This window comes from Ovis aries, chromosome 1 (genome assembly GCF_016772045.2).
Source record: "Ovis aries strain OAR_USU_Benz2616 breed Rambouillet chromosome 1, ARS-UI_Ramb_v3.0, whole genome shotgun sequence".
Taxonomy (NCBI): domain Eukaryota; kingdom Metazoa; phylum Chordata; class Mammalia; order Artiodactyla; family Bovidae; genus Ovis; species Ovis aries.
Genome location: NC_056054.1, coordinates 96,969,970 through 97,042,058, shown reverse-complemented (window position 1 = coordinate 97,042,058; position 72,089 = coordinate 96,969,970). Strand labels below are relative to the sequence as shown.

General features: G+C 45.0%; 1 protein-coding gene across 1 annotated transcript; it reads left to right on the top strand.

The window, feature by feature from the left end:
* The first annotated feature begins 29,079 nt into the window (after positions 1 to 29,079).
* Positions 29,080 to 62,974, top strand: ZNF697 (zinc finger protein 697). The gene is made up of 3 exons (XM_027973684.2): positions 29,080 to 29,219; positions 56,164 to 56,390; positions 58,240 to 62,974. The coding sequence occupies exons 2-3, from the start codon at positions 56,201 to 56,203 to the stop codon at positions 59,646 to 59,648; spliced, it is 1,599 nt and encodes a 532-aa protein (XP_027829485.1). The 5' UTR covers positions 29,080 to 29,219; positions 56,164 to 56,200; the 3' UTR covers positions 59,649 to 62,974.
* Positions 62,975 to 72,089: the final 9,115 nt, after the last annotated feature.

The window sequence follows — 72,089 nt, the reverse complement described above, 5'->3', positions numbered from 1 at the left end:
GCTCTGAAGCATATTCTTTATCATTTTCAAGGAAGCATTCTTGTATGAGCAGTTTTTTAAAAAATAGACTTAATTTTTTAAAAGGAGTGTTAAATTCGCAGCAGAATTGAGCAGAAAGTACAGAGTTCCCCATACACTCCCTACCCCCGCCACGCACTGCCTCCCCCGCTCACCTCCCCACCCCCGAGTCGACACCCCACAGCAGTGTGTTACGTTTGTTACAATGGATAGGCCAACGCTGATACATCATTACCTTCCCAGAGTCCATAGTTTACATTAGGTTCATTCTTGGTGTTGTACCAACTGTGAATGACTAGGGTTTTTTGTTTTGCTTTTAATTTATTTTTAATTGGAGGATAATTGCTGTGCGACCTTACACAGGTTTCTGTTGTACAGTAATGTGAATCGGGTATAAGTATACTCATATTTTGTTCAGCCTCCCTCATACTCCCCCCATGCCACCCACCTAGGCCATCACAGAGCACCAAACTGAGTGCCCTGTGCTATACAGAAGCTTCCTGCTCACTATTTTACACATGGCAGTGTATATGGGTCAGAGCTACTGTCTCAGCTTGCCCCCCTCTCCTTCCCCCATTGTGTCCACAAGCCCTTTTTTCACATCTGTGCCTCTAGTCCTGCTCTGCAAATAGGTTCATCAGCACCATTTTTTTTCTAGATTCCATATATATGGGCTAATATATGATATTTGTTTTTCTCTTTCTGACTTATTTCACTCTGTATAACAGGCTCTAGGTTCATTCACTTCTCTAGAACTGACTCAAACTCATTCCACTTTATGGCTAAGTAATATTCCATTGTATATATGTATTACAACTTCTTTATCCATTCATCTGTCAGTGGGTATCTAGGTTGCTTCTATGCCTTGGTTATTGTAAACAGTGCTGCTATGAATATGGAGGTACATGTGGAATGACTAGTTTTAAAAGCCTTTATCAGGAATAGATATTTTATCAAAGGACATTTTACCATCAACTGAATTGGTATGGTTTTCTTTTTTGAGCTATTGCTGATATTGATAGACTTTTTAATAGTGCTTTGTCCTTGCATCCTTGATATAAAACTGCACTCTCATCGTGATTTCTTGATTATTGGTACTGTCACATTTGACTCATTGGTATTTTTGGTCAAGATTATCATAGGTTGAACTGTGACTCCTAGTGTGATCTTTGTCAAACCTAGCAAAGGCCTTCCAAACCCTCTTAGCCATTTGCCCCTCAATTTAATCTTCTTTCTATTTAAAAAAATCTGTTTTTTATAATCATTTTGCCCCTTTCAGTTTGCAAATAATATACTCTCTAAGAACTGACACCAATTGCTTCCAAATTCTTCCAAAAAAAACAAAAAAGGAGGGAGTACTTTCCAAGTCATTCTCTGAGGTTAGTACCACCCTGGTCCCCAAAGCAAAGACATCATAATACAGACCAATATCCTTTATGAGCTGTTCAGCCACTGAGTCACGTCTGACTCTTTGCAACCCCATAGACTGCAGTATGCCAGGCTCCTCTATCCTCCCCTACCTCCTGGAGTTTGCTCAAATGCATGTTCATTTAGTCAGTGATGATATCTAACCATCTCATCCTCTGTCGCCCCCTTCTCCTTTTGCCTTGGCTCTTTCTCAGCATCAGGGTCTTTTCCAATGAGTCGGCTCTTCGCATCAGGTGGCAAAAGTACTGGAGCTGCAGCTTCAACATCATTCCTTCCAATGAATATTTAGGGTTGATTTCCTTTAGGATTGACTGGTTTGAGCTCCTTGCATTCCAAGGGACTCTCAAATGTCTTTTCCAGCACCACAGTTGAAAGCATCAACTCTTTAGTGCTCAGCCTTCTTTATGGCCCAGCTCTCACATCCATACATGACTACTGAAAGAACCATAACTTTGACGACACGGGCTTTCTCAGTGAAGTGATGTCTCTGCTTTTTAATATGCTTTGTCATAACTTTCTTTCCAAGGAGCAAGCATGTTTTAATTTCATGGCAGTCTGCAATGATTTTGGAGCCCAAGAAAATAGAATCTGTCACTTTCCATTTTGTCCCCATTTGCCATGAAGTGATGGCATCCTTTAAGAGTACTGACACCAAATTCCTCAACAAAATACTAGCAAGTTGAATCTAGCAACATGTAAAAAGAATTATACACCTTGACAAACTGACTTTTATCCCTGAAATACATGATTGACTTAGCATGTAAAAATTAATATATTACACTACAATCAATAAAGTACAAAATTCATATGATCATTTTAATAGATGCAGAAAGAAGATTTCATAGAATCCAGTACCCTTACATGATGGAAAGACTCAACGACTAGGAGCAGTAGGGCACTTCCTCAACCTGATAAAGGAATCTATGAAAGACCCACAGGTAACATCATTAATGTTAACATTCACTTAATGGGAAGACTGACTGAGCTCTTCCTAAGATCACAAGTACTGTAGGGGCTAGCTAGGGAAATCTGGCAGAAATGAAATGAAGTGTACCCAAAATTAAAAGGAAGAAGCAAAACTATTTCTATCTGCAGGTGATCTGATAGTGCATAAAGGAAATAGTAGGGCTTTACTAAAAAAAAAAAAAAAACAAAACTATTAGAATTAATGCCAAATTGCAGGATTTGAGAATGATATAAAAATTGCCCTTCAATACACTTTATGAAAAAATCTAAAAAGATAAGAAAACAGTTTATTTAAAACAGCACCAAGATTAATAAAGCAAGATTATAAATTAATACTAGGAATGAATTTAGCAAAAAATGTATAAATTTTGTTCTCTGAAAACTGCGGAATATGTTGAATGAACTTAAGACATAACAAATGGAAGCTTTCCCATGTTCATGGATAAGATAACTTGATATTGTTAAGAAGTCAATACTCCATACTTGATAAACTTATTCAATATACCGGAAAATTGAACAGAAATTGACAAATGAATCCCAGAATTCATATGTACATGCAAGGCACCCAAAATAGCCCAAACAACATTGAAAAAGGAGAAAAAAAAGGAAAGATTTATACTTCCTGATTTCAAAACTTTGTAGGAGCCACAGTAACCAAGACATTTCAGTGGGGGAAAGAACAGTCTTTTCAAGAAAGTGATGCTGGGACAACAGATTGTTGCTCAGTCAGTCATGCTTGACTCTTGCGACCCCATGGACTGCAGCCCACCAGGCTCCTCTGTCCATGGGATTTCCCAGCCAAGAATACTGGAGTGGGCTGCCATTTCTTTCTTCAGGGGATCTTCCTGACCCAGGGATTGAACCCACATCTCCTGCGTTGCAGACAGATTCTTCACTACTGAGTCTTCAGGGAAATCTTGGGGCAACTATATATCAACATGTAAAAGAATAAAGTTGGACCCTTCCTCAATTCATTCAAAAATTAACTGAAAAATCGGGCATAGATGTAAATTTAAGAACAAAGTCTATAAAACTCTTAGGGAAAAGACATTAATATAATTTTTGTGACCTTGGTTTAGGCAAAGCCTTCTTAAATGCAATACTCAAAACACAAGCAATGAAAGAAAAATACATAAATTCAGTTCAGTCAGTTCAGTCACTCAGTCATGTTCGAGTCTTTGTGACCCCATGGAATGCAGCACGCCAGGCTTCCTTGTCCATCACCAACTCCCAGAGCTTGCTCAAGCTCATGTCCATTGAGTTGGTAATGCCATCCAACCATCTCATCCTCTGTCGTCCCCTTCTCCTCCTGCCTTCAATCTTTCCCAGCATCAGGGCCTTTTCCAATGAGTCAGTTCTTTGCATCAGGTAGCCAAAGTATTGGAGCTTCAACTTCAGCATCAGTCTTTCCATTGAGTATTCAGGATTGATTTCCTTTAGGATAGACTGGTTTGATTTCCTTGCAGTCCAAAGGACTCTCAAGAGTCTTCTTCAACACCACAGTTCAAAAGCATCAATTCTTCGGTGCTTAGTTTTCTTTGTAGTCCAACTCTCACATCCATACATGACTACTGGCAAAACTATAGCTTTGACTATGGTTAATATAATAATATAATATCATAGATAAATTATATTTCTTCAAATTAAACACTTCTGTACTTCAAAGAATACCATAAGGAAAATGGAAAGATAGTTCACATAATATAATATTTGCAAATTATAAAGCTTACTAGAGATTTATCCAGAATATAAAAAAGACACTCTTAGACCTCAATAATGAAAACAATCCAATTTTCATAAAAGAGTAAAGGATTTGAATAGACATTCTTCCAAGGAAGGTATACAAGTGGCCAATAAATGCATAAAAGTATGCTCAACATCATTAGTCATTAGGGAAATAGACCACCACCTCACATATAACCAGAGCTCCTTCTGACCCGCCCCTCTGTTGTCCACCATCACTTTGATCATCTCTGAGACCTGGTCTTGCCACTGCTGTCCTTCTCTGGACATTGAATTCTCTCCCGGTCTGCTGTCCTCTCTTTTCTCTGGCCAGTATGTCAACGTGTCCAGTTCATCTGTGTTTTATAAACCCTTAGAGATATGATTCTAGCATTTCTACCACAGTCCTACCCTATTCAGGGCTCACAGATACTCTAGGAATGATGAGGACTGGTTGGAAGAGTAGAGATAAGTACTCTACATGATACCTAGAACAGCTGCTCCTGCTAACTCAGGTGGTCCCATTCTAGACACATTGTTTATTCCTGGTCATTTGCTCTCTAGGGGGCAGTCTGGAAGTCCTTACTGTCCTGCCTCCCTCAGGGTTCTCTAGTTCACAAGATATCCTATATATTTCTGAACTCCAATTACAAACAAGGTTGAAGTTCTTTCTAATTAGGAGGGTGACCAATTCATTCTAGTTTGCTTCGGATTTTCCCAGTTTTAGCACTGAAAAGCTCATGTCCCCAAGGCCTCCCCGGTCAGTCCCAGGCAAACCAGGGTGACTGGTCGCCCCACCAACCTGGCTCCTGGATCCCAGAATGACCCCACTAGAGTAGCTGAATATCGTTTAATTGCCCCCAAATCTTCTATGGCAGCTGAGAAGCTAACACACTCAGTGCACACACGGGACCCTTAACGGGACAGTATTGCTTATCTTTATTGTTGTTATTGTTAATCATGTCCAACTCTTTGTGGACCCTATGAACTACAGCCCACCAGGCTCCTCTGTCCCTGGGATTTCCCAGATAACAATACTGCAGTGGGTTGCCATTTCATTCCCTAGGAGATCTTCCCAACCCAGGGATCGAACTCATGTCTTCTTCATTGGCAGACAGATTCTTTACCACTGAGCCAGCCCACTGCTTATGTTTACATGCTGTCTACTGGCTAGATCTTGAGAATAAAATCGAGAAATTGAGAATTACAAAACACAAAAACCTTGGACCAACAGTCCATTGAAGAGTCTGACTTAAATCTGAAGGAAACAATTCTTCTTGGCCAACATGAAACACATCTATCCGGTTCTTAGCCTGGACCTGAAGAATCTTCCATTTCCAGACCAATCATTTGCATAAAAGCAAGACTCCCAGGGAAGTGAGCCAGGTAAGGAGAACAATCACAGATCATCACCAAAGACGTTGGCAACAGACAGCCTGAACATCCTGGTGACCCAGCACAAGCAATCCTGGAAGGCTCAATTCTTTAGAATGAGCGTCAACCAAGGAGAGAAAATTTCCACTCTAATGCCCTGAAGCTTGAAGTAAACAGGTTGGATTGGCTACAGTGCCTTCAGTTGGGAGGTTCATCAGCATTAGAATGAAAGCTGTCAAATAATTAAATACTAACTAGCCCATTATTCTCAGATGACACACTGAACAGAACTGATTTTAGGTAGTGGTTCTTAAACACAGTAAGATGAAGAACAGTCTGAAGTCAAAGTATCGCAGCAAAAACAAACAAGCAAAAAACTCCCAAAACAAAACGAAGTCCCCCTGCAAAAATACTACTATACTAATGTCTACTAAATGAATACGTCTCTTCTGATACTAGATTTTAGAATAAGTGAGAGAAATAATTTTGAATGGAACCAAAAACATTTTTTCCCATGACTTCCTTTTTTTCTGGGAAATTTCATGATTTGGCTCAGCCAGTTCAGGAAGCCTTCTTGTTTATGGAATAAGTAGGAGGTGAACTTGAGAACCACTGTTCTAAGGAACAAGTAAAACTCATTAGGATTTGTGCTTTGGCTTGTTTTAGATCTGGTTTCTTAAGTTAAATATTTCCTACCACCGTGATCTTTGCTTTGCTATTCATTTACCTTGCAAATTCTGTTATTCAGACAGCTCAAAGATGTCCAATTACTGAGCATTTACTGTATGCAATAAGAGCCAGTTTCTCCTTTAAGCATGATCCTGTTTACTTATTACCCTAGGCTTCCAGTTTCTTTCCCAGGTGGCTACCAGAGGGATCCAGGGTGGTTGTGTATACTCTCTGCAATGCATGGACTTAGTGCCATAGTCAACAAACCTCACTCAGCAACTAGGGAAGTGAATTATTGGCGAGGGGGGAGGGGGATAGCAAGGCTGTTGCAAATAAGCGTCCTATGACTCCAAATGGTGGCTTTGGAAAGGACCATTAGTTCTTCCCTGCTGGGTAGCTTGGCTTACCATCTGGAAAACTCCTTTGCCTACAGCCTATCAAGCTCAGTTACAACCCTTTTGCTGCAGGAAAGGTTTCAGGGAAATGGGTTGATGGTTTCCTACTGTAGATCCATTTGTTCTGGTGTTGGCAACAGGCAAAACTCAGAGGGTGGGCAAAATGTCCCAGTATTTGCCCTGGTTAAGCCGTATCCACTTTGTCCAGCCCCAATATCCAGTCTGCTCTCTTTCTCTATTGGTTTACAACATGAAGGGTGACCTTGGTGAAGTCCTTAACCACTTCTTATTCTATTTCCGTGGAAGCCACATCATCCCACCACACAGGTGTTGATCAGAAGAGGTCACACGCAGGTGGCTTGTAAAAAAAGTGTATCACTCTAAAGTATGTTCATCTTGGTCAATTCTTCCTGGAGGATGAAACAGAGAATTGAACTGAGTTCTGTAAATCTCCATTAGGGGGCCCCCTTTCATTCCAAATTCCCTCAGCTGTTCTAAATTCAGCAGGTTGAATGCCAAGGCTTTTTTCTTAGCTTTAAGTGGCAAGGAAATGGAGGGTACATCTCGTGCCTCCTCAGTCTAGAAATTGGACGCAATTCTCTTAATTTTATGACCAGAAAGAGTCGCTTTTCTTTAGCAAACAATACCCTAGGAAATCTTTTGATTTTGAAGCCTATTTTTAATGGGATAATATTATTGCCAGGAGTGCGGAAAAATAAATGATGAACAACATATTCATATGTATCAACTACAGTAGAGTGGGGTAATGGGGTGCAAGCCACTTGCAGGGCGGGGGGGGTAGGGGGGCAAAAGCCACTTTGGCAGAGACTGGAGTGGTTGTTTAAAGTGATCTTACGTTAGGTGCTGTATAGGTATTATTTCACTTAATCCTCTATAACATGGGTGAGCAAACTGTGATCCCAAGGTCATATTCGTCTGGGTGACTGGTTTTGTAAGTGAAATGTTTCTGGAACATGGCCATGCTCATTTGTTTACCAGTTACCTGTGTGCCTTCACTGCAGAATGGCAGTGACCATATGGCCCACCGAGTCTGAAATATTTAGTCTGGTTCATTACAGAAAAGGTTTGCTGACTCCTGCTTTATAACCAGGTGAGATGGGAATTTCTGATGAATAAACAGCAACTCAGAAAAATTCAGTCACTAGCCAAACTCACAGTTAGAAAATTACCGAGTTAGACTTTGAATCAAAGTTGACCTTCTGTCCAATGCACTTGGTCTTTCTGCTTTTACTGCACAGCAACCCTGGCGGGTGATCAAATGCCTACACAGGGCTGGTGTTTCCCACCATGGATCTCATTTATTATCATGATTTCAAACTACTTTGTGTTGTTTTCCAGGATTTGCACCATCTGATTTCAGCTTGCCTTTCCTGCTTCAGCTCCTACCTCTTCCCCAGTGAGCCTCGCTCAAGTGACTTGGCGCCTTCACTGTTTCCAAACACATCTTTTGCTTCTTCATTCCTTATTTCCATTTCATGATTTCACTACTCCAAATGAATACCCTCTCTGCCTCCTGAGATCCTGCCTCATCCTTCAGGAATCCTGCCTTGACCGTCTATTCGGAAGTGATTTCTCTTCCAATATGAACAGCAGTTCTCTGTCCTGTTGATTTAGCCCTTGTGATTGGCTCCCTTGGATACGCTTTGATAGGCTTGTCTTACCTTCTAAAGGAGGTTATAAATCTCCCTGAGAGTGAGAACTGTATGTACCCCACTCCCTGGAAGGCTGTATCATTCACTTGGGGGCCATGTAATGGCAGGCCCATTGATCCATGAACATTCTTCCACAGAGATAAATTCTGATCACTCTTCCACTCAACTTAGCATGTCACTAAAAGTGCAGTATTGGAATCTGAACATGAACTGTGAATGTGATAAAGTGAAGAAAACTAGGGAAAGGAAATAAGCAGCTAACCCTTATTTTATCATTTGGATCATAGGGCTAGGTTTCCTTTCTGGTGCTTTTCCTAAGACAACATGGGAAATAGCAGCGTGAGGTCTGGAGTCAGACCCTGGATTTGAAATCTGACCCTGTTACTTGTTGTTGGCTGTGTGACCTTGGGCAAATCACCGAGCCCTCTGAATTTCAGTGTCCTCACATTTACAATAGAGAAAGCGGAAATGACTAATTGGATTGTCGTGAGGAATGAAGGGGGGCTTTCCTGGTGGTGGTAGTGGGAGAGTCCGCCTGCCAATGCAGGAGACTTCTGGCAGGTTACAGTCCATACGTTGAAAAGCGAGATACTCTTAAAGCTCTTTGCAGAGTCTCTGCATGTATGAAGCTCTTTAATTATTCCCAGGCATTGTTTTTCCACAGCTCTGTCCTTAAATGGGCACCAGATCTCGGCATTTAGGACTGACCGGGTCCTCTTCACCCTACTGCTGTGCATTAGCCATCCATCCTGACTGGGTCAACAAACAACACTACAGAATTCAGTTCAGTTCAGTCGCTGAATTGTGTCCAACTCTTTGCGACCCCATAGACAGCAGCATGCCAGGCTTCCCTGTCGATCACCAGTTCCCGGAGTTTACTCAAACTCATATTCATTGAGTCGGTAATGCCATCCAACCATCTCATCCTTTGTCGTCCCCTTCTCCTCCTGCCTTCTTCAGTCTTTCCCAGCATCAGGGTCTCTTCAGATGAGTCAGTTCATCACATCGTGTGGCCAAAGTATTGGAGTCTCAGCTTCAGCATCAATCCTTCCAATGAATATTCAGGATTGATTTCCTTTAGGATGGACTGATTGGATCTCCTTGTAGTCCAGGGGACTCTCAAGAGTCTTCTCCAACACCACAGTTCAAAATCATCAATTCTTCGGCGCTCAGCTTTCTGGATAGTCCAACTCTCACATCCATACATGACTACTGGAAAAACCATAGCTTTGACTAGATGGACCTTTGTCGGCAAAGTAACGTCTCTGCTTTTTAATATGCTCTCTAGGTTGGTCATAACTTTTCTCCCAAGGAGTAAGCGTCTTTTAATTTCATGGCGGCACTCACAATCTGCAGTGATTTTGGAGCCCCAAAAAAAAAAGTCTGACACTGTTTCCACTGTTTCCCCATCTATTCCCCATGAAGTGATGGGACCAGATGCCATGATCTTAGTTTTCTGAATGTTGAGTTTTAAGCCAACTTTTTCACTCTCCTCTTTCATTTTCATCAAGAGGCTCTTCAGTTCTTCTATGCTTTCTTCCATAAGGGTGGTGTCATCTGCATATCTGAGGTTATTGATGTTCCTCCCAGCAATCTTGATTCCAGCTTATGCTTCTTCCAGCCTGGCATTTTGCATGATGTACTCTGCATATAAGTTAAATAAGCAGGGTGACAATATACAGCCTTGACGTACTCCTTTTCCTATTTGGAACCAGTCTGTTGTTCCATGTCCAGTTCTAACTGTTGCTTCCTGACCTGCATACAGATTTCTCAAGAGGCAGGTCAGGTGGTCTGGTATTCCCATCTCTTGAAGAATTTTCCAGAGTTTATTGTGATCCACACAGTCAAACGCTTTGGCATAGTCAATAAAGCAGAAGTAAATGTTTTTATGGAACTCTCTTGCTTTTTCTGGAGAAGGCAATGGCACCCCACTCCAGTACTCTTGCCTGGAAACTCCCATGGATGGAGGAGCCTGGAAGGCTGCAGTCCGTGGAGTAGCTAAGAGTCGAGCACAAGTAAGCCACTTCACTTTCACTTTTCACTTTCATGCATTGGAGGAGGAAATGGCAACTCACTCCAATGTTCTTGCCTGGAGAATCCCAGGGATGGGGGAGCCTGGTGGGCTGCCGTCTGTGGGGTCACACAGAGTCAGACATGACTGAAGCAACTTAGAAGCAGCAGCTTGCTTTTTCGATGATCCAACAGATGTTGGCAATTTGATCTCTGGTTCCTCTGCCTGTTCTAAATCCAGCTTGAACATCTGGAAGTTCACGACTCACGTACTGTTGAAGCCTGGCTTGGAGAATTTTGAGCATTACTTTACTAGCAATTGTGAATGCAATTGTGAGTGCAATTGTGAGTGCAATTGTGCGCCTTTCTTTGGGATTAGAATGAAAACTGACCTTTTCCAGTCCTGTAGCCACTGCTGAGTTTTCCAAATTTGCTGACATGTTGAGTGCAGCACTTTCACAGCATCATCTTTCAGGATTTGAAACAGCTCAACTGGAATTCCATCACGTCCATCAGCTTTGTTCATAGTCATGCTTCCTAAGGCCCACATGACTTCACATTCCAGGATGTCTGGCTCTAGGTGAGTGATCATACCATTGTGATTATCTGGGTTGTGATGATCTTTTTTGTATAGTTCTTCTGTGTATTCTTGCCACCTCTTCTTAATATCTTCTGCTTCTGTTAGGTCCATACCATTTCTGCCCTTTATTGTGCCCATCTTTGCATGAAATGTTCCCTTAGTATCTCTAATTTTCTTGAAGAGATCTCTAGACTTTCCCATTCTATTGTTTTTTTCTATTTTTTGCACTGATCACCGAGGAAGGCTTTCTTATCGCTCCTTGCTATTCTTTGGAACTCTGCATTCAAATCAGTATATCTTTTCTTTTCTTGTTTGCCTTTTGCTTCTCTTCTATTCACAGCTATTTGTAAGGCCTCCTCAGACAACCATTTTGCCTTTTTGCATTTCCTTTCCTTGGGGATGGTCTTGATCCCTGCCTCCTGTACAATGTCACAAACCTCCATCCATAGTTCTTCAGGCACTCTGTCTATCAGATCTAATCCCTTGAACCTATTTGTCATTTTAGCCCTCTGCAGTTTGCGGGATCGCCAAGAAAGGAGATGATGAATGCCCTACCCACAGCAGCTACATTTTAATAGAGCCATAGGAAGCAGAAATGCAGACCTGTCATCTCCTCCCCACTCTCCAAACACCATTTATAGCAGGCATGTGGTTCCAAACTGGAGACAGTTGGGGAAGAGTCGCCTGTGCTAGTCTGCTAATATAATGCCTCCGGGTCTCTCGCGTAGGGAACTCTCTTGTTAACAACAGGTTCCCTTCATCCACCACCTCCAAGAGAATCCACTTACTCATTTTTACTCTTGTTAACCTGGGGCTCCAGCTTAGTCCCGCCCACCTATTCTTTCTTCTTTACACTTTCTCAGCTGTTTATCAGTTCAAGGACAAACTTGAGTTTTCAGATTTAAACACGGACTCTCCTGCAGGATGAGGATTTGGGGTTGATGTAAGCAGTGAACAGATAGAGAAGTTCCTGGTATTAACCATGGGCACTGAATCTGGTCTGAGTCACTGAACTTGGGCTTTAAGGCTCTTTCCTTTTCTACTTGGTCAGCCAACTTTTCAATAAGGTCCTTGAAAACACCTGGTGTTTTCTGGTGAGCCTGGGGTTTTATTTCTGTTTCTAGTTAAAACTGCATTCTTTGGAACCATCTAAATTCTTAAAATAGTTATTCTCCTGAATTCTTTGCTTTTAAAGTCCTGCTGCTGCTGCTGCTAAGTCGCTTCAGTCATGTCCGACTCTATGCGACCCCATAGACGGCAGCCCACCAGGCTCCCCCATCCCTGGGATTCTCCAGGCAAGAACACTGGAGTGGGTTGCCATTTCCTTCTCCAATGCATGAAAGTGAAAAGTGAAAGTGAAGTCGCTCAGTTGTGTCCAACTCTTAGCGACCCCATGGACTGCAGCCCACCAGGCTTCTCCATCTGTGGGATTTTCCAGGCAAGAGTACTGGAGTGGGGTGCCATTGCCTTCTCCGTTTAAAGTCCTACACATAATATTTATCTCCTGAGACCCCAGGCTAGGATAAATGCTTATTCTGGTTTTCACATGTGTAAACCCAAATATCACAGAGATGTAGCTAAGGGTATAATCCCAATTTACCACCTGGTCAGCATTCCACTCCCCCTCAAAAAAAAAAAAAAAAGGCAGTCTTTAAAAAAATTTCAGTTATTTATTTAGCTGTGCCAGGTGGCACATGGAATCTTGCTTGCATCATCTGGGATCTTTTGTTGTGGTACATGGCATGGCCTCTCTGGTTGTGGCACACGGCTCAGTAGTTACAATGTGCAGGCTTACTTTACTCCACATGTGGGATCTTAGTTCCCTGACCAGGGATCAAACCCACGCCCCGTGCATTGCAAGGCGGAATCTCAACCAATGGACCACCAAAAAAGTACCCCTCCCGCCCCCGCCAAACAATCTTGACATAAGATGTGATAATAACTCTCCATAACTCTTCCTTTTATTTTTTAATGTGTACACAGGTTGACTAGTTCCTTTTTCAATTGACGTTTTGAAGCCGTTAAACTGGTTTCTTTATATCAATGGCCAAAACAAATGATCATGAATAAAATCTCACAGGAAAAAAAAAAGTGCATTATTTTCTCTTCAAAGTTAAATCACTTAAACTTTGGACAGACTGTGTTGTAGGCAGAAGAACATGCTGGTACCATCCAAACACATAAGACACAACCATCCTGGACAGAATTTCCATTTGCGTGGACCTGACTGGAGTCAAATATTTCATGGACTGGTGTCAGTAATCTCTATAAATAACTATTGGTGTTAATGATTAAAAGAACTACTACCAAGCCCTTTGGCACTGGGTAAAGTGTTTCTGGAAGCAGCCAGAAGAAACAAGCTTATACAGTGCAGGAGAGGGGAACAAAGTTAGCAAAAGAAGAGAATGTAGGTGAAGTCCTGGACCAGAAAGGATTTCTCTCTCAGAGTAGTCAGGAATTAAGCCAGGAACTTGGTGCAGCTGGAGTGCTGACTATAGGTCCAAAAAGAGTTGACTTGGGGGATCAGGTCCAGGAAGAGACTTAGTGAGTTTGTGGAGGGGGACTGCCCTTGGCCCCCAGGCACACAAAGCCAGCCAACGTGTAGCTCTGCAACGGGAAAACATGGAAGTGTGAAGTGTTAGTCGATCAGTCATATCTGACTCTTTGCGACCCTGTGGACTGTAGCCCACCAGGCTCCTCAGTCCATGAAATTCTCCACGCAAGAATACTGGAGTGGGTTTCCATGCCCTCCTCCAGGGGATCTTTCCCACCCAGGGATCGAACCTGCAACTCTTGCATCTCCTGAATTGGCAGACGGGTTCTTTACTGCTGATCCACCTGGGATAATTTGCCCCAGTTATACGTGCATGCACTTATCTTTAGCTCCTTAGTTTCCTTGTATTTTGTTTCCCAAGGAGACACTTGTCCAGGTGTGAGCTCTGCAGCAAAGTGTTCCAGATCCAAGCCTGTCTCACTCCGCCATGTCAAAGAGAAAGAGGTAGGTAGGTTCTATACCCCCTAGAGAAAGAGGTTCTACACCCCTCTGGAGATTGTGAACCAGCCCAGTGCACATTGCCGCAAGGGCACTCAGTGGAAAAGGCAGGGAGAGGACAGACGTGGAGCAAAATTCCTCCTGCAAGAAGCTTTGAGTTTAGCTACGAAGACAGACCAATGATTTGTGCAAAACATCTCATGAACCAATGAAAATAGTATAAAATAAAACACAAGTCTTTTGTGGTACAGTCTATCAGAACAGGCATTCACAAGGCTGGAAATACGATAGTGAAAGGAGCAAAGAATTTAGAGTAAAAAAAAAGAAACATCTGCAGAATAAAAGAATGGAGCCTCAGCCATTGAATTGAGGCCTCAAGGGGCAGATCCAGAGCCTGGATAATGTGGTGTCCCTTTAAATCAATATTGTTTAATAGAGGGGTGACAAAAGATGATGCCCATTTCCATCAGTGAAAATGAACTCTCTCTTTAGGCTCAAATGAAGGATTTATTATTTGCATGAAATATAACAGAATATTTTACTTACTTGGAATTGTCTTTTGTTTCACAGTTTTTCCAGCATTTAGAACTGGAAAGCATTAGTCACTCACACTTAGCCATGAGCAGAGAAAACTTACTCGGATCTAGTTACACAGACTTGTTCAAGATATGGTTCTAAGAAAATATTTTTCTTAAATCACTGGAAGGGTCGCATAGTATGTGAAAAGCAACTGTTATTTTTAATCTAAGTATTTAATTAACTCCATTAGCATTCCAGACATTAGCAAGAATGTACTCATGCATCACTTATATAATCTATAATGTGAATATATGTATATATGTAAGTGCTTTAAAGTTTTCTTTCCAGTACTTATTTATTGGCTTCACACCAATAAAACATTTACTACATTTCTGCAGCTTTTGTTCTCTCTTCATTTTTCCTTTCCAACCAGATGAGTTTTATGTGAAGTATATTAAAGGAATTAAAACATATATATATATATATACATATATATATATATATATTTAAATCTGTTTCCCTGCACAATGTCACATACTTTTGGTTTCAGAATTCAGCTGCCAATTTCAGGTCCTCTTGGAACTAGGGCAGGACTCTGATTACACCAAGAAACAGGCCTGTGTAGATCACAGAAACTCTCAGCTAAGATAAATCTGCAGCCCTGGGAATGTTTTTACATTTCTATCCAAGGAAGCTTCCTTCTTGAGTGGGAATAGAACCAGTTTACATTTCATCACTAGTTTTGAGAGTGTTGGTAGAAACGTGAGTGAAAGGGAACAGAATCTCGGGTTTATTCCCGGGATATTTGAGCGCCTCTGTGGATTGAGGCCTGGGACAGCTGACCCTGCCTTTCTGGCTCTTCATTTGTGATTGTGCTCATGCCGCTGAAACTCTAAAACTCATTTTCCGTATCTCTATGAGGATATTCATATCTACAGAATCTACCTCGTTGGGTCCCCTGAAGCTCAACTGAGATAAAAAATGTGAAAACATTTTTGTAAACTGGACAAAGTTGGCCATAGGTAAGCTGTTACCTTGTGAGAGGGGGAAAATGTTAGATTGGCAAAGAAGGGCTCCAGTGAGAATCCTGACTTATATCACCCGTCAGCTTCTTGGCAACACTTCTCTTGAACACATGGCTCAGAATATATAAGGTAGTGAGGTATCGCTGAAAAGAGTAATGGCTTGGAAGTACGACTCTAGGTCAAGTTTCATTACCTCACTACACTGAGATATGTGAATTTGGGTAAATCGCTTAATCTTCCTTGTTTCTTTATCTGTAGATGTTTGGGCAAAAAAGCCTTATACATTCTATAAATATGAAAACCATGCTTTCAGACTTTCTAAGATATTTGTTGTGTCACTGAGTCATGTCCAACTCTTTTGTGACTCCATGGACTGCAGCCCACCAGGTTTCTCTGTTAGGATTTGCTGAAATATGCGTAGTGAAAGCTCAGGGACCTCTCATCCTCACGGCAGTGTCCTCTGGTGTCATACACCAGGCCTGACACATAGTAGGTGCTCAATAATAAATGTTGGGTATAAGAATGACCACCCAATCACAGCAGTGACTGCTGTTATACTTATTTTAGTGTAATTTTAGTCACTTCAACAAAGGTGAATGTTTAGATATAAAATTCCATATAATTAATAAGGTAATTAATAAGAAATACTTTTCTAAAACATTACCTAAATGAATCCATGAATCCAAAAAATGACTCTGATTTTGGTTTGAATAAACAGTGGTCATTCTGCCTTAACCAGGATATAATATTCAATTTCAAGATTTTCTGGAACTTGTCTACGGGATTTCTTCTAGCCCTAATGTGTGAGGTAATGCCAATCTTATTTCTATTTTTCCCTACCCTCATGCCCACCCCCTCATCCTCATTTTTACTTTCCAGGATGCTCCGCAGTAAATGCCAAGTAGTTTCTAAGCTCAGCATCTCTGAATATAAGATTTCTTCAACTCTCCCTTCCTCTGTCACCTTATCTAAATCCTCCTCCTCCTTTCAGGCTCAGCTTGAAACTTTACCAGAAATGTCTTCTGACCCGTAAGATTGGGTTGGTAGCACCTTGGATGCTACTCTGATGCAGCTTATCTGCATCAGGCTATTTACCACATTAGGCCATTAAGGTAAAGGGGATCAGAACACAGACACTGGAGCTTTACTGCTGGGATTCCTAGCCCACTAGCAGGCTGAGCTGGGCAGGGATTGCCCCTTAAACAGCCTCTGTCATAGCGCTGTTGAGCATATTAAATGACTGAAGGAATCATATATGGAAGCACATAGAACAAGATTTGGTGCATAGTATCATATAACGTTTGCGGATTCTGGTGTTAAATGTTATTATCTGCTGGGTCAACTTGAGCCTACAAGACTCCTCAAGAGTAGGAAGCATGTTTTATTCACCGCTGTACTCTAGCACTGCAAATACTTCATAAATAATTTTTGAATAAATGGAATTATCTTTTCTGCTTCACTGGAACTATACTGGGGGACCCTCTTACTAGTGATGAAGTCACAATGCTTCAAAGAAAAGAGAGGCCCAATGGGTGGAAGGTACCTTTGAAGTCTGTGGATGCTAAAGCAACGCTATTCAAAATAGGATAAAATTTTTGGTCACATCATTTAAAAAGCTGTGACTAGTGGTAAACTATAGGAAAACTGGCATGCCAGTGGAAGTGATAATTGATGCTGTTGTGTGTAGACACAGTAAAACAAAACAAAGCAGTGTAACTCCACTTCCTCCAGCAACCTCTAAGGACTGAGCCATTTTCTTTTCAATCTGTCTCATTATCCCAGTGCTGCATCCACAGCCCACACTCTTACATTAGCAAAGTTTACAGAATCATTCAGTGGTAGAATTCTTGCCTCCCACGCGGGAGCCCTGGTTTGATTCCCAGCCAATGCATCATGCTCGTGTTTGGGCTTCCCTGGTGGCTCAGATGGTAAAGAGTCCACCCGCAATGTGGGAGACCTTGGTTCAATCCCTGGGTTGGGAAGATCCCTTGGAGAAGGAAATGGCAACTCACTCCAGTATTCTTGCCTGAAGAATCCCCCGGACAGAAGAGCCTTGTGGGCTAGAGTCCAAGGGGTCACAAAGAGTTGGACATGACTGAGCGACTAACATACACACAGTGTCGTGCAGGTCCGGGTTTATGCCTAGATCTCTAGCCTCAGTCATCACCATCCTGCAGGACTGTCTGCCCCATCCCCTACTCTATAGCATCTCCCTCACCTGATTTCCAGCCCCTCACTCAGAAAAGCTACTTCTATATCCATTCCTCTGTTGAAGATGTGTGCATACATCAGTGGAATACTTGTTGTTCAGTCGCTAAGTGGTGTCCAACTTTTTGTGATCCCATGAACTGCAGCATGCCTGGCTTTCCTGTCCTCCACCATCTCCCGGAGTTTGCTCAAGTTCATGCCCAGTGAGTTGGTGAAACTAACTAAGCACCTCATCCTCTGCAGCCCTCTTCTTCTCCTGCCTTCAATCTCTCCCAGCATCAGGGTCTTTTCCAATGAGCTGGCTCTTTGCATAAAGTGGCCAAAGTATTGGAGCTTCAGCTTCAGCATCCATCCTTTCAATGAATATTCAGGTTGATTTCCTTTAGGATTGACTAGTTTGATCTCCAGTGAAAGAGCCAATGGAATAATACTTGGCCGTAAAAAGAATGAAATTGTGCCATTTGCAGTGACATGGATGGGCCCAGAGACTGTCACCCAGAGTGAAATAAGTCAGAGAAAAATAAATATTGTATACTAACACATATATGTGTAACCTGGAAAGATGGTATAGAGGAACTTATCTGAAAAGCAGAAATAGAGAAAAAGGCATAGAGGACAAGGGTATGGATACCAAGTGGGGAGGGAAGGTGGAGTAGATTGGGAGACTGGGATTGCCATATATACACTATTGATACTATGTATAGAATAGATAACTAAGGAAGGCTCCTCTGGTGGCTCAGTCAGTAGGGAATCTGCCTGCAATACAGGAGACCCAGGTGCCATCCCAGGGTTGGGAAGATTCCCCTGGAGAAGGAAATGGCAACCCACTCCAGTGTTCTTGTCTGGAAAATCCACAGGGTACACGAGTCAGACACAACTTGGTGACTCAATCACCACAATGAGAAGCGACTGTATATGAACGTATAACCTACTGTAGAGCATGGGGAACTCTACTCAGTGCTCTGCGGTGACCTAAATGGGAGGGAAATCCAAAATGAGGGATATATATATATGTACTCCAATAAAAAAAGAACACCTACCTCTATTCTTTAAGACTCAGTTCTGGTGTCAGCACTGGGAAAGCAATCTCAGACAATCCCAGTTTCTCCTGTGCCCCAGTTTGCTATGTGAGCTCAGTCACAGCCATCTTCTCACGTGGGGCCATTTTCCCACCAGACTGCTATCAGGACACTCAGCTTTCATTCTGGAATCACGGGAACCAAGCACTGTGCCCGGAAGGGAGAAAACGTATACTGACGCAACAAGTGTCCAACCCCCGAGTGAACGGATGGATGGATGGGTGGAACTGCACTGCTCTCCCCTTCACAGTCTCACTGTCAGTGTTCTTGTTCTTTCTTCTTGCCTCATGAGGCCTTACATTCAATCTCTGAGGTATGCTGCTGCTAAGTCACTTCAGTCGTGTCCGACTCTGTGCGACCCCATAGACGGCAGCCCACCAGGCTCCCCCGCCCCTGGGATTCTCCAGGCAAGAACACTGGAGTGGTTGCCATTTCCTTCTCCAATGCATGAAAGTGAAAAGTGAAAGTGAAGTTGCTCAGTCATGTCCGACCCTCAGCGACCCCGCGGACTGCAGCCTTCCAGGCTCCTCCATCCAGGGGATTTTCCAGGCAAGAGTACTGGAGTGGGTTGCCATTGCCTTCTCCAGGAGATCTTCCCGACCCAGGGAATGAACCGAGGTCTTCCGCATTGTAGGTAGACGCTTCAAATGTAGCCTCTCAGAGACTCATTTTCCTTGTTTGTGAAACAGAGACAATTTGTGAATCTAAGCAAATAGATGATTCATTGTTTACAACACGTTCCACGTAGATGATCACATATCTGTAAATAACAGTTTTGTTTCTCTGTTTTTAATATTTATACCTTTGATTTTTCTTCTCTTGTTGGGTTGCCACAGGTTTCCAGTACCAAGTGGAAGAGTAGTAGCGATATTGGGTGTCCTTATTTTGCTTCTAATCTTAGAGAGAGAATATCTTTCTCCATTCTGTCAAATACAGACTTATTTTAGAAGATTAGTGGACCAAATATCTTTCTAATCTTTGGCATACATAGGTGATGGAAATCTATACATTAGTCTGTGTTACTGTTTATTTTTCTGTGGCTCAAAATTTATTATACTTCTCTCCCCATCCTTCAGGGATAAGGGGTTCCAGGGTATATGGAGCTCAGCAGAGCAATGACAACAAGCAGTCTTCTGCTCATGATCGGGGGGATAGGGGAGTCATGTGTCGGAGGCAGACTATTTGAAAGCCAGCCGGAGGCCCAGCTAATCCTGGTAAAATGCGCTCTTTCCTCTACTGCTTTTGATCAGATGGGAAATATTCCCACTTTCCCCTCCCCCAAATTCTCTTCCAGGGATTAAGATATTCAATGTCATTTTTATACAAAACAGTTTAATAAAAAGTTTACTTTTAAAAAGTGTATTCAATGGGGACTTCCCGGGTGGTCCAGTTGTTAAGAATTTGCCTTCCAATGCAGGAGACACAGGTTCCAGCCCTGGTCGTGGAACTATATCCCATGTGCCATGGAGAAACTAATCCCACATGCCACTATATTCCACATGCTACTATATCCCTCATGCCACGGAGCAACTAAGCTTGAGTGTCACAACTAAGCATCTATTCAGCCAAAAATAAATTTCAGAAAAAGAGACAGAGAGAAAAGTGCATCCAATGGACTTCTAAGGCATCATGCTAGTGAAATGAGTCAGAAAAAGATAAAAATAGATGATGTCACTTATAGGTGGAATTTCAAAATTCAACAAACTTACACACTACTACATATAAAATAGGCAAATGATAAGGACCTACTGTAAGGCAGAGGGAATTATACTCAGTATCTTGTATTAACTTAGAAAAGAATCTGAAAAAGAATATATAGATATAGTCATATAAATATATGACTGAATCACTTTGCTGTATACTTGAAATTAGCACAAGATTGTAAATTAACTATATTTCAGTTAAACAAGAACAAACAAAAATATAGCAAACTAGCAAATACAGCAAACAAGAAGCTGACTGACAGATATAGAGAACCAGTGGTTACCAGTAGGGAGGGGAAAGTGGGCAGGGGCAAGATAGAGACAGGGATTAAGAAAGGCAAACTACTATGTATCAAATAAGCCTACAAGGATATATTGTACAACACAGGGAATATAACCCATATTTTATGATGACTATGATGGAATATAACCTTTAAAAATCACTACATTGTATACCTACAAGTCATATAACACTGAGCAGCAACTATATTTCCGTTTTAAAAAGGTATATCCAAGAGAGGTTGCCCACAATTGAACACTGATACTCCTCTCAGTTGCTTAAAAAGTATTTCTTTATTAAATGTGCTCCACAGATATCTTTTCTGCATTTATAAGCTGAGTACTGTGCTAGATTCTTGGGACAAAACTATGAATAAGACGGATATAGAACTCACTGTCATGGAGTTTGTAGGCTACTTGCAGGAGAGAAAGGAAACAGGGAAAACAAAGGATAAAATGTTTCAAACATGAAAAGAATAAAAGACTAAGGAAGAAGAGGGGGAGATGGTTTTAGATAGAGCGGTCAGAGAAGGTCTCTATAATGAAGCGACATTTAAGTTTAGGATGAGAGAGAGCTCCCCTCAGAAAGGTTGGAACAGGAGTTGGGGCTGACTCTAGGCAAAAACCTACTAACAAGCGAATCAGGCTAAAGAATAACTGTAAGAGTTGAAAATCTTTTTTTTTTTTAAACAAAAGAACCAGTAGAATGAGGAAAACATGACTGAGTTCTCCCAACAGTCAGGCACTGACTGATCCATGTGTCTGTGTCATTTCAGTCCTAGGAGGTCAGTTTATCATTCAGCCTGGATGATCGGATTAGAGAGCTGGCACTGTCAACATCAGGGGCTGTGCTGAGAGCACTTCATTGATAGTGTTGCCCTGTGAGTCTACTCCTGTCCTAGTCTCTCCTCTTTCCTGAGAATTTCCACCATGAGAAACACTGAGAAGTTGTCAGAATCTCCGTGTTTAGTCAGAATTATTTCTCTTGAAACAGGCAGAAATCCAACTCTAATTTATCACATTATGTTGTGTGGGGGGATAGATTTAGTCATTCATGTAACCGAGAAGAACAGGGATAGATTAGGAAAGACTGAACTGAAGGCCTCATATAAACACTGTTTCCTCCCTCTTTCTGCTTTTCTTTGCTTTGACTCCACTTTCAGGCCACACCCTCCAGCATCTCTAGTTTGTGTTGTCTTTTCAATTAGCAATTCCAGCAGGGAATGAGGGCTTCTTTAACCTTCGCTTCCGGGTCACATGCCCATGTCTGACCCCATTGCAGGTCTGGGATTTGGGAGGTGCTGACGGGCAGGTCTGGGTTACAGACCCAGACCTGGAACTGAGGATGCAGAGACAGAGGTGGGGGAAGGGTGACAGCTTCTTACAGACAAATCTACAGTTCTTTGATCAGTTTAGCTATTTTCACTTTAACTCTCAAGAAAGATTCTTATTGACTGTTTTCCTATGCGACCACAACTGCAATGGGAATTGGGGAGAGTTCCCCATCTGGGGACTGTATAACTTTCAGCTCCCACTTGCTAATGTAGTTCAGTGGTGTGGAGTTCTGCTGCACTCTAAACATTGACCTGAGGGGCTCAGTCTTTAAGGAAAGATTTTAGGGCTGATTCACCTTTCAGTCTTCAGCCTAATGGCTGCTATCGTGACCTCTGCCTGGGGGCAATTTGAATCAATGAACTGGGGATAAAGAAGACTAAAGATAGGCCTCTTGAACCCAGGCTGTGTTCTAGCGTATAGCTCCTTTAATTAGGGTGACCTGTTTTAGAGCTGTCACTCCAGTGTAATTATTAATAGCACCCCTACTCACACTCAAAATTGCTCCATTTGGATGACAAATTATATAGTCACCCTACTTAAAATGGGGTTATTTCTTCCCTTTCTTAAACAGGAATGGCATAGCAGGAGGAGTCTGAGATAGACTCTGCAAATAGTCTTTCCATTATCAGGGGTTTGTTTTTGCTTTTTAATCTTCAAGCCTTTGCTGTCACTCTGGAAGGAGCAGAGAATTTCATTTTTCCTATCGGGCATGGCTCAATACATCTGATTCTTGACCATTTAAGTTTCCTGGCAAGAGGCAGAAAGAGCATCTTTTAGCCAGACTGTAATTTCTTCCTCATTGCTTTTACATAGGCCCAGGTTCAATATCAGCATGTCTGTTTCTTTCAGTTCAGTTCAGTTCAGTTCAGTCGTTCAGTCATGTCCGACTCTTTGCAACCCCATGAATTGCTGCACGCCAGGCCTCCCTGTTCATCACCATCCCCGGAGTTCACTCAGACTCAAGTCCATCGAGTCAGTGATGCCATCCAGCCATCTCATCCTCTGTTGTCCCCTTCTCCTCCTGCCCCCAATCCCTCCCAGCCTCAGAGTCTTTTCCAATGAGTCAACTCTTTGCATGAGGTGGCCAAAGTACTGGAGCTTCAGCTTTAGCATCAGTCCTTCCAAAGAAATCCCAGGGCTGATCTCCTTCAGAATGGACTGGTTGGATCTCCTTGCAGTCCAAGTGACTCTCAAGAGTCTTCTCCAACACCACAGTTCAAAAGCACCAATTCTTCAGTGCTCAGTTTTCTTCACAGTCCAACTCTCACATCCATACATGACTACTGGGAAAACAATAGTCTTGATTAGACGGACCTTTGTTGGCAAAGTAATGTCTCTGCTTTTCAATATGCTATCTAGGTTGGTCATAATTTTCCTTCCAAGGAGTAAGCGTCTTTTAATTTCATGGCTGCAGTCACCATCTGCAGTGATTTTGGAGCACAAGAAAATAAAGTCTGATACTGTTTCCCCATCTATTTGCCATGAAGTGATGGGACCAAATGCCATGATCTTAGTTTTCTGAATGCTGAGCTTTAAGCCAACTTTTTCACTCTCCTCTTTCACTTTCATCAAGAGGCTTTTGAGTTCCTCTTCACTTTCTGCCTTAAGGGTGGTGTCATCTGCATATCTGAGGTTATTGATATTTCTCCCGGCAATCTTGATTCCAGCTTGTGCTTCTTCCAGTCCAGCGTTTCTCATGATGTACTCTGCATATAAGTTAAATAAGCAGGGTAACAATATACAGCCTTGATGTACTCCTTTTCCTATTTGGAACCAGTCTGTTGTTCCGTGTCCAGTTCTAATTGTTGCTTCCTGACCTGCATATAGGTTTCTCAAGAGGCAGGTCAGGTGGTCTGGTATTCCCATCTCTTGAAGAATTTTCCAGAGTTTGTTGTGATCCACACAGTCAAAGGCTTTGGCATAATCAATAAAGCAGAAATAGATGTTTTTCTGGAACTCTCTTGCTTTTTCCATGATCCAGCAGATGTTGGCAATTTGATCTCTGGTTCCTCTGCCTTTTCTAAAACCAGCTTGAACATCAGGGAGTTCACGGTTCACGTATTGCTGAAGTCTGGCTTGGAGAATTTTGAGCATTACTTTACTAACATGTGAGATGAGTGCAATTGTGTGGTAGTTTGAGAATTCTTTGCCATTGCCTTTCTTTGGGATTGGAATGAAACCTGACCTATTCCAGTCCTGTGGCCACTGCTGAGTTTTCCAAATTTGCTGGCATATTGAATGAAGCACTTTCACAGCATCATCTTTTACGATTTGAAACAGCTTAACTGAAATTCCATCACCTCCACTAGCTTTGTTTGTAGTGATGCTTTCTAAGGCCCTCTTGACTTCACATTCCAAGATGTCTGGCTCTAGATGAGTGATCACATCATCATGATTATCTGGGTCATGAAGATCTTTTTTTTACAGTTCTTCCGTGTATTCTTGCCACCTCTTCTTAATATCTTCTGCTTCTGTTAGGTCCAGACCATTTCTGTCCTTTATTGAGCCCATCTTTGCATGAAATGTTCCCTTGGTATCTCTAATTTTCTTGAAGAGATCTCTAGTCTTTTCCATTGTGTTGTTTTCCTCTATTTCTTTGCATTGATTGCTGAAGAAGGCTTTCTTATCTCTTCTTGCTATTCTTTGGAACTCTGCATTCAGATGCTTATATCTTTCCTTTTCTCCTTTGCTTTTGCCTCTCTTCTTTTCACAGCTATTTGTAAGGCCTCCCCAGACAGCCATTTTGCTTTTTTTTCCATGGGGATGTTCTTGATCCCTGTTTCCTGTACAATGTCACAAACCTCCGTCCATAGTTCATCAGGCACTCTATCTATCAGATCTAGACTCTTAAATTTATTCCTGACTTCCACTGTATAATCATAAGCGATTCGATTTAGGTCATACCTGAATGCTCTAGTGGTTTTCCCTTCTTTCTTCAATTTAAGTCTGAATTTGGCAATAATCACACTAGGACCACGGCCTTGTCTAACTCAATGAAACCAAGTGATGCCTGCGGGGCCACCCAAGATGGGCAGGTCATGGTGGAGAGGCCTGACAGAATGTGGTCCACTGGAGAAAGGAATGGCAAGCCACTTCAGTATTCTTGCCTTGAGAACCCCATGAACAATATGAAAAGGCAAAATGATAGGATACCAAAAGAGGAACTCCCCAGGTCATTAGGTGCCCAATATGCTACTGGAGATCAGTGGAGAAATAACTCCAGAAAGAATGAAGGGATGGAGCCAAAGCAAAAACAATACCCAGTTGTTGATGTGACTGGTGATAGAAGCAAGGTCTGATGCTGTAAAGAGCAATATTGCATAGGAACCTGGAATGTCAGGTCCATGAATCAAGGCAAATTGGAAGTGGTCAAACAAGAGATGGCAAGGGTGAACGTCGGCATTCTAGGAATCAGCGGACTAAAATGGACTGGAATGGGTGAATTTAACTCAGATGACCATTATATCTACTACTGCGGGCAGGAATCCCTCAGAAGAAATGGAGTAGCCATCATGGTCAACAAAAGAGTCCGAAATGCAATACTTGGATGCAATCTCAAAATGACAGAATGATCTCTGTTCGTCTCCAAGGCAAACCATTCACTATCATAGTTATCCAAGTCTATGCCCCAACCAGTAACGCTGAAGAAACTGAAGTTGAAGGATTTTATGAAGACCTAAAAGATCTTTTAGAACTAACACCCAAAAAAGATGTCCTTTTCACTACAGAGGACTGGAATGCAAAAGTAGGAAGTCAAGAAACACCTGGAGTAACATGCAAATTTGTCCTTGGAATGCGGAATGAAGCAGGGCAAAGACTAATAGAGTTTTGCCAAGAAAATGCACTGGTCTGTTTCTTTAGAACATTTATAGAAACTACAGGGAGCCCAAACCTTTGAAAACCCTGACATATGTCAATCAAGACCGCTAAAACTCCACTCTTACAATGCTGGGGTCTGAGACCTTTCACTCAATTTTTTGATTACCATATCACAAGTACTTCCAATTTTCCAGCCCCATACAGAGGGGTCCTTTCTACTGTCACCCTTCCTCAACTTAGCCAATTGCACATTTAAGAATCTGCATCACAATACCGCATGACCAGCTAGCCCTATAGAACTCTTGGCCTGAGACAGGACTTAACTCAAAATAACGTAAGCCCAAAGAGAATGTTTTGGTTCATAAAACTAACTAAAAAGTCTAGGAGTATTTTGGCTTCAGGCATAATCAACAATAGCATAAGGATTTGCTTGTGATAGTATTCCGCCCCCCATACACATCTTTTCTTAGTTCTGCTTCTTCCGTTAGCTTATCTCTTGCACAGCAACAGAATAGATTCATTGGCACATGTTGATCTTGTATCCACCATGATCTGCCACTCTCTAACCCACAACAACTAAGGACTGAGAATGGAATTATTTTCCCAAAGTTCCTGTTATCAAAAAAGGGAGATGGATGCTCTCAAGGGTAAGAAAAACAATAGTTGTCCACCTTATACTTGAAAGCTTAAAAAATGTAGGTGCAATTTCCCATTTTGAAAGGTGAGGATGAAAATAGTTATCTAGTCTGTGTCAAAGTAAAGTTAAAAAAAAAAAAAGCAAGGGTAAAATATTTGCTTACTTTACTAATAAAATAATACCCAAACCCACAGTCGTAAAAGCTTAGATTTTTCTGAAGTTGCTGAGTGCTTTTGGAACTTGTCATCAAGTTGGAGAACTTGACATCCATCTTCTAACAGCTGGGGAGCCCTTCTTTCCCCCCTTTATCCGATTATCTATTACCTTCCCCTGAGGACAAGGAGTGTGGGGGAGCGCCGATGACGAGGGAGAAAGGAATGTCATTTCTGTCTGGTCTCAGACTCTGCATATTTTTGCTGGGAATGTGCAGTTTATTAATCGCAACCTCAATATCTTCAGCAATGATCCGTAACAGGAATTAGTTAATTCAACAAGTATTTGTTGACTGCCTAATTCTTTACCCTTTCTCTCTTCTCTGTCTTCACCCTCTGTCTGTCTCCAAGTCCTTTCCCATCAGCATTTAAACATCCCCAAGGAGCTCTCATGTTAAAAACCAAATAAAACTCCTACAAACAGAGAATGCTCCTTAGATCCTACTTCCTTCCCAGCTACCCCCACCCCCTACACAACCACATTTCACACACTAAGCATCCTGATGTACTATCTGCATTTTCCTGTCTCCCATTCCCTCTTCTGGTCACTCTTGTCCTACTCCTGTTCTCACTGGAACGAAAGAGTTTATGTAAAGGGCACCACTTTTGGGGAACACAGACATCTTCGTTAAATACCGCGCGGTAATTGTCTGTGTGATGTTAAGTAGAGTGAACTTCTTGAGGGTAAGACTCGAGGGCATGCATGCTCAGTGGATCAGTTGTGTCCAACTCTTTTTGATGCTATGGACTGCAGCCCACCAGGCTCCTCTGTCCATGGAATATTCCAGGCAAGAGTACTAGAGTTGCATGTCATTTCCAACTCCAGGGGATCTTCCTGATCCAGGGATCAAATCTGCATCTCCTGCATTGGCACTTGAAGCCAGAGGGTAAGACATAGCTTGCAGTTGTTACTCAGTAGGTATCCTGTTAAATGTTATCATTTGTCTACTCTAGGCATAGTGACTAGTAAGAGTTAAACTGATCTTTGTTAAAGTAATGAATTAACTTGGGTTGGCAAAATAAAATGGGGAGCAGGTTTGATATGGGATACAGATAGTGAAGTTTCAGGTACCATGAGCTGAAGTTAGAGATGTAGAAGGAGGAGAGGGTACCATATTAGAAGCATCGCAGAAAACAGCTTCAACCAAGGCCTGGTAGATAATGTTAAATGCTTCAAGCGGGTATATCATTTTTTTTTTTCCCCCAAGCTGAACCCTAGAAAAGGTCGACAGATTTGCCAAACCATCATCACCAATATATCTTTTGGGAGAGGGGCACGCTTTCACTGGAATGTTACCAGACTGCAAACCGTTAAGGAATAGTAATTTGTAGGGAATGGAAAATTCGAGGATCACAGCACCGTTCATTTAGGTGGATAATGGACACAGTGCCATGCAACAGGAGCTCCTGGAAGGGAAGCAAGCATATCTTCATGCTTCGCATCAGTTCTACACCTTAAATTAATCCAGCCCATTCCATGCCTGTGGCCAGTCATGTAATCTCTAAGTGGCCCTTCCTTGATTTTCCCAAGAGGTTCCTGGGAACTACATAGGAATTTGTGGAGGATGTTACAGACCCTTGATAGTCTGAAAGCAGTTTCTCTGTTGTAGGCAACCTCCTCCTTCCCTAACCCCTTCACAGGCTCTACAGTGGCCACCACGACCGTTTTGTAGAACCCAGGAAACCGAATCCTAAAAGGTGAAAGGAAAAGATAAGCAGAGAGCCCAGCAAGTTCCTCATTCAAGAGCACATGGGTTTTTACGTGTCTTAGAGTTAATTCATGTAGTTTGTTTTTAATCTCTTAGTTGAATTACTTTTCTTGAAAAGATGCCTGGGACAAGGCCAACATCGCAGGGAGGAATGCCACTGGGTCAGGATCTGGGAACAATCAGCTCTTCTGGTTTTAAGGATGAAGCGCCAAGATCTTAAGGAATCTGAATTCCTGGTGAGCAGTCAACTTCGTTCATTCGCCCCCAGCAGCATTCCGGTGACTTAAAACAGAAAAAAGAAAATCTATTTTAAAAAACCCAGTTGACCTAAAGCGAACCCATCCCCAACGTCTTCATTTCTAAAAAAAAAAGGGCCTCTCGCATCGCAGTTCCCCGGCACACAGCGACAGATCAGTGGCAGGACTCTACTCGGGACTAGGGCGCCCGGCGCCCACCCGAGCCGCAGGCTAGGCGCGAGCCCAGGGTCCGACCCTCCCGCCGCTCCCTTCTCGGGAGCGCTTCGGGGAAGGCGGGAGCGCCTCTCCTCCGGGCCCGGGGTCCTAGTCCGGCCGGGGCTGCCTCCCGGGCGCCCGCTGCCGTGGTGGCAGGAAGTCCCCGGGAACTACAAATCGAGGCATGCTGGGAACATTCCCCTGCTCCTCCCAGGAAATGTCCTTTGTCCAGCCCTACAGGAAGCCCCAGTGAGGAGTCAGCCGGGCCACCAGCCAGTCTGCCAGCCAGCCCGCGGCCGCTGCACCCGCCGCCGCCGCCGCCGCAGCAGCAGCACAAGGGCAGTCGCGCCGCGGCGCGGGGCTTGGGCCCGGGCGCGCGGTGCCCTCGCCCCTTGCCGCGCCCGCCGCCGCGCAGGTAGGAGCGTGGCTGCGGCTGGGCTCCCACGCCGCCCGGGGATGGGGCTGATCAGGACCCGACCGGACTGCTGCGGGGATGGGGCGTGCGCCCCGGAGCGGATGGCCGTACCGCTGGGCGAACTTGTACCGTTGTCTGTTCCCGCGGGGCGCAGGGGCCCCGGGACTGTGGGCGCAGGGTGGGGGTGTACTTACGGCCCCCCAAGCCGGGACCGAGCTCCTTTCGGGGTCTGTGGCGAGGGGCGGGGAGAATGAGGCTAAGTAGCGAGCGAGGAGGCAGCGTTTGGAGAGGCAGTCAGACCGTCCCGCCGACCACCGAAGGGGGCATCCGAGACCCTCGGAAAAAAACGAAGCCCAGGGAGGAGCTTGGGAGGCAAGGAGAAGGTGAAGGGCTTTGTGTGCAGCTGCGGACGGGGACCGACTGCACCCCCCTCGCCGTGTCTCCCCGCGCCCCCAGCCCCACTTGGGGCTATGGACAGTGGGGATGGGAGACTCCGAGGAGGGCCAGCGGGTCATCTCGGGTCCTTGTGAAACGTGTACTCCCTTTTCCTCTCAGCTGCATTCTAACCTGACTCGGAGTAGCGGCTTGGGCTGCCATCAGACTGGACAAATGGCACAATGGGGATGAGAGGGTAGATGGGGCAGCAGCAGCTCGCCGTCCTGGGAGTGGTCGCCGCCGTTTAGCTCCGGTAGGCTTTGCACCCTGAAACGCCCACGTCGCCAGTGTGGCCAGGCTGGTACCGTCACCCAGGGAGAATGCCGAGACGGAGGACTGTCAGTGGAGGCACCGTGTGAAGCGTGATGGGAGGAGAGGACGAGTAAGAGGTTGAGGGGGAGAGTCAGCGCCAACAGAGTCAGCTGAGTGTACCTGATGGTCACGTTTCGAGAATCGGATGGCTACTTCCTCTGGGACTTTCCGATTTTCCTTTTTCCTAACCGCCCCGTCCCTACCCCAAATAATGAATCACCCACCCTTTGCTACGTGAGCTGGATTCAATCTGGTGGTGTTTATCTTTGCTCTGATAGCTGGCCTGTTTGTCCTTTACCTGTGGGTTGACTTGAATACTCTGCATCCCCGATGGCGTTATCCTCCCCTCGTGGGATTCAGGGTGTGGTGAAGGCGGTTGGATAATGGCTACTGTAATGGATGAGTGGGAAACTTTGAACACAGCCCAGGTGTTACTGCTGTGTACCTGAACTCCCTCGCTTAAGCAGCCCGTTTCTCCTTTCTACCCCCACCCTCGCCCCCTACTTCTGTTTAGTTTACTGCTCTACAAGTATTTTTACCCTCTGAGCCACCAGGAAAGCCCAAGAATACAGCAGTGGGTAGCCTATCCCTTTTCCAGCAGATCTTCCTGACCCAGGAATTGAACCGGGGTCTCCTGCATTTCCGTTGACTTTACCTGCTCAGCTACCAGGAAAGCCTTCTCTTAAGCCAACATAGGGATATTATTTAATGTGGCGTATGTTTTAAGAGTCAAATGAATCTTTAAAGATGGTATTTGGGTGGTAAGGCAGGGATACCCAAGGCTCTTGATGATGTAGGCACAGAGCCCTGTCTCCTATATAAATAGCTTGTGGGGAAAAACAAACCCTTCCCACTGGCTTCTCTGGAAGAGATGAGACATCTGGAGTGACTTAAGAATGGAGGGGGGAAAAACCCAGTTGTTGAGGCTGAAGACATGAGGATGGCGAAATAAAGAGAACACGCTCTGTGAATTTAGAAGATTTTCAATTGGAGCATATTGGCTGTGTGTGTGTGTGTGTGTGTGTGTGTGTGTGTGTGTGTGTTGGAGGTTATTGCTGGGGGAAATTTGATATTCAAAGTTTAACTGGGCCCCAAGAAGAATATGATGATACCATAGTGAACAAAGGTCATAAATGGGAAGTCAGGCTACCTTTTACAGAAAGGGGAACATAGATGGCCTTCAAAAATGACTGGGATTAAGGGAATGAATGGAAAGAAATCCGGTTGAGAAGCACTGGTGATGGAACTGAATTGGCCTGGGAAGGGTGACCTCGCCGAAGGTTGCATGACTAAGGATGATGGAGTTGCATCACATTTCCTCTCCTTCCCCTCAAAGCTCTTTGGATTTCCTCTGAAGCTACACATTTGCCCAATTTCTCATGTCTAGTTAAGGCAAGGAGAAAGGGTAAAAGCTGGTTAAAGATGATAAAGCAAGAAAGATCTTGCCTGTTCATGTAGAGTGAGAAAAAACAAAACAAAACCCGGCAATGTCATTAAGAGGTCTGGAGCCTGATCCTGTGTTAATGCCATTTGGGCTTTTCCTTTGATCTGTGCTCCTACTTCTTTTTTTCTTTTTCTTCATTCTGCACAGCTCCCCCGCCCCCTGCCCTGCCCCACCTCTTTCCTAACAGGTTTCTTAGTACATAGTATGTAGTGTTAATGTAATCAGAAAGGTAACTCCAGAGTTTGGCATTCAAAACCCTTAACAATTCAGTGCTTACCTACCTCTGTTCTCCACTGGATCTGGGCCACTCATATTACCTATCCATTCTGGCAGCAAACAGCTCCCTAAGTCTGAGATGCAGCATTCTTCCACCTGTGTGTTTCCATCAAGTTGAACTCCATGCCTGTTGGGCATCCCTGCCCTGCCCTGATTATTGTCTCCAAATTCTAGCCCAGCTGGTGCAGAAGTCTTACAGAAGTCTTCCTAGACCTCCCAGTCAGAATCCATCTTATCCCCATTGTACTCTGCATCCTCTGAAGGATACCCATCTCTGGTCTGCCTTGTGATAGGTCAATGTTCTCCTTCTCTCCTTCAAAATGTAAATCCCTGAGGGCAACGGCTCTGCACCCTATACTTTAAACCTAACAAGTGCACAGAGGATGCTATTTGAAAAACATGACTAAATGAAGTAATGAGTGAAAGAACTGAAAAAAATACATACGTCTTAATTTATCTCTTTGTGTGAAAAGGATGAAGTCTTTTTACAGACCTATAAGGATTCACTGCAGATGTGACTCTAAAGCATCTAGCCTTTTTCGTTTTGTTCTTGCATTTGGAGACCCTAAATGGATCTGTTACAGAGTCTAGTACAAAGACACTCATTAAGAGTTGTTGAATAGGGTCTTAGCTAGCCTAAATTTTAAAACTCTATAGGCAGGATATAGAATGGATTAATCCTAAGGGGATAACCAATGACTTTTGCCATGTTCTTGGAGGTGATATTTTCTTCTCAGTTGTGAAAGTTCATTGTGCTTTCTAGAAAGTAGCGCTACAAAGATCATCCTGCTGTTTGCAACTAAGCCAATGACTCCCATCACGTCACTTTGACTTTTATAGCCCAAGCAGTCTACTAGGATTAAAATGTGGCATATAGAAGTTCAAGACAGATCAGACTTTCAAACATTCTGTAAAGACATTGCAGTTTTGTAGTTGCTCATTTATCTCTAACTGGAAAGCTTTTAATGCTTTTTTTTTTAATGTGATGACAAGAGTTACTGTTTAAACGTTTAAACGTTTACTATTGAACGTTTAAAATGTATCAACTATTGTTGCTTAGTTGCTAAGTCATATCTGACTCTTTGTGACCCCATGGACTGCAGTCTGCCAGGCTCCTCTGTCCGTGGGATTTCCCAGACATGAATCCTGGAGTGGGCATTTATGATAGATTTCTAAGGGATCTATCTGACCCAGGGATTGAACCCACATCTCCTGCTTGGCAGGTGGATTCTTTACCACTGAGCCACCTGTTTTTTATGCTTTTTTTTTTTTTTAAATGTGATGAAGGAATTACTGTTTATTGGACATCTATGTATTAGCTATTCCTCTAAAGAATTTCTATGCATTGTCTTAATCGGATGATTTACATATTATAATCATCTCTGTTCTAAAAAGGAGGAAACTGGGTCTCAGAGAGAAATTAGGGATCTTGCTTGGAGTCCCAGATGCTGGAGATAGACTGGAATTTAGGTCTGTTTTCGAAACGGGTGTGTCTTTGTTTTCCCTGGGAGAAAACTGGTGGATCTGTGTTCTTCCTCTGAGGTTCTTCACTTTACAGATTTCCTTCCTGGAATATTGTTGGGCTTCTAAATGCATCCTAATGGATCTCCTGTGAGAGGCTTGGGTTTTTCATACATTCGTTATTTTTATACCCTCATAATCCCGTGGCCATCATTTGGAAAGACCAGGTTCAGAATCCATAATAAGACCTTTGGGCAGAGAACTGTTTCCCTGGAATTCTTTCCCCTTTTCTCACAGCCTATTATCTGAATTCTTTCTGTCTTCCCTCCAAGGCAAGTCTCACCCTTTGCCCCTTCTGTAGCCTTTCTTGACCACTCCAGGCTACATTCAGGCTCTCCTCTAACCTTCGGCATTGCCTGAAATACCTGAGGCTCAGTGTCTTCTTGATGAGTGTAGACTTGAATGAGCCCCCACCGTGTGCTGGAACATTTGCCTATTCTCTGGACTGCATGTCCAGAACACACTCCAGCATATGGTGGACTTTCAGGAATTGTGAGTTGGTAATGAACTGGAAATGACTCAAAATGCAAAAGTGTAGGCATGAAACATTATTTGCATGTTGCCAGTTTGTAAGAGAGATCAGAGGGTCATTTTCTTAGTTATTATAATTTTCATCCTTTTCACCAGACTGCCTGAAAAATTAAGCACCCTCTGGAAATAAATGAGAGCAGATCTGGGTATTGCTCAGTTGTATGAGCTTGAGCAGTGCTAAACGATGATGGTGTTTTATTGATGTTGGGTAGATGGGCCTCCCTGGTGGCTCAGCTGGTAAAGAATCTGCCCGCAATGTGGGAGACCTGAGTTCAATCGCTGGGTTGGGAAGATCCCCTGGAGACGGGAATGGCTACCCACTTCAATATTCTGGCCTGAAGAATTCCATGGACTGCAGTCCATGAGGTCGCAAAGAGTCAGACCCGACTGAGGGACTTTCACTTCACAGCCTGGGTGGGGTCACAGGTTCAGTAACTTCCCCCTTGCTGTCATGCACACCTTCTGCCGTATCTCCTCGGAGAGGCCTTTATGGTGCACATCAGAGAAAATTGGAAGGGTTTCCCTGCTGCTGCAGATATGTGGGGGTGGGAGGGTGGAAAAAGGGCTGGAATGAGGAAGGAAGATAGTTCCTTCTATTTTTACCTCTGAGAAGAGTAGCATGATTTGTATGGGGTATGGAATTGGGTTTTATTGTATCATGTATTAATGGGAATGTTAAAAAGATCAGCAGCTGCTCCTCTGTGGGTGAAGAGGCTTTGCCACAAGATGGCTTTGCCTTCTCCTGAGGCTGACTGTGCCTCCTTTTCCCTGACCTCAAGGCCCCACAGTGCTGTGGACGCCTTGGTACAAACACAGTGTGTGTGGGTTCTTAAAAGCACATCAGTCATTTTAAATGAGGATAGGGCAGTTCTTGGGCTTCCCAGGTGGTGCTAGTGGTAAAGAACTCACCTGCTAATGCAGGAGACTAGAGACTCGGGTTCAGTCCCTGAGTCAGGGAGCTCCCCTGGAGGTGGGTATGGCAACCCACTCCAGTAGTCTTGGCCGGAGAATCCCATGGACAGAGGAGTCTGGCCAGCTACAGTCCACAGGGTCACAAGGAGTCACTGAAGCAGCTTTGCATGGACACAGTTCTTGGGGTCCCTGCACTTGTTCAGCAAGTCATGCACAATACACCCAGAGGCTGGCAACAGTGTTCCAGTCAGATGTGTGGAGCACCACCTGCAGGTCTCTAGTTTCCCCTTCCTGCAGTGTATGTCAAGTCGGGGTCATGTGCACACAGCTCTAATTTGCTAAAATGTGTGTAAAGGGGAAAAGAGCCTACATTCATTCAGAGAGGCATTTGAAATATATTTTCTCCCCAGAACTTTGTCAGCATCTTATCCAGACTTACAAAACAAGAACCATTCTTTCTGGGTTTTATTAATAAGAATCGTATCACTTTGGTCTCAGTGTCCTGCCTATTCGGGAGGTTAGCTCATCTCTGATGCTTGATCATGCTTAAACACGGCACTCTGGGAAGAACACCTTTCCAGTTATTCAACTTTTTCCAACAGGTAAGAACCTTGGTGAATTTCAAAGAATCTCTTAAGGGGAAAAAAAAATCCCTCATGCCGGTATTGACAATGATTTCTGGTAGCAGTAAGTAGTTTTGAAAGCAGTGGGTTTTAGAAAGTATTTCATCTGAATGTAATCTCCACAAGGCAGAACTTAGTGTAACGGGTAGCACATGGTACATGTTAAAAAAAAAAAAATTGCTGAACGAATCGATGTATTATACTTTAAAACATTTCACTTTGATGCTTTCCTAGTATGATGGCACTGCCAATTTTTTATAAAGAGATATGGTAAAGGGTGTAGCTTATGTGTGATATTAGATGGGGAAAGGACCTTTTATATGTACATATAAATTTTTTTTTAAATGGATTTTATTTTTAAAATTTTAAAAATTATTTTAAAAACATTTGGCTGCATTGGATCTTAGCTACAGCAAGCAGCATCTTTGCTGTGCCAGGTGAGATCTTTCCTTGGGGTGCACAGACTCTCTAGTTGTGTCTTGTGGGATCCAGAGTGCTTGAGCTTCAGTAGTTGTGGCAGCCAGGTGTAGCTGCTCCGTGGCATGTGGGATCTTAGCTCCCCGACCACGGACTAAAGCTGTGACCCCTGTATTGCAAGGTGGATTCTTAGTCACTGGGCCACCAGGGAAGTCCCTTAGACTTTATTTTTTAGAGCACTTTTAGGCGCACGGCAGTATTTTATTTTATTTTTCTATTTTTGGCTGTGCTGGGTCTTCGTTGCTGCATGGATTTTCTCTGGTTGTGGTGAGAGGAGGACTGCTCTTGGTTGCAGTGTATGGACTTATTGCGGTGCCTTCTCTTATTGTGGAGTACGGGCTCTGGCGGGGTGGCCTTCAGTAGCTGCAGTCCCTGGGTCCTAGAGCATAGGCTCAGTTGTTGTGCTCCCTGGCTTAGTTGCTCTGTGGCATGTGGGGTCTTCCCAGACCAGAGATTGAACAGGTGGTCTGGCATTGGCAGGTGAATTCTTTGCCACTGAGCCACCAGGAAAGCCCTCACAACTATATTGAGCAGAAAATACAGAGAGTTCCCATATGCTCTCTGTGTCTTTTCATGATTTGATAGCTCATTTCTTTCTAACTCCGAATAATATCGTTTGAATGTACCACAGCTTATCCATTCACCTACTGTGGACATCTCGGTTGCTTCTAAGTTTTGGCAATTATGAATAAAGCTCCCATAAACTTCCATTCGTGGAGACGTAAGTTTTCAACTTACTTGCATAAATAGCCAGGCATACAATTGCTAGATTTCACCGATGCAATGGACATGATCTTGAGCAAACTTCAGGAGACGGTGAGGGACAGAGAGGCCTGTCCCTCTGCAGCCCATGGGGTCACAGAGAGTCGGACACGACTGGGTGACTGAACAAAAACATAACATGCTTAGTTTTCTAAGAAACTGACAAATTCTCTTTCAGAGTGATTGTGTCATTTTGCCTTTTTTGTCAGCCGTGAATAAGAGTTCCTGTTCTTATACATCCTCACCAGTATAAAGTGTTGTCAATGTTTTGGCTGTTTTGCTGTTCTAATAGGTGGTTGTTGTTGTTCATTCGCTCAGTCATGACTGACTCTTTACAACCTGGTGGACTGCAGCAGGCCAGGTCTCCCTGTATCTCACCATCTCCCAGAGCTTGCTCAAATGCAAGTCTATTGAGTTGCTGATGCAATCCAACCATCTCATCCACTGTCATCCCCTTTTCTTCCTGCCTTCAATCTTTCCCAGCATCAAGGTCTTTTCAATGAGTCATTTCTTCACATCAGGTGGCCAAAGTATTGGAGCTTCAGCTTCAACATCAGTCCTTCCAAGGAATATTCAGGGTTGATTTCCTTTAGGATTGACTGGTTTGATCTCCTTGCTGTCCAAGGAACTCAAGAGTCTTCTCTAGTATCACAATTCAAAAGCATCAATTCTTCAGTAGTATATCATTAATTTACAGTTCCATAGTGACATAAGAAACCTGTGCCCTCTGCATTGAAAGTGTGGAGTTTTAACCACTGGACCACCAGGGAAATCCCTGCTTATTTTAAAATTAAGTTACTCATTTTCTTACTGTTAAGTTTTAAGAATTCTCTGTATATTTTGGATAATAGTCCTTTATCAGATATGTGTTGTGCAGATATTTTCTCCCAGCTTAGGTTCTCATTCTCTTGATATATTTTCATATATATGAACTTTTCTTATATTTTTCTTTTTGAGAAGTATACCAGATCTACTTTAATATAAAACAGGTTTACCCCAGAAATGAAGACAGATAGTGTGAAACAAACTTGAAGTAATGCTCCTCTACTTAAAAAAAAATTATTTGTTTCCTGTATTTTTGGCTGTGCTGTCTTCTTTGCTGCATATGGCTTTCTCTGGTAGCGGCTGGTAGGGGCTGCTCGCGAGCTGTGGTGGCCAGGTTTCTCATTGTGGTGGCTTCTGTTGTGGAGTGCAGGCTCTAGGTGCCTGGGCTTCAGCAGCTGTGGCTCCCAGGCTCTAGACCACAGGCCCAGTAGTTGTGGCCCGCCAGCTTAGTTGCCTTGAGGCATGGGGAACCAGACCAGGGATTGAATCTCCTGCATTGGTGAGTGAATTCTTAACCACTGGACCACCAGGGAAGTCCCCTACTGTTTTTTTAATAAGGTAAATGCCAATTAAATTTAACCATATGGTGGCCACAGCCTTGGGGGCAGTTACCATAGGAACTCTTTTATTTCTGTTTCCCCATTCCCTCATAGGTACTTGCATTTGTTGATTGAATTAGTGGATTAGTAAATATTTCTGGTCACCTACTTCCTAAGTGGCACATACCCATTTAAAAAACTGCTTTAAGAGCCTATGTTTGTCTCATAGCTTAATTATGGACCCTTAGGAAAGGGTTTGGAGAAGGCAATGGCACCCCACTCCAGTACTCTTGCCTGGAAAATCCCCTGGACGGAGGAGCCTGGTAGGCTGCAGTGCATGGGGTCGCTGAGGGTCAAGACACAATTGAGCTACTTCACTTTCATGCCTTGGGGAAGGAAATGGCAACCCACTCCAGTGTTCTGCCTGGAGAATCCCAGGGATGGGGGAGCCTGGTAGGGTGCTGTCTATGGGGTCGCACAGAGTTGGACACGACTGAAGCGACTTAGCAGCAGCAGCAGCAGCAGGAAAGGGTTTCTGTAGGCTGATGACTATAAGTGAGAAGAGAAATCAAGATATGCGGATCCTTCCTGTCAGAGCCAGCAAACAAAACAGAATCCCAAAGCCCATGAAAACTGCTGGAGAATAAACTTTGGTCTGAGTAGACGCTCTAATAATAAATATTGAATACAGATTTCTCCTGTATTTGATGGTGCTTCCTGTTGCCCTCTCCTCCCAAGCAACTTTTTATTTAGTCTCCTGACTACTTTGTAAAAGTTGAATGTTGATCTTTTCTCATCCTCATTTAAGTTCTGTTGGTTCTAGTCCTGTCTTTCCTGCAGGGATGGGAGAGAAGCAGTTGTCCTGTCCGACTAGGAGAGCCCAGGAACAACCACGGATCCACACACAGCTCTAGGCCACCTCTTCTCTGTATTAGCAACTGTTAAGTTGCTTGTTGAAGCCTTGGAGAGGAGGCAGGACACGCACAAGACTATTTGATGCCAACAAGGGCTGCTGTCATTTGGCCATGGGACTCGGGATTCTCTTTTGAGAAGGTTCTAACTTTTGAAGCTAATCACCACTCTCATATCTACCTGTGTAGCAAGATAATTAAGCATGCTTGGCTCCTGGTGCTGACAGGTTACTGGATCCAGTTAGGAGAGCTAGCTTGTTTCCAGGGCTCTCTGCCTGACATAATCTTGGCCAGATCACTAGATTTCCTGGTCCTATTAGTCCTTCATTTTGAGACTGAGGAAGGAAATAATTAGCTCTAACTTTATCCATTTAAAGAACTATTTGACAGTTTGGGAATGGCAGATGTAATATAATATATACAGAATGAATATATATATATATAGTCTAATATAGAGAATGAATAAACTAAAAGATCCTACTGTATAGCACAGAGAACTATATACAGTATCCTGTAGTAAAACATAATGGAAAAGATTTTGAAAAATAATGTATGTGTATATATATGGTATATATATATATATACACATGTATATTATATGTGTGTGATGCTTAGCATGCATGCTAAGTCACTTCATTCATGTCTGATTCTTTGCAACCCTATGAACTGTAGCCCCCCCAGGCTCCTATGTCTACGGGATTCTCTAGGCAAGAATACTGGAGTGAATCTCCTCCAGGGATCTTCCCAACCCAGGGATCAAACCTGGATTTTTTATGTCTCTCCTGCATTGGCAGGCAGATTCTTTACCACTTTACCACTATTCCCATTATATATGGGAAGCCTTATATATATATATATAAAGTGAGTCACTATGCTGTACAACAGAAATTAATACAACATTGTAAATCAACTATACCTCAATACAATAACTTTTGTATTGGAGAACTATTTGAAGGCTCATTTTGTGGGGAATCATGGAATTGTATTAAGCAGTGTGTTCCCACCAGGACTTACATTTGGGAGTGGGAGGGAGGGAGAGAGGGCAAACAATAAGGTACAACTTATAACTATGATTATATTTTTAAAACTAACATTCAGTTCAGTCCAGTCACTCAGTCATATTCAACTCTTTGCAACTCCATGGACTCCATGGACTGTAGCATGCCAGACTTCCCTGTCCATCACCAACTTCAAGAGCTTGCTTAAACTCATGATGCCATCCAACCATCTCATCCTCTGTCATCCCCTTCTACTACTACCTTCAATCTTTCCCAGCATCAGAGTCTTTTCTGATGAGTCATTTCTTCGCATCAGCTTCAGCATCAGTCCTCCCAATGAATATTCAGGACTGATTTCCTTTGGGATTGACTGGTTTCATATCCTTTCTGTCCAAGGGACTCTCAAGAGTTAGGCAGAATGAAATAAGAGTACCCTAAAGAATCATATACAAAGTGAGATAATAATAATTCTCCTTGAGCATTTAACACTAATCTGAGAAGGTAGACCAGTTGTTTCTGTCATTTTGTAGATGAAAAAGCCCAGGCTCAAAGACATTGAGCTAGAGACTGGATTCACATAGGTGGTCTGGCTCCAGAATCTGAGCTTTCCTTTGATTATTGGAGTATAACTGCTTTACAGTGTTGGGTTAGTTTCTGCTGTACAATGAAGTCAATCAGCTATATGTATACATGTATCTCTTCTCCCTTGGACCTCCCTCCCCATAACCCCTTCCCACCACTCTAGGTCATCCTAGAGTACCATCTGAGCTTTTAACCACTACCATTATTGCTTCCCACTAGAAAAGGAGAGACTTGTTTCTTGAGAGAGAACAGCACAGTGAGAGAGAAGAAACACAAGGTGCCTTTTGGGAAGGCTTGAATCATGCCTTTTTGGCTGAGGTTAGCTGGCAGAAGTCAGGGAGAGGTTAGCGCTTTCAGCTACATTGTCCAGGGCTTGGAGTTTGCACTTCTCTGCTTCTCTCGACAGAATGGCACAGTCAGAGGTTTCTGAGCAAGAGAATGGTGAATGGTAAATGGAGTGGCAACTATGTTTTAAGATGCATCTGGAAGCGTCTACTACAGTAATAAGGGAAAATAGAGGAGAGAATTGAAAAGGAAGGACTTGGCAGCTGATTGGATTGAAAGGGGTGAGGGGAGGGGCCAAAGTTGACTCCAGGGTTTTAAACCTGATGAGTAAGAACAAAGAGGCTTTTAACAGAAATGGGCAGCTGATTTGTAACAGAGATTTGGAAGGAGAACTAATGTTTTTCAATATGAGGAGGGCCAGATCCTTTCCAAATGGAAATTCCCTTCGAGTTTTCAACAACCTTTCAAGGTAACTTGTTGCTCTCATTGTATAGATGAGAAAAGTAAGACTCAATTTGGTGAACAGCCATCCTAGGAGCATAGACTGTATAAGTGACAAACTTCTGTTTGCAGCCAGATCTGTTGCTGCCGTTACCGGTGCTTTCCTTCCAGTTTGGACTGCCCATCCCCGCCGCCCCCCGCCCCCTGGCCCCGCGTTCCGAGTCCCATGTGACATACAGCGCTTCAGTACGGAAGGGACATTGGAGCTCCTCAGCTCTGATGCTTGATGCACCATTAGAAATATGGATCTGGAATACAGGTCAGGGGTTGGGGGGAGAGTTTTGTATTCGTGGGGGTCTCTGGACAGAGGAGGTATTTCCTGAAAACTGGGGGAAGCGGGTAACGTGATTGAGAGGAGAGGGGGAAGAAAATGCAAAGAGAAACATGGGAGTCAACCTGTTGGGAGATAAGAGAAGCAGGGTGCTGAGGGAAGTGGTGAAGCCTAGAACAGTGGATGCTAAGATATGAGAGAATTCCAAGGACAGCATCTCAACAGGATTTCTGTAGTCATTTATTGCATCTCGACTATGCACATTCCAGTGTTGATGGGAGATCATAGTAGAGACTGAATATTGGATTGGAAGATGGGAAATTATAGCTGATACGAGCCAGACTCAGTGTTAGCAATGACTGTGATCTTCTGAGATGGTACACACCTGGGAAGACCATGGTTCACTAGGAAACTGATGTGTGTGGTGATGAGGTTAAAACTGATCAGGGCTCACTGAGCCCAGCCCTGCTTTTCCCAGTAGCTTGTAAGACTTGTTGGCTCTGCAGAAAGAAATATAATATTGTTTGATAACTGGCTTTAGGCATTTAAAAAATGAAAAGGAAGGAAAGTCTCTGCAGAAGAAAAAGTCTCTCCTTTCAATGAAAGTGTTTCATTCATAGTTTGAATTTTTGAGTCTTTAAAAAATATTTTTAATTGCATGATGGAAATACTCTATTAAGATTCTCTTTTAAATTTTTAATTTAATTTTTTTGCCTTTTGGCCACACTGCATGGCACGTGGGATGGTTTCCGGACCAGGAATTGACCTCTGGCCTCTGCAGTGGAAGTGCTGGATCCTAGCCACAAGTCCACCAGGGAACTCCCTAAAATTCTTTGAAAATGACATAGTACCAGTTGTTCAGGTTGATGCCCCATAGGTATTCTTTTCTCTCCAGCTGTCTCTCTGTCTTTTATGATGCCTTCTTTCTCAAATGCTGTACCAAAGACATAGAAGTATTCATTGTTTTACCATAACACTTCCATTAAGTCAATGTTAATTCAGAATGACTGCTTTTTTCTGGGCAACAAGATGTCTTTTTTTTCTAAGGAAGACAGTAGGTAATCTAAAATCTGTTAATTTGGAGATAATTTCTGAGGATCACATGAATTTAAGTTTGAAGAATATCTTCTATGTTTTTTAGAGGAAAGCTATTTAAAAATCAATATCTGGGGGTGATAGCGTTGAGCGGGGGAAGCAAGAATCCAGAAGAGAACAAGAAAAATAGGGAGAAAGAAGGTAGTGTCAGTGAGTGCTGTCAGCAAAGCCAGAGCACTAAACCCGTGAATATGGCAGAGCTGGTTGGGACAGTCTGGTGCAGGGCAGATGGTACTTGAAAGGAATCGGGGAACCCGAGTGGTAGTCCCAGTTCTGCCACCAACTCCGTGTTTGTGAATTCAGACAAGGCATTTATCTTCTCTGGTCCTCATTTTCCTTATCTGCAAAATGGTGGATCCTTTAAAGAAATGTTCAACAAAAACACGTGTGATCCTCTCATCTGTGGATGGAGTCTCTTCCCTTAGGTTATGGTTGGCTTGCTCCTGCCACCTGGCCCACTTCAGCACCACCCTCCACACAGAATGCAAAGCTATTAAAACAAGCCAAAAGATAATGATAGAAAAGAGGGTGAGTCTGAGAAACTGTATCTGTAGTCATGGGCCATGTTGGATGAGTATGGGTGGGTGATACCCTTCCTTAATGGTCCTTTCATGTGACCCGGGCTCTTCGTATTGAGGATTTTGAGTTTATCCCAGAACTCCCTTCTTCACATGGCTATTTCCATGTTATTATGTATTTGCAGGCAGGATGACTTTGCGAACACTCTGATGATTTGTTAGGAATGAGTTGGTGACTTTGGCCAGATTTAAATTCCTTTTCTTTTGAGAACAGAAGGATTAACGAACAAAGCGTTTTGTGTCCTGGGTAGGTTATGGCTTGATTAACGTGCTCTGACTCACTGCCCAAATAAGCTGCTGATGGGAGCCATAAACCCAGGGTCAAACGTGTCTATATTGGCCACGTCCCAGAGAGGCAGGGTGTTAGAGGCTGGAAGAGCAAGTGAACATCCTCTCAGTGCACCTGCCATGAAACACAAGCGATCAGGACATGAAAAGCAGATGAACTACTGATGCCAAGTTGCCAGCCTGAGTATGTCAGCCAAGCACCACAGGCAATGCTAGGTTGAGCAGAAAGGGGATTAGAACACAAGTTGAGATGCCAGGGATTTAGGCTCCTGTCTGTGCTCAACTGGTGCATTCGTGGGTAATTCACTTACCCTTTCTGGGTCCCTGTTGCCTGACTCATCTGTCATACAGGATGCTAGACTAAACCAGGGCTTCCCTGGTAGCTCAGCTGGTAAAGAATCCACCTACAATGTGGGAGATCTGGGTTCAGTCTCTGGGTTGGGAAGATCCCCTGGAGGAGGGCACAGCAACACACTCCAGTATTCTTGCCTGGAGATTCCCATGGACAGAGGAGCCTGGCGGGCTACACTCCCTGGGGTCGCAAAGAGTCGGACACGACTGCGTGACTAAGCACACACAGACTAAACCAGCCAATTGGATCAAGCAAGTTGCATTTGCCATGTGCCTCATTCTGCCCCATCCTTTTGGAGACACACTGATGTGTTGTTTGTGCCTGATTTGGGGTTTACTGTCGCTATCATCTCCTGTGCCTGCCCACCAGAAGATCTTGTGGCCTGTAGTAGTGAAACTGCTATTATTCCCCTTACCCAAAACTGCTCTGGATGTTTTCTGAAATGATAGGAATGCATCATGAATCCTCTTAGTAGAGGTTTATATCAGGGATTTTGCTTTGTTTTTGCGTCCTGTATCCTTTCAGAGCCTGAGGGAAAGCTATGGGCTCTCTCATCAGAAGAGAGGTTCTGCAAACACATTCATGTAAGGTATCCAGAGTTCATGGACTCTCAGGGCCCTCAGGCTAAGAACCCAGGCCTAAGAAAAATAGGATTGTTCTGTTTACAAGCTTGTTTAGGACTACTGTTCTCTCCAGGAAATGCCAGGAGCTGGAGGTAAACGGACAGAAGGAACCCAAACAGCCTGGGCCTGATGATTGACTTAGGAACTGTGATGTTCAAGCTATGAGGGGGCCCTGGACACTCTGACCTCCTCCTTGAGACAGATGCCCCACTGCTTGGATGAAGGTTGTGTCCTGTCATTGCTTCCATGCACCGCAGACTTACCGTGTACTCTTGGTTAAGATGGAAACTATCTGCAAGCCTTTAGTTTCCAACATGAAGTGGGAACATGATCTCTTCTAGCTGTTCTCTCTGTAATGTGCTATCTCGAGCATATTTGGATGGCATCCTTAGTGGTTCCCTGAGAAGGACACAACTTAAAAGTCCTCAGTTTGGGCTACTAAAGTAATTCTATTCCTGCCAGGGTACATCTCATGGAGATAACATTTTCATAAATCACTAGAGTATTAGCTTTCTTTTCATCTACACACATTTTTTAAAAAAATTCCCTTAGAACAGTGGTCCCCCGGGGACCAGCGTTGTGGGAGACAATTTTTCCATGGACCCAGGCAGTGTGGGGTTGGGAGGGGCGGGGGAAGGATGGTTTCAGGATGATTCAAGCATATTACATTTACTATGCATTTTATTTCTATTATTATTACATCTGCTCCACCTCAGATCATCAGGTGTTAGATCCCAGCAGTTGGAGACACCTGCCTTAGGAGACCATTCTGGAGATGACCAGTTACTGATGTACTTCATCTGTTGGACCATTGCATCGGTTCGTCGGCCTGACTTTCCTGGGGATAAAGCATTCCTCTACCAGAGCTGTCACAGCCAGGGCCCCCAGCCAGGTTTATTTTCTCCATTCCCAGGCACCACCACCCCACCCCCATTTTTGGCCTCGCTACTTGGTTTGTGGGATTTTAGTTCCCCGACTGGGGACTGAACTCAGGACCTTGGCAGTAAGACTGCAGAGTCCTCACCCCTGGACTGCCAGGGATTTCCCTCCTCTTCCCTCTTGAGTGTAGAGTGGCTGAACTAATGGTGGAAAGAAACAAGCACTGGCTGTGGTGTGAAGAACTCCTTCTTTGAGTTCTTGGGAAAATGCAAGTAGATGAAAGCAGAAACAGTTTTTTTTTCTTTTTCTTTTTTTTTTTTTTCAGAAACAGTTTTCTGATTCTATTTTGTATATAACAGCTGTTCCTCTATTTCTTAAATAGGAAAAAAAGGAGAGATTCAAAATCATGAAACTTGCATTTTCTTTCATCTTTTCCCTTCTGCCTCTCCTCTCGATACCCATGAGCTCTATTCAGTATTAAGGATTGTAATCACTCCTGACTTGGCACACTTTGTAAAACACAGACTAATCCTTTGGTGGAAGTTACTGACATTTTATTATGGTCTGCTCAGAATGTAAACAAATACATGCGTGTGCTGTCGCGTTAGTCGTGTCTGACCCCAGGCTCCTCTGTCCATGGGATTCTCCAGGCAAGAATACTGGAGTGGGTTGCCGTGCCCTCCTCCAGGGGATCTTCCTGACTCAGGGGTGGAACCTGCATCTCTTACTGCAGGCAGGTTCTTTACCCCTAGTGTCACCTGGGAAGCCCTAAATGAATATAAGCAACCTTAAATTTCAGGGAAAAAAATGATTTATGTTTTGTTTTTAAACTTTATTAATAAGTTTTCTAGTGAATGCGGAAGTAAAATCAGATCTCCTACCACCCAGCTTCAACAGAGATCAGGGTATGCCCATCTTATTTCATCTGTATATACTCCCCTCCGTCCTGGAATTCCAGACATATCACTTCAAATAAAGCAAATTCCAGACATAGCATTTCACCTGTAAATATTTTCTTATGTATTTCTCAAAACCACAAGAGTAATTCCTCAATATCAAATAACTAACCCTCATTCACAAGTTTACAATTGTTTTATACTTTGTTTTTGTAGTTTATTTGGGATACAAATAAGGTCTATATATTGAGGTTGGGTGATACATTCCAAGTGTTTTAACTTGTATGTTTTTCTCCTTTTGTATTTTGCTATTTTTGCTACCATTTTTGTTGTTGTTGTTGTTTTTGCCACATTTGAAGAAACTGGATTGTGTCTTAAAATTTTCTATGATCTTGGTTTTGCTGATACTGTTATTTTTGAGGAAATAAGAGTAACACAAGTAAGTGAATTTTTAAAAGGTGTAGTTAAGTGTATGTAAATGTTTCACTTTATGCTGAAAACAGTCTAACTACGGGGTTTAAAATTTTCTTAGGCAGAAACACTGAAGGATTAGGTGACATCACTACCATGTTTATTCTTGCTTTCTCTTCATTGGAAGACACCTTGGCAGGTTATATGGAGAGGTGTCACCCACTGCTGAAATGAACTGGTCTGAAACATGCCAGCCATTCTTCATCAGTGACACCAAATGGTTATTTTAGGCAGATAATTGGAAGGGCTCTTTTTCTTGTTGAATTTGCAGTGGGAAACTCAGGTGATTGAATGTGTGCCTCAAACCTTTTGGTCCCAACATTCTTCTCTCCCTATTCACTGTGATTAACATTCTCTTGATGGCTAGTCATTCCAGTAGAATATGATCACAGAATAATTTGGGTTGGAAAAGACTTCCTGAGGTCACCTGACCCCATCAAATAACCTTAACAAGGGATTCCAGCTTCAACTCTCCCAGAACAAAGCTGTTTGTTAACAACTCCCATATTTCCCAATCTCCCCGCTGTGCATTCTAAGTCTGTGTTCTCTTTTGTCCTTCAGTGAAATAGATTATTAAATTGCATCTCTTTCTGCTATGGGGGAGGGATGCCTATATACATACATGTGTCTGTAGATCTTTAATTAAGATTGATTTTGATTCTTCCCCCACTTGCCTTCTACACTGCATATACCCTGAGACTCTGTTTCACTCTCTGTATATAATAATAGTTTTTATGAAAAATAAGATGTTTTCATGAGTAAATGTCCACATAGGATGGGATTATTGCAGACTGTTTTTTAGCCACGGTGTGATGGTTAGTTTTATGCATCAACTTGGCTGGGCCAGCAGGTACACAGATATTTGGTCAAACATTATTCTGGGTGTTTCTGTGACAGAGTGTTTGGATGAGGTTAACCTTTAAGTTGGTAAACTTTGAGAAGTCACATAACTGGGCTTCCCTGGTGTCTCAGTGGTAGAAAATTCGCCTGCCATGCAGGAGACATGGGTTTGATCCCTGGGTGGAGAAGATCCCCTGGAGAAGAAAATGGCAATCCACTCCAGTATTCTTGCCTGGGATAATCCTATGGATAGAGGAGCCTGGTGGGCTATATAGTCCATGGGCTCACAAACGAATCAGAGTCAGACGTGACTTAGTGACTAAACAACTACAGCCGCAACAAACTTTGAGGAAAGCAGACTGGCCACCGTGATGTGGGTGGGGCTCTTCCAGTCAGCTGAACAGAGCAAAAATCGGATTCCCCCCGAGCAAGGAGGGGCTCTCCAGTAAACAGCCGTCAGACTGGAACTGCAGCATCAGTTCTCCCAAGTCTCGTCTGCTGGCCCACCCTGCAGAGTTTGGAGCTTGCCAGTCTCCATAAGCACACGAGCCAATTCCGTATAGTAACTCTCTCTATACACATCCTATTGGTTCTGTTAAACTGGTTCTGACAAATAGTGTGGGGGGAAAAGACAAGGAAGTATACACCCCAAATGTATCTGGCTGTTCTTGAAGTGATGTTTTATATTAAAGAGATGGAAAGATCACTGGAGAAGCCATTAGAAGAGTGAGATTCTGGCTGTAACTTTTCTAGCAAACCGTCTTTCAGTCTCAGATCTGGTCGCTTTCTCTCTCTGAGCCTCTTTCCTGTCTGTGGAAGGAGTTTCAGCACAGGGATTCCCAAGTGTATGATTCCATGAAGTACAAACATTGGAGCCAGCTGCTGAGGAATTGTGTGTGTGTGTGTGTGTGTGTGTGTGCTCAGTTATGTCTGACTCTGCGACCCCATGGACTGCAGCCCATCAGGCTGCTCTGTCCATGCGATTTCCCAGGCAAGAATACTGGAGTGGGTAGCCATTTCCCTCTCCAAGGGATCTTCCTGACCCAGGGATCGAATCTGTGTCTCCTGGGTCCTCTTGCAATGGCAGGCAGATTCTTCACCACTAGTGCTACCTGGGAAGCACGCTGAGGAGTTATCTGAATTCTTCTGAGGACTGCCCAGTTGCTAGATAAGAATCACTGAGGCTGTACACAGATAGTGGTGGTAGATGATGCAGGCAGAGCAAAGAAAAAAATCTTGAACAGAACGATTTTCTGTGCATCAGGTAGAATATTCTATTTCAGTTAAATGTAAAATATGGATGAGTAAGCACCTGCATGAAAGCCTTTAGCTTCTGTGCCTTCCCATCTTAGGGCGGATGGTCTAACTTTGAAGGCGTTTAGGATCTGTCTCTGCATTGTAGTAATTTTTATTTTGTGCAGAAGGCGTGGGATGGTGGTGCAGGCTTGGCAGCTGTGACAAGCTGAGGCCCTTTGGCCAAACTGAGGGGCTCTGGCCCAACCAACAGGAAATGCCTGACCCCAAGGACATATGTGCTATTCTTGACCATAAAGATTGGAAAGAATCTCAGACTAGCTCTGGCCAACAGGGTTGTAAATGGATTTCTCTGTTGCCTTGGTTTTGAGCCTTTCTCTCTCTTTTTTTCCCCACTTGGGCTTCCCTCTCCAGGTTAAAAAACAAAAACACAACAACAGTAACCACAAGGAGGAAACCGTATTATTTTAGCTCCTCCTGTCTGGAGAGTGGTCAGTACTTAGCTGCAGTAATCTTTTGGCTCTGTCTGGAATTACTGTGCACCTCACCGCAGCAGTCTGCCACTTGGGAGGTTGGCATGTGGGGCTGGACGGTCTGGGTGTGTGCCTGGGAAGTCAGCTGCCCCTTGGGATGTGGACCCATTCCCAGGGTTCACTGGAGGCATCTCCTCCTTGTATGGGGGGTGGAGTTCTTTGCCCTTTGCATCCTTTCTGACCACAGGCTCACTCACGAGGAGGCAGGACTCCTGTGGGCCATATCCCCCTGGTTGACTGTTTACCCAGTTGATGCTTGAAGACTGACAAATGATTAACCCCCTGGAATTCCCGGTTAGACCCCAGTTACAGTCATGAGTTCAGCCTTGGGAGCCACAGACTTAAATTGTTTTTCCAGCATTTTACCCAGCCTGGCGTCCCTGCTGGACTCTACACTGGAAACTCTCCCGGGGGAGAGCTTGGTGCGCAGGGGGCGTGGGAAGTGAAGGGAGGAGGCCCCGGGGCTGTGGGGGAGGCGGGAGATTGAGCCGCTGCGAGGTAAGGAAGGGACCCGCCACAGCAGAGGGGACAGGAAAGGAGCTGCTCCTGCCCGGCCTCTTGGCCGCTTCCTTCCCCTGACATGACAGCCCCGCCGGCCTGGCTCCCCGCCACCTGGCAGGCCTTGGCACATGACTCCCCATCCTGCCTGAGAACGGGCGGGGAGAGGTCTGTGCTCAGGCGGCGGCTCCCCCAGCTTGGGCCCGCCTTCCCTTCCTGGGGGTTGGGGGGGGTTAGGGGGTGGGGAGCTGCAGGTGGACCCGCTCCTGGGGGTGAAGGGTGTCTGTCCTTTTCCCTGGGAGTAGGAATGCAAAGGCAAGGCGACTGGAGAGGCCTGACTACCTCGGAGCCCTGTCATCTGGAGCTCAGCTAGCGAGCCTAAGTTCTTGTCACATGGAAAACTGGGTGACCCTCGGTGCTCACCCCACAGAATTACTCAAATGAGAGGGATGTCCTGAAGTGCAGGGTCAGCTCCATTGGTGGTCCCAGTGGAAGACATCCGGCCTCGGGGGAGCTGTGAGCACCGCCCTCTACCCCGCCCATCCCCACCAGCACGTGGCTGTTCCCTGCACAAGGTCCCAGAAAAGGAGGGTCAATGGCTCATCCATAAGAAGGTGGGGGGCGAGGTGTGTGCTTGTCGGCTTTCACCTCTTGGAAGGAAGGGAGGTTGAATCCATAAAGTGATGAGGCTTCTGCTGTCGGAAAGGAATGGCTTTTGCCTTTCTAGAGGTCCAGAGAGGAGCTACTGGGAGACGGTGCCAATAAACTCAGGCAGGTTAAATTCTAATTCTGGCCCAGCTGCTGGCCTCACTTCCTGGTCTTCCACTTCATTCTGTCCCACCCTCCCTCCCTCCCTCCTTCCACCATACTTGATCACATTTACTTCCACTCTGTAGCAGCATCTTCAGACCGATCTTTCAGATGGGGTTGAGTTTGTCTGGAAGGCACTAGAGCCTAGTGACTTTACAGAGTTAGAAACATTACTGTTTTGAGATGTGGGGAAGGTGTGGGTTGAGAAGAAAGGAACATGAACATATTGCAAATTCTGAAAACTAGGATCCGAGCAGTCTTGGCAAAGTTGGCTGATCACACCCTGAAATGATCTGACCCTGGAAAAGGTTTCTGTGGTGGCGCTGGTGGGTGTTGAGGGAGCTAACAGCTTGCCGTGGGAGTCAAGTAAACAAGCTGGGGTTGGAGATGTCTAAGGAAACTGACAGTGGTGCCTCCCTGGATTCATGCTCTTTTCTTGTCACATGACTTTGAGAAGAGGATTCAGGCACATTCAAACCCAATCCCCTCATTGAACAGAAGTCAAGAGGGGCAAATACTTTGAGTCACATAGCACAGTGTCTGTGATGGCCAAAACCAAGGCTCTCCCTGCTAGTTCAGTGATTAGAACCAGATGGCACTAGTGGTAAAGAACTTGCCTGCCAATGCAGGAGGTGTAAGAGATGTAGGTTCAATCCTTGGTTCAGGAAGATCCCCTGGGTGAGGGTATGGCAACTCACTCCAGTATTCTTGCCTGGAGAATCCCTTGGACAGAGGAGCCTGCTGGGCAACAGTCCATGGGGCTGCAAAGAGCTGGACACTGAGTGACTAACATTTTCATTTTTTCATTTTCCTCCTGAAGATGAAATTCACACCCTGCTTCATTACATTCTTGTTAAGATTAAATGATGTTAAGTCCCTAGAAATGGCCAAGAGACGTTTAAATTTTAATAAGTAATCTTCTGATTTTCCTCTCTGAACCTGTGTAAATGTATAACGATATGTATGCTAGTGTGCATATCCTAATAAATGGGATTATTTTTAAACCAGCTAGTTTTCATCTAACAATACATTGTGACTGCCCTTCCTTACCTCTAAATAGCCTTCTCTGTTACTTGATAGCTGCCTAGAACCCTGTAATATGATGGATGGAGCTGAATCCATATTCTGGTTTTGCACTAACATAATGCATGTTTCGGAGAAGGCAATGGCACCCCACTCCAGTACTCTTGCCTGGAAAATCCCATGGACGGAGGAGCCTGGTAGGCTGCAGTCCATGGGGCCGCTGAGGGTCGGACACGACTGAGTGACTTCACTTTCACTTTTCACTTTCATGCATTGGAGAAGGAAATGGCAACCCACTCCAGTGTTCTTGCCTGGAGAATCCCAGGGATGGGGGAGCCTGGTGGGTTGCCGTCTATGGGGTTGTATAGAGTCGGACATGACTGAAGCGACTTAGCAGCAGCAGCAGCAGCAGCAATGCATTTTTAAACAAATTGGAGTAGATGTTGTACCATGAATGTATCTCTTGAGTTGACAGAAGCTTCTCACTCTTCTCAGAACATAACCTAATCCTTCCTCCCCTGTTGTGAATAAGGATCTGGACATCTTCCCTTTGGGAGCTCAGAGCCTCCTTAACTCTGAGTAGGGCAGCATTATGAATTTCATACACCGGCCCTAAATGAGGAACTCAGACTCTGCCTCTCCTCCTGTCTCCCCACTTAAATCTAAAAAAAAAAAAAAAAAAAAATGTTTATTTATTTAGTATCTCTGGTATGAACTGTCTCTTGGTTCCCAAGAAATCACAATCAGAAAGTCCACTGTTCCATTTTTGCTGTCTGCTGTGTTCTCTCGGAACGCGCTCTGCCCTTCTTAAAAGACTTAGAGGTAAAACCCTAAGATGTCCTGCTTCCCAAGGTAGACCCTTGAGCCCTGCCCTTCATGATGGAGAGCAGCAGTCATTTCTGTACCATTCTGGGTACCATACCCTGCCATTTTAGTTTTATGAGTTTCTGGTGATGCTCATTCTTATTTGATTCCTTTGCTTCACGGATATAAAATTCTTCTTGCTGGTCTTAGGTTGGCAGAAATCATTGATTAGTTTCCCTTTAAGTTCCCCCCCCCACCGCCCCCCAACGCCTCTGCTGCTTTTGCTTTTAGTCACAAACCTTCCTCTTACCTCTCCACCCCCCTACCTTCAGGGTGTGTTACACCTGCTGACTCAAGGTGGGTAGCTGTCTATTATAGAGACTGACCTCCAGGAGACAGAGAGCTGATGGGTAGAAGTGATTTAGGGTCAAGAGTCCCTTGAGGGCTTTATGGCTTTAAAGGGATTTTCTCCTATGGCCTAATCCTGCGTTTGGGACCTGGCACTATAACCAGTTACACCTTCTAAAGGGACTCCGCTGTGTTTCAGGACACTGCTTAGTGACCATCCTCAGTCCCAGCTATTTTCCTGTGATGTTTAAGAGAAAGGCTTGATTTTTCCCTCTAATTGAGGGCATATATCAACTCTAGATGGCGCTGGTGGTAAAGAACCCACCTGCCAATGCAGGAGACATGGGTTCCATCTCTGGGTCAGGAAGATCCCCGGGAGGTGGGCATGGCAACCCACTCCAGAAGTTTTTTCTGGAGATTCCCAGGGACAGAGGAGCCTAATGGGCTACAGTCCATAGAGTCGCAAAGAGTTGGACACGACTGAAGCAACTTGGCACACACATAGCACACACATTATCAACTCTGAGGATAGATATAATGTGTTCTTTAGGGCCATGAGCCCGTCAAAATTAAGGAGGGGCTGCGGTGTCTCTGAGGTCTGTTGAAATGGCATCAGGAGTTAGAAGAAGACTGTGAATTCCACATCTGGACTACTCAGAATATCAAGTTCAAGTATTTTCCAAAGTGCTTTTTTAATGTTTCCTGCTGACACCCTCTCTGAGAGAAAGGTTAAGTAGCATTATCCTCCTTGCACTGATGAGGACACTGAAACAGTAAGAGGTTTACTGACTTGCCTTGGGCTCTGGGGGAAGGCTGGCCCTGCTGGAATGGCAGCTGCCCATAACTCCTGCTTTCCATGCCCAAGAGTCTGGTTGCAGAGCCCGGGCTGCCTCTGGGAAGCCCTCTCAGCGGAAGCAGGCAGGAAAAGCCAAAGTAGGGGCATCTTACTCAACCATAATTTTTTTTCCAAAGATTTTTTTGATGTGGACCATTTTTAAACTCTTTTGTTGAATTTGTCACAATATTGCTTCTGCTTTGTTTTGGTTTTTTGCCTGCAAGGCAGGAGGGATCCTAGCTCCCTGACCAGGGATTGAACCCACCCCCACACCCTCCCCCCTCCCCACATTGGAAGGCAAAGTCTTAACCACTGGGCCAACAGGGAAGACCCACTGCTCAGCCATATTCTTGCAAGTCCTGTTTGGGGACTGCCGAGGCAGAGAAAGAGCTGGACACTTCAAAGTCAGTCCAAGATCTTTGACCTATAAACTGTTTTGCTGCCTTGAGCTAAGCTGTAAGAGTGATAGATGGCAGGGGTCAATTATTTTTGGCTCAAGTGCTCAGACTTGGCAGGGTGCCCTATACATTTGATATATAAACCTGACATCTACAAAAAGGTTTAGGAATCTGATGTCATCTCTCTACAGCTCCCGTGATGGCCTGTTCTGTTGAGGGGCTCTGTAGATGGTAGATTCTAGAAGCTCCACCTCATGCTTTAAAGAGAATCAGTTGAAAAGAAGGCTGGTCTGGGTGGCAGAGGAACAATGTCAACTCATGAGGCCACACACCAGCTCTCACTGGACTACAGTTCAATCTGTTTCCATCCATGAAGTGGATGGGTTTCCCTGGTGCCTCAGACAGTAAAGAATGTGCCTATAATTCAGGAGACCTGAGTTTGATCCCTGGGTCGGAAAGATCCCCTGGAGAAGGGAATGGCTACCTACTCCAGTATTCTTGCCTGGAGAATTCCACGGACAGAGGAGCCTGGCAGTCTACAGTCCACTGGGTCACAGAGAGTTGAACATGACTGAGTGACTAACACTTTCATGAAGTGGATTATTTCTATTAAAATGGCTGTATAGCTTTAATGATGGGGTAACTGGTATTCCTATTTTACAGATGAGAAGCCTGAAGCTCAAAAAGGGGACTGCACAAGCCTAAGGCCAGCTTGGAAACAGTACCATTCTGGGCACCATACCTTTCTGCTTTAGTTTTGCTGATTGTGCCAGGGGATGTTCCTATTAAGGTTGATCTACAATTAAAGTGCATAAATACGCCAAAATATGTAATCAGGTTCTAGAGATGGCTTCTAATAGAGGGTTCCTGCGTCCCTTCCATCTGTCCCCAGGAGACCTGCTAAAGCTTGAACTTCTTGGCTCACTACTCATAGGAGGCAGCAGGCCCTCACTGCAGAGCCAGGTGCTGCTGCTGGTAGTGACGCAGTCTTAGATGAGCAGTCACTATCCTGATGCTTCTGTTATTCTTGTGTCTTGACTCTGCTTTTCCTCTGGTTCCTTTGAGGCCCCCTCCTAATTAGCTAAAATCCTCACAAAGACTGTTGTGGGTTTCAGGAGGTCAAGATGCACGCCCCCCCACCCCAACCCAGTTTTACTGAGCTATAATTGACAAATAAAAATTGTGTATGTTTAGAGAAAGGGCAAGCTTTAACAAGAGTAAAGAACTCATGGAACTTTGAGGCAGCATGATTAGTTTAATCCCCAATTTCTGTCAATCTGGCTGAGACAGCAAAGAATCTGCCTGCAGTGCAGGAGACCTGAGTTTGATCCCTGGGTCAGGAAGATCCCTTGGAGAAGGCTGAGCGACTGTCACTAGCCAGAAAAATTTTATATCAGTAAAGTAAAGAAATCAAATAAGTGTCACCAGAAACTCATAACACTAAGATGGCAGTGTATGGTACCCAGAATGGTACTGCTTACCAGTTGGGCTTAGGCTTGTGGGGTCCTCTTTTTGAGCTTTAAGTTTTCTCCTCTGTAAAATGGGAATACCACTGTTATCCACTGTTAAAGCTATAGAGCCATGCTAATAGAATAATCCACTTCATGAAGGTGTTAGTCACTCAGTCCTGTCTGACTCTCTGCGACTCCATGAACTGTAGCCGGCCAGGCTCCTTTGTTCATGGAATTCTCTAAGCAAGAATACTGGAGTAGGTAGTCATTCCTTTCTCTGGTCAGGGTATCTTCCCTACCCAGAGACTGAATTCGGGTCTCCTAAATTGCAGGCAGATTCTTTACCTTCTGAGCCACCAGGGAGTGGGTAGTCATTCCCTTCTCTGGTCAGGGTATCTTCCCTACCCAGAGGCTGAATTCGGGTCTCCTAAATTGCAGGCAGATTCTTTACCTTCTGAGCCACCAGGGAAACCCATCCATTTCATGGATGGAAGCAGATCGGCTGTAACTGATGAAAGTTGGCATATGGCCCCGCGAGTTACCACTGTTCCTCTGCCACCTAGATCAGCCTCCTTTTCAATTGATTCTATTTACTCTACAGCATGAAATGGAGCCTCTAGGATCTGCCATCTAGGGCTTGGAACTCTACACATAATTTTATTGGACTGTGCCATCAATTTTCATGGCAATCAAAGCCAGACCTGGTGAGGGGATGAGGCCAGACCCACGTGATCTTGATTTGTGTTTGTTTTGTCTGGAGCAGGTATCCCTGGTCACCGCCCTCATCCTGTTCTTCCTGGATGGAACAAGAAGACAAACAGGGTGTGTGTGAAGCCCAGGACTCACAAGACAAGGGCATGGGCTCTGATTCTGAGAACTGTGAAGACAGGGAAGGGGACCCAGATGAAAGAGGAATGGGCTCGAACCCACAGGACGAAGCTCCAAGAGGACATTCAGAGGAGAGGGAGCTCATGCCGAATATCTGCACAGGTGAGGAAAGAGCTGGGGGATTTCTCTGGAAGTTACCCCATTCACATTGCTTTCTAGCTCCTTTAGAGTGACAATCAGGGGCAACATTCTTAGGAGGCAGCTTTCTAGCTTAGCTGCTGCTGCTGCTAAGTCACTTCAGTCGTGTCCAATTCTGCGTGACCCCATAGACGGCAGCCCACCAGGCTCCCCCGTCCCTGGGATTCTCCAGGCAAGAACACTGGAGTGGGTTGCCATTTCCTTCTCCAATGCATGAAAGTGAAAAGTGAAAGGGAAGTCGCTCAGTCATGTTCTACTCTTAGTGACCTCATGGACTGCAGCCTACTAGGGTCCTCCATCAGAGACAATTAAGGAGATTCTGTACCACCTTACAGAATCTTCCCAGGTGGTGCAGTGGTAAAGAATCTGCCTGCCAATGCAGGAAATGCAAAGGGACACAGGTTAGATCCCTGGGTCAGCAAGATGCCCTGGAGCAGGAAAATGGCAACCCACTCCAGTATTCTTGCCTGGGAAATCCCATGGACAGAGGAACCTGGCAGACTAAAGTCCATGGAATCACAAAGAGTTGGACATGACTAAGCGATGGCACACACACCGTCTTAAGTCTGAGGAACATCTCTTTTCTTTAGTCTGGTCTGGGGAGGAGCTGTAGCTGATAAACAAGGGTGAAGAGGGTAACTCACTGGTGTGCACTTTATAGTACAAAATATTGCCACAAAATGACACTTGTAACAGCACAAGAAGGAACATAGGTAACACTGGGTCCTACCTTCCAGAGGTTGCTGGAGAGTTATATGAATTGCTTAGCACAGATCCAGATGTTTACAGTTACAGTCATCATCCCTGCTTGCAGATAAATAAACCCAATGGTAAGAGACCTGTCTGGGGTCACATGGCTAATACCCAAAGTACCCAAGGACTCTCCTAAATCTTTGCTGTTCTTCATCTAGAAAGAGTAAATACTGGGCCTCCATCCACTTCCTTGGTTCCACCTTTGGGCTTTTGTTGCTTGATCCTGCTCATGCCCTGGGGACTGAAATGAGCTGAAATACCTTACGATCAGGATCCTGAGGTTACAGTTCTTCCCTAGGACACTTCCCAGACCTTCTGTGCCCTCCCCTGCAGTGCACAGAATGGTCTTTCATATGTCTGGGGATAAGCAACCAGAGGCAGATAGATGTGTGTTCTGGATCAGCCTCCAGGCTGGACTCACCAGCTAGCTCCAGATCCTACACTCACCTCCCCTTTTCCCTAACCACCACCACTGGCCGCGCACCGCCCCCCCTCCTGCGGCCCCCCCCCCCCCCCCCCCCCCCCACACCCACACCCACAGTAAAGCCCTTAGGTTGGGATGTATTTGGTTTGCTGTTGCAGACTGACGAATCATACTAAAAGACGAATGAGCTAGGCCAGGTGATCTCTTCTTGTGCTTCGCCAGAGTGGCCTTGTCTTTTAAGGCTAGGGCCGTGAAAGGGATTGGTGGCTCGCAGAGTGGAGGAGATCTCTTCTGAGATCACAAAAAGTCTCAAGTGCGCCGCCAGGCCTTCTTCAGGCAGCCACGCTGAGCAGAGCCCCAGGTCCAGTGGATGGGGCATAGGCCCAGAGACAGCTGCCTGAAGAACTGGAGGGGCAAGGGGCAGGTGAGCGCTCTCGCTTTAGGCCATCCCTGAGTCTCCAGGTGGGAAGGAGGCTGGAATTGAGGACTGAGTGAGCAGGGACCTTGGAGAGACATGTTAAGAGGTCCCGGGGGAGATTACCCTGTGGCCCACACTCTTATTGAGACAGGCTTCCTCTGGGTTTCTCTCTCGAGTGCCAAGCGTAGTCATCCCCATGGCCGCCTTTTCTGTTGCAGAGGGGCTGCTGAGCGAGGAAGACGGGGTTGCAGGCCGTGAGGAAGAGGATGACCAATCTGGTGTAGCTGAGATGGCCATGTTCCCAGGGCTGTCTGAGTCCGACAGCATTTCCCGGAGTCCCCAGGAAGAAGAGGAAGAGGAGAGCGCTGGGGAGAACCGGCTAGAGGAGGAAGAGGAGCAGCCGCCCCCTGCCGTGCTTCCCTGGAGGCGGCACCTCTCCCTGGGGAGTCGGCACCGGGGCGACAAGTCTGCCCACCGCCGCTTCCGCCGCCTCCATCACCCCATGTCCATGGACCTCGGGGAGCTCGACAGCCTGATGGCCAGCATCATGGACGCGCCCACCATCTGCCCCGACTGCGGGGAGAGCTTCAGCCCTGGCGCCGCCTTCCTGCAGCACCAGCGCATCCACCGCCTGGCCGAGGCCGCCGCGGCCGCCAGCCTGGAGCCCTTCAGCTTCGCTGGCGAGTGCGAAGCGGTGGTGGGGATGATGGGCGTGGGCGGGGGCTTCGGGGCAGGGCCCGCGCTGGCCCGGCCCCCGCGCGAGAAGCCCTTCCGCTGCGGGGAGTGCGGCAAGGGCTTCAGCCGCAACACCTACCTGACCAACCACCTGCGGCTGCACACAGGCGAGCGTCCCAACCTGTGCGCTGACTGCGGCAAGAGCTTCAGCTGGCGCGCCGACCTGCTCAAACACCGGCGGTTGCACACGGGCGAGAAGCCCTACCCGTGCCCCGAGTGCGGCGAGGCCTTCAGCCTCAGCTCGCACCTGCTGAGCCACCGGCGCGCGCACGCCGCGGCTAGTGGCGCGGGGCCGGCGGCGCTGCGGCCCTTCGCCTGCGGGGAGTGCGGCAAGGGCTTCGTGCGCCGCTCGCACCTGGCCAACCACCAGCGCATCCACACGGGCGAGAAGCCCCATGGCTGCGGCGAGTGCGGCAAGCGCTTCAGCTGGCGCTCGGACCTGGTGAAGCACCAGCGCGTGCACACGGGCGAGAAGCCCTACATGTGTTCCGAGTGCGGGGAGACCTTCAGCGTCAGCTCGCACCTCTTCACGCACAAGCGCACGCACTCGGGCGAGCGGCCCTACGTGTGCCGCGAGTGCGGCAAGGGCTTCGGGCGCAACTCGCACCTGGTGAACCACCTGCGAGTGCACACGGGCGAGAAGCCCTTCCGCTGCGGCCAGTGCGAGAAGCGCTTCAGCGACTTCTCCACGCTCACGCAGCACCAGCGCACGCACACGGGCGAGAAGCCCTACACGTGCATCGAGTGCGGCAAGAGCTTCATCCAGAGCTCGCACCTTATCCGCCACCGCCGCATCCACACAGGCAACAAGCCGCACAAGTGCGCGGGCTGTGGCAAGGGCTTCCGCTACAAGACGCATCTGGCGCAGCATCAGAAGCTGCACCTGTGTTAGGGCTGGGCCCAACGGAGGCTGCCCTGGGTGGGGCGGGGGTGGGGTGGGAAATCACGTGAGGACTAGGTGTCCTGGGGACAGACCCTATAGAAAGAAACGGGGAAGGGAGGTGGGAGGCACAATCTGAGAATGACTGGGGGGCCTTTTAGGTGTTAGGAGTCCCGAAGGGGTGGGTTGAATAAGAGTTGTTCTTTGGGAGGGGCTGTATTTTGCCTACCTCCTCCCTAACTGTGAAATGTTTGGGAGATGTGCTTGAGCGTGGTGATTTCATCAAATGCACGCTATAGGGAGTGAAGGATGTGGAGGAGCAGGCATTCTGAGGACTTTTAGGAAGAGGAGATAGTGGGGTGGGGGAGGGTACAGGATGGCAGGCGACACAGTAGGTTGGGCCGTGATGGCCTCTGGGAAGCAGGGAGAGGGTGTGGATGGAGTGAGAGTTATGGGATAAAATCAAAGGCATGTATGAGTAAGTCTGTCCTGGCTTCACCAGGTATTAAGCCACTGTTTGTCCTGTTCCCCCCACATCAGCTGCAGTCCCACAAAAAGTAGAGGAACTTTGTCAGTCCTACAGGAGTGGATATTTTGTGTACTCTTCCCTTCCTTTCTCTGAGCCACAGTTAGCTGCTATTTTGAGGTGTCCAGAAGAAACTGGGCAGAATTTTCAGCTACACACCCTCATTTCCAGGGCAGAATCTCTGAGGTTTAGAAATCCATTCGTAACTGGTTTTCAGATCAGGGAGCTCTTGGTACTGCTCCTGGTTCTTTGCTACTTTAAAATACTCTAGCTTCATGCTGGGTTAGGGTGGTCTGTGTGGATGACCAGTCCCCCACCCCTGGTGTCAGGTGTGTTCCAGGCGCAGTGTTCTTTCAGGTCTCATCTGTGGTCTTTAAGTGCTGGGAAATAGAACAATCCCAGCATGCGTGACTCTTCCTTTCCCAGGTCAGCTTGATGCTTGTTTCAAGTGAAACTTGGGCTATCAGTGGTTGCCCTAGTGACCTGCTGCAAAAGTCAGTTTGCTCAGAGTTTTGCAGGCCTTCTATGAGAAATCCAGGAAATCAAGATGTTCCCGTGTTGGGCTGCCAGGCTCCCTGGTCTCATTTGTATCTGTATACCCCTCCGCCTCTGCAGTGATTGGGGAGCAATTCCAACTCCCGCCTCCACCCATATGGTTATGGGCTCTGGTCTGAGCAGAAGTTTCTCTTTCCTACACAGGGAGGCACAGTAGAAAGCTCAAGACTTCACACAAGGAGGGCACACGCAGCGAGAGGTATAAATGCAGAATTGCCAAATAGCACAAGCAGTGAATGTTGTCTGGTGGTTATATTAATGCCAAAACAGCACTTTTGTGTTTGTAAAGTGCTTTATGCTTTTGAATGATTGTTAGTTGTTCCTCACGTCTTTGTGAGGTAGGACAGTATTATGACCCCTGTCTTAGGGAAGGCTAGGGGACAGGAGTGCGACAGGCGGTTCTGAAGTGAGGCAGACAGCAGTGTGGATAGGTGGGTCTGACCTACTGTGCTCTCCAGTTCAGCTGCTAGGAAGACTGACCTATCGTGATTTATATAATAAGGACACTGAAAATTCTTACGCTTGATGGAAAAACTCAAGGCTAGTATAGAAGGGCCAAAGATGTCCTTGTTGACAAAGCTGGTCTTTGTCATGTAATTAGAGTGTCCTAGATATGTTCCATTTCTAGTCGGGGCGGTAGATGACTCTTGTACAGACTTCAGTGACCTATGCTGAAAATCCCTCCCTTAGGTTAGCCTTTAGAAGGTAGAGTTGTGGAAAGCGGTTTTGTTTTCTTTATTAGTGATTGTTACCCTCTACTTTTCATGAAAGCATCTTCACAAACTGTTGGACACACTTGACGGGGAAAAAAAAAATCCACAAGCTTGTTTTTGTCATTCTAGCAAACTTTCTATGGATGCTGGTAAGTTATACTTGGTCAGTTGTATTTTAGCAAAGAACTTCTTTGGGGACTGTAGGAAAGCATGTTTTTGCCATCATAACACTTAAAAAAAAATTCCTGAGAAATCTGGGTTTGTATAATGCCTGTTGATCTTGCTCTCTAAATTGGTTTATTGTTATTCACAAACGCAAATAGATTTTTAAACTATAGTTTTGGAAGATACTAATTCCTTTTTATTTTGGTTGAGAGTAATCTGAGCAAAGCAAGTGTCCATTATTTATTCTGACTCTTGAAGTCTGAATACTAAGTGTGTAAGACTCACATGAAAATAATATAGCCAGTTTGTAGGTAATCTTATTCCTTTTTTTTTTTTTTAATGCACATCTACCTCTTCCAGCTGTTTTAAGTTCTCTCAAGTCTGTGCCTATGAAATCTCATCCAACTTTTGGTTCCTCATGGGTTTACGATCCACATTCTGGGTCACTCGGTCTTTTGCTGACATTTTCATACTATTGCAGTCAGTCTCATCTGCAGCAGCTCTCAAGCATGGGTTCAATGGGAAGAGGAGACTGAAAGTAACGTTCAGTAATTTACTGGCAGTGGAAATCTTTGGATGTCACTGACCTCCTCTGTTCTTTCAGTTACCACAGATAAGAAAGCCAGCTACTACTTCAGGATCCCTTCTGTGAGTGCATCCCTTAGCAAAAGGAAACAGTCCAGCCACCAACCCCCTATTCATGGTGCATCTAAGATGTGATTCCATTTTCCTTATGATTCTTCAGGGAACATAGCTGCATTAAGTGAGGTTAAATGCATTCAGGAAGTTGTTTCTTACATTAGTCCTAGAAAATTAGTATTTCTAAAGCAAACCCTGGTAACTGTGGTTCGCCCTTAAAAATGTTCATCTGAAGACTCCTTCTACCAACTCATTCATGATGGTGGAGGCAAATATATCATTTGTTTCCTGGGGAGCTGGGTCAAGTGCAGGCTGCACTTTTCTGAGAACAGAGAGCAGGTTTAAATAGGTTAAATGGCTTGATTAAATATTGAGCGCTGAGTTGGAAGGAGAAGATAAGTTAACCCCTTGAGCCATGTGGCCTCTTTTAAGATCCTGAGGCTATACATATGTGAAAAAGTACAAATTAAGAACCTGTGTTCATAGACAATCGGAACTGTGTTTCTGAAGTTTGTGCACATTTTCCTTCACTGTAATGTTATTTTACAACCGTTTGTTATAATAGTGAATAATTTAATGATTTAAAAGTAACAGGTTTTGTGTGAGCGTGTGCTTGTATATGTGAGAATTTGCCTTATTTTCAGGTTGTTTTATTTAAATGATGGTTCCTTGGACAGCACTCTGGTGTTCAGCAACCAGTATGGAATATTTGTCATTAAATCCAGATCAGTCTTTTACCATGTCAGTCTTTCTTCTTTACCCATTAAATAGCACTTGTCACCCATTAAATAGCACTCAGTTCAATCTATGGAAGTTATGCTCTGGTAGAACAAGGGTCAGCAAGATGCCAAATCCAACCCTTCCCTTTATGTGAATAAAATTTTATTGGGAGACTTCCCTGGTGGTCCAGTGGTTAAGAATCCACCTTTCAATTTAGAGGACTTGGTGTGATCCCTGATCAGGGAACTAAGATCCTGCCACAACTGGAGAGTCCAGTACTGCAGCATAAGATCCTGAGTGCCGAAACTGCTGCTGCTGCTGCTAAGTCGCTTCAGTCGTGTCCGACTCTGTGCGACCCCAGAGACGGCATCCCACCAGGCTCCCCCGTCCCTGGGGTTCTCCAGGCAAGAATGCTGGAGTGGGTTGCCGTTTCCTTCTCCAATGCATGAAAGTGAAAGTGAAGTCACTCGGTCGTGTCTGCAGGCTCCTCCGTCCATGGGATTTGCCAGGCAAGAGTGCTAGAGTGGGGTGCCATTGCCTTCGCCGAGGACTGAAACTAAGACCCAACAAAGAAAAATAAATTAAAAAAAAATTATTGGAGTACAGTTCTACTTAGCCTTCCTTACATAGTGTCTATGGCTGCTTGTGCACTAAAATGGCAAGGTTGAGTAGTTGGGACAGAGGCGATGTGACCCACGATCCCAAGATATCTACCATCTGAATCTTTACAGAAAATGTTTGTGCACTCCTGATTTAGAATGTCTAGGTGGATCCTAGATCATTCTGGAATTGGCTGATGTCTAAGTAGTCTGCCCATTCTAACCAATAATTCAGAGCAACATTTCTGCACTAACGTGGCTTTGGGCTGTTAGGAATGTGTTAATGTTATACTGTTGTTGCAGTTTCCACAGATTTGTCTTCATTCCTTGTAAGAAGCAATCTGTGGGGGATTTTGGCAGTAGGCAAGAGGACTACAGTGATGGAGGAGGGAAACAGCTTCAGGTCCAGCTTCCGACCTGTAAAAAGTGTATTCCTGAATCACACAACCAAGTATTTACTTCCACCCAGTTTTCAAAAATATAGCTTAATGACTCCAGATAATATGGAATGCAGCTTATCAGCTCGACTGAACTTTTGCTGAAAGTATTTTCTAGTTAGTCTCTGCCCGTGAAAACAATGACACAGCAGTTTGAAAAGAAGGGGTTCTCAAGTAATAGAAAAGAGCATGAAAGGCAGCCTAATTTCTTTTAGTGATCGCAACTGCCTCCTCAAGTGAATATCCACAGCCCTTCGGCTGCTGAGCAGGGCCAACAACTGCTGGGTTCTAGTCCCGTAAGGAGGCAGTCAGTTCTGTGACTGCAGCGTTTCTCACTAAGCCTGACTATTCCGGCTCGAAGCAACCACCAGTCTAATTTCTAGTCCCTGGGAAGCTATGTTAAACCTTGAAGTACCTCTTCAGTGCCCTATGGGAACACAGCAGTAAACCTGGCCTTAGGTGCTGCCTGGTGAGGGGTGCTCAACCTGGACTTCAATTAGGGTAGCCTCTATCCATGTTCCAGTTAGAGAAAGTATGTCTAATCAACTTGGAATTCTCCAGGTTTGATTCATTTCAGACAGATTTTCTTAATACAACATTAACTGCACAGTAGGATTACCTTGTTAGTTGCTAAGTCATGTCTGACTCTCTGTGACCCCATGGACTACAGCATGCCAGGCTTCCCTGCCCTTCAGTATCTCTCCTGAAGTTTGCTCAAACTCATATTCATTGAATTGGTGATGCCACCCAACCATCTCATCCTCTGTCACCCCCTTCTCCTCCTGTTGTCCCTCTTTCCCAGCAGCAGGGTCTTTTCCAGTGAGTCAGCTCTTCCTATCAGGTGGCCAAAGTATTGGAGCTTCAGCTTCAGCATCAGTTCTTCCAATGAATATTCAGGGTTGATTTCCTTTAGAACTGACAGGTTTGATCTGGAGAGTTTTAAAAACAACCCTCTCCCAAACAAACAAAACTGTTCAAGGTACTGGTGAACTGGTCTGGGGTGATGTCCAAGTACCCATGATTTTATAAAGGCTTCCCAGGTGATTTTAATGGGTATTTCATGGAAACTGAGCCAGGATTGAGAGGTCTGTAGGATGAATTAAGCACCTCCTTTCTTCCTTGGGGATTATGGTTAGGTAAGACTCCTAAGCCACAAATCCTTTTGTCTGCCAGGGTGTACAGCGGGGACGGGTCAGATGCAAAGGGTGTTGTCAGATATAGCAGGCTCTGCCGCCTGTCTACTCTTGGTAGGCTTCTGTTTCACACATGCCTTCCCCAAATAGTTAAAGATAATAAGTCAGAATCAGGAAGAATGCCTGTCTTTGCTGTTCCTCAGATAATGCCCCAGGGGCATCGCTGGCTGCCACCAGCCCTCCTCTGTATTTGCCAGCTGCAGAAAGCCTGCCTTCCCTTCTTTCTGACCTTCATCCCTTGTCTCAGCTCACTTAACAAAGAAAAATTCCACACATTTCTCTTTTTCTCAGCTGCACTTGGCAGTCAAATTGCTTCCTAAATTTTGCTGCTGGAGGGAAAGAGGAGGAGGTCCCAGCTTGAGCAGATGAGTGTCGTGCTCGTCTTTCCCGGCCAGAGCTCGTGTCTGTAGTTCCCTGCTGCCTGCCTGTGTTTCAAGGTCACTTCTGCTAACCCCAGACACATTCCATTGGTTTTCAATTTCCAGCTTCCCCGATGGGATCCAAGTCACACTGTTCACAGCCCTCTGTAGCCTCATCACAGTGACCAAGATGCTCAGCTTTGAAAACCAAAGAGGTGGGTGGCAAAGTGTCCCACATACCAAGTTGTCCTATGCTTAAGAAGGTTGACAAAAAGGTATCAGTGTGTGTGCAGTGCTCAGGCTGGCATTCCCACATATGTATTTGGAGGGATTTCATCCTGACTGAAAGGTTCCAGGCCCCCCAAGTTGCTGGAGACTAGGCATTCAATGGAAGCAGTTCAGAACAGACATCTGCAGAAGATGCTCCTTTGATTTCCCCTGCAGGAGACAGCCTTTCCTGTATACCTATGATTAAGCAAGAGCTGTTTTGCCCACTGCTGAAAGACACGCTCCTAATCAGGGCTGGCTGTGTAATTTTCAGGGCTCTGCAAAATCAAACGGGGGCCCTTGAGGCAGAGCATGAAGTCAAACACGGGTCACCTCGCAATCCACATGCTGGTGAAGATGCCCTGCTCATAACTACCAGTGACTTCACAGTCCAGCTGGTAGGGGGAGGAATCTAGATCTCCGGCCGTGAGTAGGCTCTCCCTACCTTAAGGGCCAGGGTCTGTGCCAGGAGGGCCAGTAGCCTACCTCATGCCCACCCCTTGTCTCCAGCATCTATTGTGGAAGAAGGGCTGACTTTGCTGATACAGTTTCTTCTGTTTATGGTGGAAAGACTGCGTATGAGAAGCTTCAGTTTTCTAGGACAGACTGGTGACTGTACCCCAGTTTGTGACTAACCTTAGGGCCCCCTGGGCATCCCTTATGGCTCAGATGGTAAAGCATCTGCCTGCAATGCGGGATTCCTGGGTTCGATCCCTGGGTTGGGAAGATCCCCTGGAGAAGGAAATGGCAACCCACTCCAGTACTCTTGCCTGGAAAATTCCATGGACGCAGGAACCTGGTAGGGTTTAGTTCATGGAATCGCAGAGTCAGACACGACTGAGCAACTTCACTTATCACTTATCAGGGGCCCCTGCCCTTGGGAACAGAGTGGTCAATCCACTTTTTCTTGGATTCCATCCCAACAGAGCCTCCATTCTGTCATAATGAACCTCTTTCCTGCCTTGAAATACCAGGTTCCCTCCCTGCTCAAGACCCCTGGGATCTTGGGCCGTAACAAAGGAAAAGGACTCCCCCATGAACTTGTCCCAGACACCCCCAATGCTTTTTAAAATGACTTATTTATGGCTGCCCTGGGTCTTCGTTGCCACATGCGGCCTTTCTCTAGTCGGAGCGCGAGGGCTGCTCACTGTGGTGGTTTCTCTTGTGGAGCTCAGGCTGTAGGGGCCTGGGCTTTAGTAGCTGTGGGGCACGGGTTTAGTTGTCCCTTGGCATGTGGGATCTTTCCAAACCAGGGGTTGAACCCATGTTTCCTGCCTTGGCAGGTGGATTCTTAACCACTTGGACCACCAGGGAAGCCCCCTCGCTTTAGGAAGCACTTACTATAGCTTGAGGGATTGAGCTGTCCTCACCCTGAGTCACCTGGGCTTCCCGAGTGGCTCTGTGGTAAAGAATCCAGCTGCAATGCAGGAGACGCAGGTTTGACCCCTGAGTCAGGAAGATCCCATGGCAGAGGGCATGACCACCCACTGCGGTATTCTTGCCTGGGAAATCCTATAGACAGAGGAGGCTGGTGGGCTACGGTCCTTGGGGTCGAAAAGAGTCACATGACTGAGCATGCACACATCCCAAGTCACTTAAGGGAATGGGAGATTTTCTTGTGAGTTCAGCTTTTCAGTAAAAGGATCCCCTTTTTTTCTGTAGCTCAAAAACTCTCTGGGCATGAGGTTGTTTCAGATTGTGTATCTAATGTCTAGAACCCTTAAAATCTTGGCAGCTGTTTTGCCTTCACAAAAGCCTCTTTCCTCTCATATTCTCTTCACTCATCACTCACTCACTCTTCATGTTTCTACCCCTAACCCCCCGAGAAGTGTGGCTTCTTCTCTTTTTCCTGATTCTCATAATGAAGGTCCAGCTTCTTCAGGTTCATTAATACCCTGACGTGTTCGCTGAATTCTTTCTAGAATTGTCATGTCTTCTGCCTCCCTGCCTCCCTTTGCTCCCCACCTCAGCAATTCAGTTGTTTGTGTGCGTTTTGTCTATTCATCCACCTGTCATCTGTCCATCGTGTGACTGTTTTGTGACAGACACAGGACCAGGCATAGGGGACACAGAGATGAAATGGTGAGTTCTCACCCTCAAGAATATAACTGTGTAGTGAGGGAGGCAGAATACGTGAATAGCAATTAGATACCCACACAGTGCAGAGGTGATAAAATGGGAAGCACTGGATGTTAAATAAGAAGTTGAGAAGGATGTGGCAGGAGTGGTGGGCGAGCCCAAAGCAGAAGGAGCACCACGCCGTGGTACAGGAATATGCAAAAGATGATACATGCCAGCAGCTCCCAATTTGGGCCTGTTATTGGAGCATAAAGTTGGAGAATCTGGAGACAGGGCAGAGATTGGTGGGAATTTAGTCTGGAGAGGTAGGCAAGGGCTAGCTCTTAAGATTTTTTTCTTTTAAAATTGAGGTGTAAAAAAAATAAATAAATAAATAAAATAAAATAAAATTGAGGTGTAGTTGATTTATAAAGTTGTGTTAATTACTGCTATAGAGAAGTGATTCAGTTATGCACACATACATATATATCTGTGTATGTATATATATATGTATACATATACATACATACATATATCCCTGAAGGAGGAAATGGCAACCCACTCCAGTACTCTTGCCTGGAAAATCCCATGGACAAAGGAGCCTAGTGGGCTACAGTCCATGGGGTTGCAAACAGCTGGACACAACTGAGCGACTTAAGACTACTAATACATACATATATATATTTGCATGTATATATATATATATATATTTGCATGTATATATATATATATAGGAGAAGGAAATGACAACCCACTCCAGTACTCTTGCCTAGAGAATCCCATGGATGGAGGAGCCTGGTAGGCTACAGTCCATGGGGTCGCAAAGAGTCGGACACGACTGAGTGACTTCACTTTCACTTTTCATATATATATATATACCCACATAGAAATGTATATATGTATGTGTGCATAACTGAACCACTTCTATACAGCAGCCATTAACACAATGTTGTGTTAATATATCTATATATATATATACACACACAGTCATCTTGAGACAAGCCTGGGACCTGGGACACTTTACTTCACTGTGGCAATGCTTGCACCTGGATACACCTCTCCTCAAGAAATAAAATAGAAAGGAACTATACAGGACTAGGGACTAAAAATAACTGTGGTTCAGTTGGGGCAAATTCTGGATCCAAAAGATACAAAGAAATTAAAAAAAACCTGCCACTTTTGAAGAGCCTGGAGGAAAAGTTGGGGGTGGGGAGCATGCCCCCTGCACGCAATACCACCAAAAGGGTGGGCAAAGCACCTAAGCCACCCCTTAAACCCAACCCCTGGACACACCCTACCCTCACCCCATAGAAGGAACAAGCTTGCCCTCCCAGCAGGGGAATGAGCAAGCAAGGGAACATGTTGTTTGTTCTTGTTCCCCTTTGCCGCAGGAGGGACCCCAATAAAGCCTTGCTTGAATTTCTCATCTGGCCGCTAGTCAATTTCTATTGATTGGGAAAGGCCAAGAACCCTGTTTGGTAGCAACAGGATATTGAATATAGTTCTCTGTGCTCTACAATAGGACCGTGTTGCTTATCCTTTCTATATATAAAGGCTTACATCTGCTAACCAGTTATCCTCCCCCTCCTCCTTCCATCTTGGCAACCACCAGTCTGTTGAGCAGCTTTCTATGTTGTCTTAAGACACTCAGGATTATCCTGAGAGTCCTGAGGCTCCTCCACTGGATGGTTTCACGGAAGAGAGTGACATGGTCAGTTTTTATGTTGGACGGATAACTCTGGCAAAACTACCGAGGATGAATTTCATACATAATGACTGAGGCAGGGAGGCCTGAACCAGGCTGGGTTACTAGGGAGGCAGACAACACCTCCGGGAGGTGTCTGGGAGGTGAAACCCATAAGACTGAATGATAGGCTGGAGGGAGAGTAAGGCAAGGACATCGAGGTCTCTGGCTTCAGGAAGTGGGTACATGGGGTGCTCTCACTCAGGCCTTGCCCAAAGTAGTGTCTGTTCTGCCTCAGGCTGGCCTCAGCTGCCCTGTGTGTTCCCTTTGTTAACACTACATAAATCAAGCCTTTATTTCTTGCCTACATTCTTGAAGTAGCCTTTTAATCTTTTCCAATCCACCCTACACATCACTGCCAAAGTAATCTTCCAGGGACAGCTGAACAAGAATCTTCAGTGGTTTCCCATTGCATATTGAATAATCTCTACATTCTATAGTCTGATTACTGATATTTGTTGTTGAGGGGCGTGAGGAGAGGGGGTAAGAATGGAGACAAGCTCCTTGTTCTTAAAAGAGCCTAATTTTCCAGAGATCGTGAGGCACGTGACATGTAGTTAAATGTCAAATGGTCTCTGGAAGGGGAAAGAAGGCAGTCTCCTACAGGTGACCCAAGGTAACCCATCAAGTTTTTCCAGGTGTGTTCTCCATTCTCTCCTGCATCTGGTCTTTCCATATTGGTCTCTTCGCTGCCTGAAAATGACTCCGCTCTCTCACCTCTGTATCTTTCCTGTCTCTATCACCTCTGCCTGGCATACATTACCCCACATTTCTGCCTGTTGAAGTCCTACCCATCTGTCAACATTAAGCCCCAGTACAAGGGCTCTGTGGAGTACCCTACCCAGAGAGGACCCTCCAAAAACATTTTACCTTTCTAAGGGCACTTGGTACATTTTACTGTGCACAGAACTCACCATGCCTCATATTTTATTGCTTCCACTAGACTGAGAGCAGAGATGCAAAACCAGAAGCCTTAGGTGTCAGTCCAGCCCACAGATGTGTTTTATTATTTTGAACTCTTTTTAAAAATCAAAATTAATGTATTAAAAATTATAACCTATATCAAACATACAGAAAAGTACAGAAGATAATGTTATGTATACTTGAGACCTAGCGCCAAAAAGGAACAGATTGCCTTCAATCCCTCACTGCCCATTTTTAAAGAAATAAGCTATTACACATAAAATTTGAGCACTAACCCACACTGGTCCCATTCCCAGAACTGGTCTTCACACTGTTTTTAAAATTTAGAATTACTTGACAGTATTTAGAAATCAAAAGATTTCACATAAAAAATTAGGAAACTTTGCTTTCCTTGTCAGAGAAGGCAATGGCGACCTACTCCAGTACTCTTGCGTGGAAAATCCCATGGGTGGAGGAGCCTGATAGGCTGCAGTCCATGGGGTCGCTAAGAGTCAGACACGACTGAGCAACTTCACTTTCACTCTTCACTTTCATGCATTGGAGAAGGACATGGCAACCCACTCCAGTGTTCTTGCCTGGAGAATCCCAGGGACAGAGGAACCTGGTGGGCTGCCGTCTATGGGGTCACACAGAGTCGGACACGACTGAAGAGACTTACCAGCAGCAGCAAGGAGACTTACCTTCTCCTTGAAGAGTCAGAAGGTCTGGTGACTTGGGGTATATTCCCACTTGAGTCATGGGAAGGGGGCTCTGTGACTGCTGCCCCCCAAGATGAAGTATGTGCTCCCCTGCACACCACACTCCCCACCATTCCCTGAGGCCTCTTAGCCCTTGCCTGCCTCATTTACACATGGTACCTGGCTCCTGCAGGCATGTGAGTTTGCCATCTTTATGTAAGATCTTTGAAGTCAAAAGCTTTTTATTACTGGAACTGAACCACAACTTGCTGGATGACTTTGAGCAAGTTATTGACCTCTCTGTCTCCATTTCCTTGAGTATCAGGCTAGGATAATAAGCGTACCTACTTTTGGATGTTGACTGAGTATTATTATATATACATGGGACTTCCCAGGTGGCACTGGTGGTAAAGAACCTGCCTGACAATGCAGGAGATGAAAGAGATGCAGGTTCGATCCCTGAGCTGGGAAGATTCACTGGAGGAGGGAATGGCAAGCCACCTCAGTGTTTTTGCTTGGAGAATCCTATGGGCAGAGAAGCCTGGTGTGCTATGGTTCATAGGTCCACACAGAGTCCAACATGACTGAAGTGACTCAGCAGGCACAGGCGGTGCTAGTGGTACAGGACCTGCCTGGCAATGCAGGAGACATAGGAGATGTGGTTTGATCCCCGGCTTGGGAAGATTCCCTGGAGGAGGAAGTGGCAACCCACTCCAGTATTCTTGCCTGGGAAATCCCACAGACAGAGGAGCCTGGCGGGCTGCAGTTCACGGGTCTGCAAAGAGTCAGACAGGACTGAACGACTGAGCACACACACACTCACAAAGTGTGTTAGAACCATCCTTCGTTCATAATTTTGCTGGTTGAGGTTCACCTT

Coding starts and splice junctions, on each gene's coding strand:
- ZNF697 (XM_027973684.2), top strand. CDS start 56,201: ATGGAACAAGAAGACAAACAGGGTGTGTGTGAAGCCCAGGACTCACAA. Junction 56,391..58,239: donor CATGCCGAATATCTGCACAG/GTGAGGAAAGAG, acceptor TTTCTGTTGCAG/AGGGGCTGCTGAGCGAGGAA.